The 72,089-nt window shown below is 32.3% G+C and overlaps 1 protein-coding gene across 3 annotated transcripts; it reads left to right on the top strand.

Moving 5' to 3' along the window:
• Nucleotides 1-28,462: 28,462 nt before the first annotated feature.
• LOC129973089 (uncharacterized) lies at nt 28,463-40,038 on the top strand. Of its 3 annotated transcripts, XM_056087466.1 has the most exons (6): nt 28,463-28,648; nt 30,808-31,040; nt 37,393-37,598; nt 37,709-37,891; nt 38,479-38,657; nt 39,651-40,038. In XM_056087466.1, the coding sequence occupies exons 3-6, from the start codon at nt 37,544-37,546 to the stop codon at nt 39,654-39,656; spliced, it is 423 nt and encodes a 140-aa protein (XP_055943441.1). In that variant the 5' UTR covers nt 28,463-28,648; nt 30,808-31,040; nt 37,393-37,543; the 3' UTR covers nt 39,657-40,038. The 3 variants fall into 3 exon arrangements, 2 of the variants coding, with proteins under 2 accessions (XP_055943441.1, XP_055943442.1); XR_008784934.1 differs by lacking the exons at nt 28,463-28,648; nt 30,808-31,040 and adding an exon at nt 38,024-38,382 and having other exon boundaries at nt 36,910-37,598; XM_056087467.1 differs by lacking the exons at nt 28,463-28,648; nt 30,808-31,040 and having other exon boundaries at nt 36,910-37,598.
• Nucleotides 40,039-72,089: the final 32,051 nt, after the last annotated feature.

Below are 72,089 nucleotides of genomic sequence, written 5' to 3'. Positions count from 1 at the left end.
CTCTGCATTCGTTTTAGTTTTACTTTTCTTCATTTTATTATTATTATTTTTAATTTTAAGTATAGAGAAAATTATTATTTTTCTTTTCAGGAAGTAAAATTTTGAACAGAATTAACAAAGATTTCAATATTATATATAAAAATACTTCCAAAATAAAGAAATTGTACAAATAAAAGTCTCAGTTCGGTCAGAGACTCTGGGCATGCGCAGACTCATTCCTTCTCTTATACACATGGCTTTCATGCACGGATTTGCACCATTATAGAATGAAAATAAATAAATAAACATGTGGCTTTAAATTCGACCTCCCAACGGATCGTATGTTGCCTAGTGGTCCGAGTGTCAGCCTGTGAACAAGTGGTCGCAGGTTCGATCCTCTCTCTCTGCGTTCGTTTTAGTTTTACTTTTCTTCATATTATTATTTTTTTTTAATTTTATGTATAGAGAAAATTATTATTTTTCTTTTCAAGAATAAAAGTTTAACCAGAGTTTACAAACATTTCAATATTATATTTAAAAATACTTCCAAAATAAAGAAATTGTACAAATAAAAGTCTCAGTTCGGTCAGAGACTCTGGGCATGCGCAGACTCATTCCTTCTCTTATACACATGGCTTTCATGCATGGATTTGCACCATTATAGAATGAAAATAAATAAATAAACATGTGGCTTTAAATTCGACCTCCCAACGGATCGTATGTTGCCTAGTGGTCCGAGTGTCAGCCTGTGAACAAGTGGTCGCAGGTTCGATCCTCTCTCTCTGCATTCGTTTTAGTTTTACTTTTCTTCATTTTATTATTATTATTTTTAATTTTAAGTATAGAGAAAATTATTATTTTTCTTTTCAGGAAGTAAAATTTTGAACAGAATTAACAAAGATTTCAATATTATATATAAAAATACTTCCAAAATAAAGAAATTGTACAAATAAAAGTCTCAGTTCGGTCAGAGACTCTGGGCATGCGCAGACTCATTCCTTCTCTTATACACATGGCTTTCATGCACGGATTTGCACCAATATAGAATGAAAATAAATAAATAAACATGTGGCTTTAAATTCGACCTCCCAACGGATCGTATGTTGCCTAGTGGTCCGAGTGTCAACCTGTGAATAAGTGGTCGCAGGTTCGATCCTCTCTCTCTGCATTCGTTTTAGTTTTACTTTTCTTCATTTTATTATTATTTTTTTTTATTTTAAGTATAGAGAAAATTATTATTTTTCTTTTCAGGAAGTAAAATTTTGAACAGAATTAACACAGATTTCAATATTATATATAAAAATACTTCCAAAATAAAGAAATTGTACAAATAAAAGTCTCAGTTCGGTCAGAGACTCTGGGCATGCGCAGACTCATTCCTTCTCTTATACACATGGCTTTCATGCATGGATTTGCACCATTATAGAATGAAAATAAATAAATAAACATGTGGCTTTAAATTCCACCTCCCAACGGATCGTATGTTGCCTAGTGGTCCGAGTGTCAGCCTGCGAACAAGTGGTCGTAGGTTCGATCCGCGCTCTCACCATTCGTTTTACTTTCACTTTTCATCATCATATTATTATTTTTTTTTAATTTTAAGTATAGAGAAAATTATTATTTTTCTTTTCAGGAAGTAAAATTTTGAACAGAATTAACAAAGATTTCAATATTATATATAAAAATACTTCCAAAATAAAGAAATTGTACAAATAAAAGTCTCAGTTCGGTCAGAGACTCTGGGCATGCGCAGACTCATTCCTTCTCTTATACACATGGCTTTCATGCATGGATTTGCACCATTATAGAATGAAAATAAATAAATAAACATGTGGCTTTAAATTCGACCTCCCAACGGATCGTATGTTGCCTAGTGGTCCGAGTGTCAGCCTGTGAACAAGTGGTCGCAGGTTCGATCCTCTCTCTCTGCGTTCGTTTTAGTTTTACTTTTCTTCATTTTATTATTTTTGTTTTTAATTTTAAGTATAGAGAAAATTATTATTTTTCTTTTCAAGAATAAAAGTTTAACCAGAGTTTACAATCATTTCAATATTATATTTAAAAATACTTCCAAAATAAAGAAATTGTACAAATAAAAGTCTCAGTTCGGTCAGAGACTCTGGGCATGCGCAGACTCATTCCTTCTCTTATACACATGGCTTTCATGCATGGATTTGCACCATTATAGAATGAAAATAAATAAATAAACATGTGGCTTTAAATTCGACCTCCCAACGGATCGTATGTTGCCTAGTGGTCCCAGTGTCAGCCTGTGAACCGGTGGTCGCAGGTTCGATCCTCTCTCTCTGCATTCGTTTTAGTTTTACTTTTCTTCATTTTATTATAATTTTTTTAATTTTAAGTATAGAGAAAATTATTATTTTTCTTTTCAAGAATAAAAGTTTAACCAGAGTTTACAAACATTTCAATATTATATTTAAAAATACTTCAAAAATAAAGAAATTGTACAAATAACAGTCTCAGTTCGGTCAGAGACTCTGGGCATGCGCAGACTCATTCCTTCTCTTATACACATGGCTTTCATGCATGGATTTGCACCATTATAGAATGAAAATAAATAAATAAACATGTGGCTTTAAATTCGACCTCCCAACGGATCCTAGTGGTCCGAGTGTCAGCCTTTGAACAAGTTGTCGCAGGTTCGATCCTCTCTCTCTGAATTCCTTTTAGTTTTACTTTTCTTCATTTTATTATTATTTTTTTTAATTTTAAGTATAGAGAAAATTATTATTTTTCTTTTCAAGAATAAAAGTTTAACCAGAGTTTACAAACATTTCAATATTATATTTAAAAATACTTCCAAAATAAAGAAATTGTACAAATAACAGTCTCAGTTCGGTCACCATTATAGAATGAAAATAAGTAAATAAACATGTGGCTTTAAATTCCACCTCCCAACGGATCGTATGTTGCCTAGTGGTCCGAGTGTCAGCCTGTGAACAAGTGGTCGCAGGTTCGATCCTCTCTCTCTGCATTCGTTTTAGTTTTACTTTTCTTCATTTTATTATTATTTTTTTTAATTTTAAGTATAGAGAAAATTATTATTTTTCTTTTCAAGAATAAAAGTTTAACCAGAGTTTACAAACATTTCAATATTATATTTAAAAATACTTCCAAAATAAAGAAATTGTACAAATAACAGTCTCAGTTCGGTCCGAGACTCTGGGCATGCGCAGACTCATTCCTTCTCTTATACACATGGCTTTCATGCATGGATTTGCACCATTATAGAATGAAAATAAATAAATAAACATGCACTTTAAATTCGACCTCCCAACGGATCGTATGTTGCCTAGTGGTCCGAGTGTCAACCTGTGAATAAGTGGTCGCAGGTTCGATCCTCTCTCTCTGCATTCGTTTTAGTTTTACTTTTCTTCATTTTATTATTATTTTTTTTTATTTTAAGTATAGAGAAAATTATTATTTTTCTTTTCAGAAAGTAAAATTTTGAACAGAATTAACAAAGATTTCAATATTATATATAAAAATACTTCCAAAATAAAGAAATTGTACAAATAAAAGTCTCAGTTCGGTCAGAGACTCTGGGCATGCGCAGACTCATTCCTTCTCTTATACACATGGCTTTCATGCATGGATTTGCACCATTATAGAATGAAAATAAATAAATAAACATGTGGCTTTAAATTCGACCTCCCAACGGATCCTAGTGGTCCGAGTGTCAGCCTTTGAACAAGTTGTCGCAGGTTCGATCCTCTCTCTCTGAATTCCTTTTAGTTTTACTTTTCTTCATTTTATTATTATTTTTTTTAATTTTAAGTATAGAGAAAATTATTATTTTTCTTTTCAAGAATAAAAGTTTAACCAGAGTTTACAAACATTTCAATATTATATTTAAAAATACTTCCAAAATAAAGAAATTGTACAAATAACAGTCTCAGTTCGGTCACCATTATAGAATGAAAATAAGTAAATAAACATGTGGCTTTAAATTCCACCTCCCAACGGATCGTATGTTGCCTAGTGGTCCGAGTGTCAGCCTGTGAACAAGTGGTCGCAGGTTCGATCCTCTCTCTCTGCATTCGTTTTAGTTTTACTTTTCTTCATTTTATTATTATTTTTTTTAATTTTATGTATAGAGAAAATTATTATTTTTCTTTTCAAGAATAAAAGTTTAACCAGAGTTTACAAACATTTCAATATTATATTTAAAAATACTTCCAAAATAAAGAAATTGTACAAATAAAAGTCTCAGTTCGGTCAGAGACTCTGGGCATGCGCAGACTCATTCCTTCTCTTATACACATGGCTTTCATGCATGGATTTGCACCATTATAGAATGAAAATAAATAAATAAACATGTGGCTTTAAATTCGACCTCCCAACGGATCGTATGTTGCCTAGTGGTCCGAGTGTCAGCCTGTGAACAAGTGGTCGCAGGTTCGATCCTCTCTCTCTGCGTTCGTTTTAGTTTTACTTTTCTTCATATTATTATTATTTTTTTTAATTTTATGTATAGAGAAAATTATTATTTTTCTTTTCAAGAATAAAAGTTTAACCAGAGTTTACAAACATTTCAATATTATATTTAAAAATACTTCCAAAATAAAGAAATTGTACAAATAAAAGTCTCAGTTCGGTCAGAGACTCTGGGCATGCGCAGACTCATTCCTTCTCTTATACACATGGCTTTCATGCATGGATTTGCACCATTATAGAATGAAAATAAATAAATAAACATGTGGCTTTAAATTCGACCTCCCAACGGATCGTATGTTGCCTAGTGGTCCGAGTGTCAGCCTGTGAACAAGTGGTCGCAGGTTCGATCCTCTCTCTCTGCATTCGTTTTAGTTTTACTTTTCTTCATTTTATTATTATTATTTTTAATTTTAAGTATAGAGAAAATTATTATTTTTCTTTTCAGGAAGTAAAATTTTGAACAGAATTAACAAAGATTTCAATATTATATATAAAAATACTTCCAAAATAAAGAAATTGTACAAATAAAAGTCTCAGTTCGGTCAGAGACTCTGGGCATGCGCAGACTCATTCCTTCTCTTATACACATGGCTTTCATGCACGGATTTGCACCATTATAGAATGAAAATAAATAAATAAACATGTGGCTTTAAATTCGACCTCCCAACGGATCGTATGTTGCCTAGTGGTCCGAGTGTCAACCTGTGAATAAGTGGTCGCAGGTTCGATCCTCTCTCTCTGCATTCGTTTTAGTTTTACTTTTCTTCATTTTATTATTATTTTTTTTTATTTTAAGTATAGAGAAAATTATTATTTTTCTTTTCAGGAAGTAAAATTTTGAACAGAATTAACAAAGATTTCAATATTATATATAAAAATACTTCCAAAATAAAGAAATTGTACAAATAAAAATCTCAGTTCGGTCAGAGACTCTGGGCATGCGCAGACTCATTCCTTCTCTTATACACATGGCTTTCATGCATGGATTTGCACCATTATAGAATGAAAATAAATAAATAAACATGTGGCTTTAAATTCGACCTCCCAACGGATCGTATGTTGCCTAGTGGTCCGAGTGTCAACCTGTGAACAAGTGGTCGCAGGTTCGATCCTCTCTCTCTGCATTCGTTTTAGTTTTACTTTTCTTCATTTTATTATTATTTTTTTTAATTTTAAGTATATAGAAAATTATTATTTTTCTTTTCAGGAAGTAAAATTTTGAACAGAATTAACGAAGATTTCAATATTATATATAAAAATATTTCCAAAATAAAGAAATTGTACAAATAAAAGTCTCAGTTCGGTCAGAGACTCTGGGCATGCGCAGACTCATTCCTTCTCTTATACACATGGCTTTCATGCATGGATTTGCACCATTATAGAATGAAAATAAATAAATAAACATGTGGCTTTAAATTCGACCTCCCAACGGATCGTATGTTGCCTAGTGGTCCGAGTGTCAGCCTGTGAACAAGTGGTCGCAGGTTCGATCCTCTCTCTCTGCGTTCGTTTTAGTTTTACTTTTCTTCATATTATTATTTTTTTTTAATTTTATGTATAGAGAAAATTATTATTTTTCTTTTCAAGAATAAAAGTTTAACCAGAGTTTACAAACATTTCAATATTATATTTAAAAATACTTCCAAAATAAAGAAATTGTACAAATAAAAGTCTCAGTTCGGTCAGAGACTCTGGGCATGCGCAGACTCATTCCTTCTCTTATACACATGGCTTTCATGCATGGATTTGCACCATTATAGAATGAAAATAAATAAATAAACATGTGGCTTTAAATTCGACCTCCCAACGGATCGTATGTTACCTAGTGGTCCGAGTGTCAGCCTGTGAACAATTGGTCGCAGGTTCGATCCTCTCTCTCTGCATTCGTTTTAGTTTTACTTTTCTTCATTTTATTATTATTTTTTTTAATTTTAAGTATAGAGAAAATTATTATTTTTCTTTTCAGGAAGTAAAATTTTGAACAGAATTAACAAAGATTTCAATATTATATATAAAAATACTTCCAAAATAAAGAAATTGTACAAATAAAAGTCTCAGTTCGGTCAGAGACTCTGGGCATGCGCAGACTCATTCCTTCTCTTATACACATGGCTTTTATGCATGGATTTGCACCATTATAGAATGAAAATAAATAAATAAACATGTGGCTTTAAATTCGACCTCCCAACGGATCGTATGTTGCCTAGTGGTCCGAGTGTCAGCCTGTGAACAAGTGGTCGCAGGTTCGATCCTCTCTCTCTGCGTTCGTTTTAGTTTTACTTTTCTTCATATTATTATTTTTTTTAAATTTTATGTATAGAGAAAATTATTATTTTTCTTTTCAAGAATAAAAGTTTAACCAGAGTTTACAAACATTTCAATATTATATTTAAAAATACTTCCAAAATAAAGAAATTGTACAAATAAAAGTCTCAGTTCGGTCAGAGACTCTGGGCATGCGCAGACTCATTCCTTCTCTTATACACATGGCTTTCATGCACGGATTTGCACCATTATAGAATGAAAATAAATAAATAAACATGTGGCTTTAAATTCGACCTCCCAACGGATCGTATGTTGCCTAGTGGTCCGAGTGTCAACCTGTGAACAAGTGGTCGCAGGTTCGATCCTCTCTCTCTGCATTCGTTTTAGTTTTACTTTTCTTCATTTTATTATTATTTTTTTTAATTTTAAGTATATAGAAAATTATTATTTTTCTTTTCAGGAAGTAAAATTTTGAACAGAATTAACGAAGATTTCAATATTATATATAAAAATACTTCCAAAATAAAGAAATTGTACAAATAAAAGTCTCAGTTCGGTCAGAGACTCTGGGCATGCGCAGACTCATTCCTTCTCTTATACACATGGCTTTCATGCATGGATTTGCACCATTATAGAATGAAAATAAATAAATAAACATGTGGCTTTAAATTCGACCTCCCAACGGATCGTATGTTGCCTAGTGGTCCGAGTGTCAGCCTGTGAACAAGTGGTCGCAGGTTCGATCCTCTCTCTCTGCGTTCGTTTTAGTTTTACTTTTCTTCATATTATTATTTTTTTTTAATTTTATGTATAGAGAAAATTATTATTTTTCTTTTCAAGAATAAAAGTTTAACCAGAGTTTACAAACATTTCAATATTATATTTAAAAATACTTCCAAAATAAAGAAATTGTACAAATAAAAGTCTCAGTTCGGTCAGAGACTCTGGGCATGCGCAGACTCATTCCTTCTCTTATACACATGGCTTTCATGCATGGATTTGCACCATTATAGAATGAAAATAAATAAATAAACATGTGGCTTTAAATTCGACCTCCCAACGGATCGTATGTTACCTAGTGGTCCGAGTGTCAGCCTGTGAACAATTGGTCGCAGGTTCGATCCTCTCTCTCTGCATTCGTTTTAGTTTTACTTTTCTTCATTTTATTATTATTTTTTTTAATTTTAAGTATAGAGAAAATTATTATTTTTCTTTTCAGGAAGTAAAATTTTGAACAGAATTAACAAAGATTTCAATATTATATATAAAAATACTTCCAAAATAAAGAAATTGTACAAATAAAAGTCTCAGTTCGGTCAGAGACTCTGGGCATGCGCAGACTCATTCCTTCTCTTATACACATGGCTTTTATGCATGGATTTGCACCATTATAGAATGAAAATAAATAAATAAACATGTGGCTTTAAATTCGACCTCCCAACGGATCGTATGTTGCCTAGTGGTCCGAGTGTCAGCCTGTGAACAAGTGGTCGCAGGTTCGATCCTCTCTCTCTGCGTTCGTTTTAGTTTTACTTTTCTTCATATTATTATTTTTTTTTAATTTTATGTATAGAGAAAATTATTATTTTTCTTTTCAAGAATAAAAGTTTAACCAGAGTTTACAAACATTTCAATATTATATTTAAAAATACTTCCAAAATAAAGAAATTGTACAAATAAAAGTCTCAGTTCGGTCAGAGACTCTGGGCATGCGCAGACTCATTCCTTCTCTTATACACATGGCTTTCATGCACGGATTTGCACCATTATAGAATGAAAATAAATAAATAAACATGTGGCTTTAAATTCGACCTCCCAACGGATCGTATGTTGCCTAGTGGTCCGAGTGTCAACCTGTGAACAAGTGGTCGCAGGTTCGATCCTCTCTCTCTGCATTCGTTTTAGTTTTACTTTTCTTCATTTTATTATTATTTTTTTTAATTTTAAGTATATAGAAAATTATTATTTTTCTTTTCAGGAAGTAAAATTTTGAACAGAATTAACGAAGATTTCAATATTATATATAAAAATACTTCCAAAATAAAGAAATTGTACAAATAAAAGTCTCAGTTCGGTCAGAGACTCTGGGCATGCGCAGACTCATTCCTTCTCTTATACACATGGCTTTCATGCATGGATTTGCACCATTATAGAATGAAAATAAATAAATAAACATGTGGCTTTAAATTCGACCTCCCAACGGATCGTATGTTGCCTAGTGGTCCGAGTGTCAGCCTGTGAACAAGTGGTCGCAGGTTCGATCCTCTCTCTCTGCGTTCGTTTTAGTTTTACTTTTCTTCATATTATTATTTTTTTTTAATTTTATGTATAGAGAAAATTATTATTTTTCTTTTCAAGAATAAAAGTTTAACCAGAGTTTACAAACATTTCAATATTATATTTAAAAATACTTCCAAAATAAAGAAATTGTACAAATAAAAGTCTCAGTTCGGTCAGAGACTCTGGGCATGCGCAGACTCATTCCTTCTCTTATACACATGGCTTTCATGCATGGATTTGCACCATTATAGAATGAAAATAAATAAATAAACATGTGGCTTTAAATTCGACCTCCCAACGGATCGTATGTTACCTAGTGGTCCGAGTGTCAGCCTGTGAACAATTGGTCGCAGGTTCGATCCTCTCTCTCTGCATTCGTTTTAGTTTTACTTTTCTTCATTTAATTATTATTTTTTTTAATTTTAAGTATAGAGAAAATTATTATTTTTCTTTTCAGGAAGTAAAATTTTGAACAGAATTAACAAAGATTTCAATATTATATATAAAAATACTTCCAAAATAAAGAAATTGTACAAATAAAAGTCTCAGTTCGGTCAGAGACTCTGGGCATGCGCAGACTCATTCCTTCTCTTATACACATGGCTTTTATGCATGGATTTGCACCATTATAGAATGAAAATAAATAAATAAACATGTGGCTTTAAATTCGACCTCCCAACGGATCGTATGTTGCCTAGTGGTCCGAGTGTCAACCTGTGAACAAGTGGTCGCAGGTTCGATCCTCTCTCTCTGCATTCGTTTTAGTTTTACTTTTCTTCATTTTATTATTATTTTTTTTAATTTTAAGTATATAGAAAATTATTATTTTTCTTTTCAGGAAGTAAAATTTTGAACAGAATTAACAAAGATTTCAATATTATATATAAAAATACTTCCAAAATAAAGAAATTGTACAAATAAAAGTCTCAGTTCGGTCAGAGACTCTGGGCATGCGCAGACTCATTCCTTCTCTTATACACATGGCTTTTATGCATGGATTTGCACCATTATAGAATGAAAATAAATAAATAAACATGTGGCTTTAAATTCGACCTCCCAACGGATCGTATGTTGCCTAGTGGTCCGAGTGTCAACCTGTGAACAAGTGGTCGCAGGTTCGATCCTCTCTCTCTGCATTCGTTTTAGTTTTACTTTTCTTCATTTTATTATTATTTTTTTTAATTTTAAGTATATAGAAAATTATTATTTTTCTTTTCAGGAAGTAAAATTTTGAACAGAATTAACGAAGATTTCAATATTATATATAAAAATACTTCCAAAATAAAGAAATTGTACAAATAAAAGTCTCAGTTCGGTCAGAGACTCTGGGCATGCGCAGACTCATTCCTTCTCTTATACACATGGCTTTCATGCATGGATTTGCACCATTATAGAATGAAAATAAATAAATAAACATGTGGCTTTAAATTCGACCTCCCAACGGATCGTATGTTGCCTAGTGGTCCGAGTGTCAGCCTGTGAACAAGTGGTCGCAGGTTCGATCCTCTCTCTCTGCGTTCGTTTTAGTTTTACTTTTCTTCATATTATTATTTTTTTTTAATTTTATGTATAGAGAAAATTATTATTTTTCTTTTCAAGAATAAAAGTTTAACCAGAGTTTACAAACATTTCAATATTATATTTAAAAATACTTCCAAAATAAAGAAATTGTACAAATAAAAGTCTCAGTTCGGTCAGAGACTCTGGGCATGCGCAGACTCATTCCTTCTCTTATACACATGGCTTTCATGCATGGATTTGCACCATTATAGAATGAAAATAAATAAATAAACATGTGGCTTTAAATTCGACCTCCCAACGGATCGTATGTTACCTAGTGGTCCGAGTGTCAGCCTGTGAACAATTGGTCGCAGGTTCGATCCTCTCTCTCTGCATTCGTTTTAGTTTTACTTTTCTTCATTTTATTATTATTTTTTTTAATTTTAAGTATAGAGAAAATTATTATTTTTCTTTTCAGGAAGTAAAATTTTGAACAGAATTAACAAAGATTTCAATATTATATATAAAAATACTTCCAAAATAAAGAAATTGTACAAATAAAAGTCTCAGTTCGGTCAGAGACTCTGGGCATGCGCAGACTCATTCCTTCTCTTATACACATGGCTTTTATGCATGGATTTGCACCATTATAGAATGAAAATAAATAAATAAACATGTGGCTTTAAATTCGACCTCCCAACGGATCGTATGTTGCCTAGTGGTCCGAGTGTCAGCCTGTGAACAAGTGGTCGCAGGTTCGATCCTCTCTCTCTGCGTTCGTTTTAGTTTTACTTTTCTTCATATTATTATTTTTTTTTAATTTTATGTATAGAGAAAATTATTATTTTTCTTTTCAAGAATAAAAGTTTAACCAGAGTTTACAAACATTTCAATATTATATTTAAAAATACTTCCAAAATAAAGAAATTGTACAAATAAAAGTCTCAGTTCGGTCAGAGACTCTGGGCATGCGCAGACTCATTCCTTCTCTTATACACATGGCTTTCATGCACGGATTTGCACCATTATAGAATGAAAATAAATAAATAAACATGTGGCTTTAAATTCGACCTCCCAACGGATCGTATGTTGCCTAGTGGTCCGAGTGTCAACCTGTGAATAAGTGGTCGCAGGTTCGATCCTCTCTCTCTGCATTCGTTTTAGTTTTACTTTTCTTCATTTTATTATTATTTTTTTTTATTTTAAGTATAGAGAAAATTATTATTTTTCTTTTCAGGAAGTAAAATTTTGAACAGAATTAACAAAGATTTCAATATTATATATAAAAATACTTCCAAAATAAAGAAATTGTACAAATAAAAGTCTCAGTTCGGTCAGAGACTCTGGGCATGCGCAGACTCATTCCTTCTCTTATACACATGGCTTTTATGCATGGATTTGCACCATTATAGAATGAAAATAAATAAATAAACATGTGGCTTTAAATTCGACCTCCCAACGGATCGTATGTTGCCTAGTGGTCCGAGTGTCAGCCTGTGAACAAGTGGTCGCAGGTTCGATCCTCTCTCTCTGCGTTCGTTTTAGTTTTACTTTTCTTCATATTATTATTTTTTTTAATTTTATGTATAGAGAAAATTATTATTTTTCTTTTCAAGAATAAAAGTTTAACCAGAGTTTACAAACATTTCAATATTATATTTAAAAATACTTCCAAAATAAAGAAATTGTACAAATAAAAGTCTCAGTTCGGTCAGAGACTCTGGGCATGCGCAGACTCATTCCTTCTCTTATACACATGGCTTTCATGCATGGATTTGCACCATTATAGAATGAAAATAAATAAATAAACATGTGGCTTTAAATTCGACCTCCCAACGGATCGTATGTTGCCTAGTGGTCCGAGTGTCAACCTGTGAACAAGTGGTCGCAGGTTCGATCCTCTCTCTCTGCATTCGTTTTAGTTTTACTTTTCTTCATTTTATTATTATTTTTTTTAATTTTAAGTATATAGAAAATTATTATTTTTCTTTTCAGGAAGTAAAATTTTGAACAGAATTAACGAAGATTTCAATATTATATATAAAAATACTTCCAAAATAAAGAAATTGTACAAATAAAAGTCTCAGTTCGGTCAGAGACTCTGGGCATGCGCAGACTCATTCCTTCTCTTATACACATGGCTTTCATGCATGGATTTGCACCATTATAGAATGAAAATAAATAAATAAACATGTGGCTTTAAATTCGACCTCCCAACGGATCGTATGTTGCCTAGTGGTCCGAGTGTCAGCCTGTGAACAAGTGGTCGCAGGTTCGATCCTCTCTCTCTGCGTTCGTTTTAGTTTTACTTTTCTTCATATTATTATTTTTTTTTAATTTTATGTATAGAGAAAATTATTATTTTTCTTTTCAAGAATAAAAGTTTAACCAGAGTTTACAAACATTTCAATATTATATTTAAAAATACTTCCAAAATAAAGAAATTGTACAAATAAAAGTCTCAGTTCGGTCAGAGACTCTGGGCATGCGCAGACTCATTCCTTCTCTTATACACATGGCTTTCATGCATGGATTTGCACCATTATAGAATGAAAATAAATAAATAAACATGTGGCTTTAAATTCGACCTCCCAACGGATCGTATGTTACCTAGTGGTCCGAGTGTCAGCCTGTGAACAATTGGTCGCAGGTTCGATCCTCTCTCTCTGCATTCGTTTTAGTTTTACTTTTCTTCATTTTATTATTATTTTTTTTAATTTTAAGTATATAGAAAATTATTATTTTTCTTTTCAGGAAGTAAAATTTTGAACAGAATTAACGAAGATTTCAATATTATATATAAAAATACTTCCAAAATAAAGAAATTGTACAAATAAAAGTCTCAGTTCGGTCAGAGACTCTGGGCATGCGCAGACTCATTCCTTCTCTTATACACATGGCTTTCATGCATGGATTTGTACCATTATAGAATGAAAATAAATAAATAAACATGTGGCTTTAAATTCGACCTCCCAACGGATCGTATGTTACCTAGTGGTCCGAGTGTCAGCCTGTGAACAAGTGGTCGCAGGTTTGATCCTCTCTCTCTGCATTCGTTTTAGTTTTACTTTTCTTCATTTTATTATTATTATTTTTAATTTTAAGTATAGAGAAAATTATTATTTTTCTTTTCAGGAAGTAAAATTTTGAACAGAATTAACAAAGATTTCAATATTATATATAAAAATACTTCCAAAATAAAGAAATTGTACAAATAAAAGTCTCAGTTCGGTCAGAGACTCTGGGCATGCGCAGACTCATTCCTTCTCTTATACACATGGCTTTCATGCACGGATTTGCACCATTATAGAATGAAAATAAATAAATAAACATGTGGCTTTAAATTCGACCTCCCAACGGATCGTATGTTGCCTAGTGGTCCGAGTGTCAACCTGTGAATAAGTGGTCGCAGGTTCGATCCTCTCTCTCTGCATTCGTTTTAGTTTTACTTTTCTTCATTTTATTATTATTTTTTTTTATTTTAAGTATAGAGAAAATTATTATTTTTCTTTTCAGGAAGTAAAATTTTGAACAGAATTAACAAAGATTTCAATATTATATATAAAAATACTTCCAAAATAAAGAAATTGTACAAATAAAAGTCTCAGTTCGGTCAGAGACTCTGGGCATGCGCAGACTCATTCCTTCTCTTATACACATGGCTTTCATGCATGGATTTGCACCATTATAGAATGAAAATAAATAAATAAACATGTGGCTTTAAATTCGACCTCCCAACGGATCGTATGTTGCCTAGTGGTCCGAGTGTCAGCCTGTGAACAAGTGGTCGCAGGTTCGATCCTCTCTCTCTGCATTCGTTTTAGTTTAACTTTTCTTCATTTTATTATTATTTTTTTTAATTTTAAGTATAGAGAAAATTATTATTTTTCTTTTCAAGAATAAAAGTTTAACCAGAGTTTACAAACATTTCAATATTATATTTAAAAATACTTCCAAAATAAAGAAATTGTACAAATAAAAGTCTCAGTTCGGTCAGAGACTCTGGGCATGCGCAGACTCATTCCTTCTCTTATACACATGGCTTTCATGCATGGATTTGCACCATTATAGAATGAAAATAAATAAATAAACATGTGGCTTTAAATTCGACCTCCCAACGGATCGTATGTTGCCTAGTGGTCCGAGTGTCAGCCTGTGAACAAGTGGTCGCAGGTTCGATCCTCTCTCTCTGCATTCGTTTTACTTTTCTTCATTTTATTATTATTTTTTTTAATTTTAAGTATAGAGAAAATTATTATTTTTCTATTCAGGAAGTAAAATTTTGAACAGAATTAACAAAGATTTCAATATTATATATAAAAATACTTCCAAAATAAAGAAATTGTACAAATAAAAGTCTCAGTTCGGTCAGAGACTCTGGGCATGCGCAGACTCATTCCTTCTCTTATACACATGGCTTTCATGCATGGATTTGCACCATTATAGAATGAAAATAAATAAATAAACATGTGGCTTTAAATTCGACCTCCCAGCGGATCTTATGTTGCCTAGTGGTCCGAGTGTCAGCCTGGAACAGGTGGTCGTAGGTTCGATCCGCGCTCTCACCATTCGTTTTACTTTCACTTTTCATCATCATATTATTATTATTTTTTTTAAATTTTAAGTATAGAGAAAATTATTATTTTTCTTTTCAGGAAGTAAAATTTTGAACAAAATTAACAAAGATTTCAATATTATATATAAAAATACTTCCAAAATAAAGAAATTGTACAAATAAAAATCTCAGTTCGGTCAGAGACTCTGGGCATGCGCAGACTCATTCCTTCTCTTATACACATGGCTTTCATGCATGGATTTGCACCATTATAGAATGAAAATAAATAAATAAACATGTGGCTTTAAATTCGACCTCCCAACGGATCGTATGTTGCCTAGTGGTCCGAGTGTCAGCCTGTGAACAAGTGGTCGCAGGTTCGATCCTCTCTCTCTGCGTTCGTTTTACTTTTCTTCATTTTATTATTATTTTTTTTAATTTTAAGTATAGAGAAAATTATTATTTTTCTTTTCAAGAATAAAAGTTTAACCAGAGTTAACAAACATTTCAATATTATATTTAAAAATACTTCCAAAATAAAGAAATTGTACAAACAAAAGTCTCAGTTCGGTCAGAGACTCTGGGCATGCGCAGACTCATTCCTTCTCTTATACACATGGCTTTCATGCATGGATTTGCACCATTATAGAATGAAAATAAATAAATAAACATGTGGCTTTAAATTCGACCTCCCAACGGATCGTATGTTACCTAGTGGTCCGAGTGTCAGCCTGTGAACAAGTGGTCGCAGGTTTGATCCTCTCTCTCTGCATTCGTTTTAGTTTTACTTTTCTTCATTTTATTATTATTATTTTTAATTTTAAGTATAGAGAAAATTATTATTTTTCTTTTCAGGAAGTAAAATTTTGAACAGAATTAACAAAGATTTCAATATTATATATAAAAATACTTCCAAAATAAAGAAATTGTACAAATAAAAGTCTCAGTTCGGTCAGAGACTCTGGGCATGCGCAGACTCATTCCTTCTCTTATACACATGGCTTTCATGCACGGATTTGCACCATTATAGAATGAAAATAAATAAATAAACATGTGGCTTTAAATTCGACCTCCCAACGGATCGTATGTTGCCTAGTGGTCCGAGTGTCAACCTGTGAATAAGTGGTCGCAGGTTCGATCCTCTCTCTCTGCATTCGTTTTAGTTTTACTTTTCTTCATTTTATTATTATTTTTTTTTATTTTAAGTATAGAGAAAATTATTATTTTTCTTTTCAGGAAGTAAAATTTTGAACAGAATTAAAAAAGATTTCAATATTATATATAAAAATACTTCCAAAATAAAGAAATTGTACAAATAAAAGTCTCAGTTCGGTCAGAGACTCTGGGCATGCGCAGACTCATTCCTTCTCTTATACACATGGCTTTCATACATGGATTTGCACCATTATAGAATGAAAATAAATAAATAAACATGTGGCTTTAAATTCGACCTCCCAACGGATCGTATGTTGCCTAGTGGTCCGAGTGTCAGCCTGTGAACAAGTGGTCGCAGGTTCGATCCTCTCTCTCTGCATTCGTTTTAGTTTTACTTTTCTTCATTTTATTATTATTTTTTTTAATTTTAAGTATAGAGAAAATTATTATTTTTCTTTTCAAGAATAAAAGTTTAACCAGAGTTTACAAACATTTCAATATTATATTTAAAAATACTTCCAAAATAAAGAAATTGTACAAATAAAAGTCTCTGTTCGGTCAGAGACTCTGGGCATGCGGAGACTCATTCCTTCTCTTATACACATGGCTTTCATGCATGGATTTGCACCATTATAGAATGAAAATAAATAAATAAACATGTGGCTTTAAATTCGACCTCTCAACGGATCGTATGTTGCCTAGTGGTCCGAGTGTCAGCCTGTGAACAAGTGGTCGCAGGTTCGATCCTCTCTCTCTGCATTCGTTTTAGTTTTACTTTTCTTCATTTTATTATTATTTTTTTTAATTTTAAGTATAGAGAAAATTATTATTTTTCTATTCAGGAAGTAAAATTTTGAACAGAATTAACAAAGATTTCAATATTATATATAAAAATACTTCCAAAATAAAGAAATTGTACAAATAAAAGTCTCAGTTCGGTCAGAGACTCTGGGCATGCGCAGACTCATTCCTTCTCTTATACACATGGCTTTCATGCATGGATTTGCACCATTATAGAATGAAAATAAATAAATAAACATGTGGCTTTAAATTCGACCTCCCAGCGGATCTTATGTTGCCTAGTGGTCCGAGTGTCAGCCTGGAACAGGTGGTCGTAGGTTCGATCCGCGCTCTCACCATTCGTTTTACTTTCACTTTTCATCATCATATTATTATTATTTTTTTTTAATTTTAAGTATAGAGAAAATTATTATTTTTCTTTTCAGGAAGTAAAATTTTGAACAAAATTAACAAAGATTTCAATATTATATATAAAAATACTTCCAAAATAAAGAAATTGTACAAATAAAAATCTCAGTTCGGTCCGAGAATCTGGGCATGCGCAGACTCATTCCTTCTCTTATACACATGGCTTTCATGCATGGATTTGCACCATTATAGAATGAAAATAAATAAATAAACATGTGGCTTTAAATTCGACCTCCCAACGGATCGTATGTTGCCTAGTGGTCCGAGTGTCAGCCTGTGAACAAGTGGTCGCAGGTTCGATCCTCTCTCTCTGCGTTCGTTTTACTTTTCTTCATTTTATTATTATTTTTTTTAATTTTAAGTATAGAGAAAATTATTATTTTTCTTTTCAAGAATAAAAGTTTAACCAGAGTTAACAAACATTTCAATATTATATTTAAAAATACTTCCAAAATAAAGAAATTATACAAACAAAAGTCTCAGTTCGGTCAGAGACTCTGGGCATGCGCAGACTCATTCCTTCTCTTATACACATGGCTTTCATGCATGGATTTGCACCATTATAGAATGAAAATAAATAAATAAACATGTGGCTTTAAATTCGACCTCCCAGCGGATCGTATGTTGCCTAGTGGTCCGAGTGTCAGCCTGCGAGGAGGTGGTCGTAGGTTCGATCCGCGCTCTCACCATTCGTTTTACTTTCACTTTTCTTCATCATATTATTATTATTTTTTTTTAATTTTAAGTATAGAGAAAATTATTATTTTTCTTTTCAGGAAGTAAAATTTTGAACAAAATTAACAAAGATTTCAATATTATATATAAAAATACTTCCAAAATAAAGAAATTGTACAAATAAAAATCTCAGTTCGGTCAGAGACTCTGGGCATGCGCAGACTCATTCCTTCTCTTATACACATGGCTTTCATGCATGGATTTGCACCATTATAGAATGAAAATAAATAAATAAACATGTGGCTTTAAATTCGACCTCCCAACGGATCGTATGTTGCCTAGTGGTCCGAGTGTCAGCCTGTGAACAAGTGGTCGCAGGTTCGATCCTCTCTCTCTGCGTTCGTTTTACTTTTCTTCATTTTATTATTATTTTTTTTAATTTTAAGTATAGAGAAAATTATTATTTTTCTTTTCAAGAATAAAAGTTTAACCAGAGTTAACAAACATTTCAATATTATATTTAAAAATACTTCCAAAATAAAGAAATTGTACAAACAAAAGTCTCAGTTCGGTCAGAGACTCTGGGCATGCGCAGACTCATTCCTTCTCTTATACACATGGCTTTCATGCATGGATTTGCACCATTATAGAATGAAAATAAATAAATAAACATGTGGCTTTAAATTCGACCTCCCAGCGGATCGTATGTTGCCTAGTGGTCCGAGTGTCAGCCTGCGAGCAGGTGGTCGTAGGTTCGATCCGCGCTCTCACCATTCGTTTTACTTTCACTTTTCTTCATCATATTATTATTATTTTTTTTTAATTTTAAGTATAGAGAAAATTATTATTTTTCTTTTCAGGAAGTAAAATTTTGAACAAAATTAACAAAGATTTCAATATTATATATAAAAATACTTCCAAAATAAAGAATTTGTACAAATAAAAATCTCAGTTCGGTCAGAGACTCTGGGCATGCGCAGACTCATTCCTTCTCTTATACACATGGCTTTCATGCATGGATTTGCACCATTATAGAATGAAAATAAATAAATAAACATGTGGCTTTAAATTCGACCTCCCAACGGATCGTATGTTGCCTAGTGGTCCGAGTGTCAGCCTGTGAACAAGTGGTCGCAGGTTCGATCCTCTCTCTCTGCATTCGTTTTAGTTTTACTTTTCTTCATTTTATTATTATTTTTTTAATTTTAAGTATAGAGAAAATTATTATTTTTCTATTCAGGAAGTAAAATTTTGAACAGAATTAACAAAGATTTCAATATTATATATAAAAATACTTCCAAAATAAAGAAATTGTACAAATAAAAGTCTCAGTTCGGTCAGAGACTCTGGGCATGCGCAGACTCATTCCTTCTCTTATACACATGGCTTTCATGCATGGATTTGCACCATTATAGAATGAAAATAAATAAATAAACATGTGGCATTAAATTCGACCTCCCAGCGGATCGTATGTTGCCTAGTGGTCCGAGTGTCAGCCTGCGAACAGGTGGTCGTAGGTTCGATCCGCGCTATCACCATTCGTTTTACTTTCACTTTTCATCATCATATTATTATTATTTTTTTTTAATTTTAAGTATAGAGAAAATTATTATTTTTCTTTTCAGGAAGTAAAATTTTGAACAAAATTAACAAAGATTTCAATATTATATATAAAAATACTTCCAAAATAAAGAAATTGTACAAATAAAAATCTCAGTTCGGTCAGAGACTCTGGGCATGCGCAGACTCATTCCTTCTCTTATACACATGGCTTTCATGCATGGATTTGCACCATTATAGAATGAAAATAAATAAATAAACATGTGGCTTTAAATTCGACCTCCCAACGGATCGTATGTTGCCTAGTGGTCCGAGTGTCAGCCTGTGAACAAGTGGTCGCAGGTTCGATCCTCTCTCTCTGCGTTCGTTTTACTTTTCTTCATTTTATTATTATTTTTTTTAATTTTAAGTATAGAGAAAATTATTATTTTTCTTTTCAAGAATAAAAGTTTAACCAGAGTTTACAAACATTTCAATATTATATTTAAAAATACTTCCAAAATAAAGAAATTGTACAAATAAAAGTCTCAGTTCGGTCAGAGACTCTGGGCATGCGCAGACTCATTCCTTCTCTTATACACATGGCTTTCATGCATGGATTTGCACCATTATAGAATGAAAATAAATAAATAAACATGTGGCTTTAAATTCGACCTCCCAACGGATCGTATGTGGCCTAGTGGTCCGAGTGTCAGCCTGTGAACAAGTGGTCGCAGGTTCGATCCTCTCTCTCTGCATTCGTTTTAGTTTTACTTTTCTTCATTTTATTATTATTATTTTTAATTTTAAGTATAGAGAAAATTATTATTTTTCCGATTTCCATCACATTTAAATTTGGTTAATTATTAAGAATCTTTGATTGCGGAGCTGACCGAACCATCCGTGGCCTGGTGGATAGAGTTACATGTTGCAGTTTACTCTTTTTGGTTGTCTTAAGTTCGAGTCTGAAAGCCGATGAAAAATTATATATTTTTTTATTCATTATTATTTTTTATTTTTTTTGGTCCATATATATTCTATATCTACAAAGAATTCAACCAAATTTCATACTTCTTAAAATAAAATTTAATGTCAAAATATCTATAAGTTTAATTGAAATTTTAAGTCTCGATGTCTTGCACGTGCGCAGAGACCAACCGTATGCTTAGCATTGTGCATTTAGAACCAGATATCTATCACATTTGAAACTTGGTTAATGGTATTAAGAATCTTAGATTGCTGGGATGACCGAAGCATTCGTGACCTGGTGGATGGAATCACATGTTGTTTTCTGATCCCTTTTTTTTTGTTGTTGTTGTCTTAAGTTCGGATCTGAAAGCCGAAGAATAATTTTTATACATTTTTCTGTTTGTCTTTTTCCCAATATTTTTTAAATACTATTTTCACATTTTTTACGAATTCGACCCACTTTCCAGCCCCATAAATGAAAAATTGACTTTAAAACTGCTCTAAATTTCATTGAAATTTTAAGTGTCGAGATCTTGGACTTTTTCAGAGATCATTCGTTTTCTTAGTATTGAGCTTTTAGATGAGATTTCAATCGCATTTGAAACTTGATGAAGTGAATCGTATGAAGAATCTTAGACCGGGGCGCTGCAGTAGGAATGTGTGACCTGGTTTATAGAACGATATTGTTTTTAATGCTCATTTTTGCTGGTCTCTGTTCGTGTCTGGAAAGCGATGAATAATTTATAGATATTTTCATTCTTTTTTCATTATTATGTAAATACTAACTTTTCAGTTATTACGACCCATTTTGCAACTGATCAACTGCTGCGTAGATGACACGGCGGCATGATGGCAGTGGACTTGTTCTTATTTTCCAGGCGTTTAATTGGGATCTGAATCATGTCATTCAAATTTTCTATTTTTTTTAAACTCATTTTATACTATTGCCAATATTATTCTGAATATATCTACATAACATTCTATAATTTTCACTTCTAATAATGTACTTCAAAATATCTATACAAGAATTATTATCTTTAGATGTCAGAGGGTTTTACATGCATATTGCATGGTTTTGTTCAATGCATTATGCCTTTAGAACAGATATACCATCATAGTGTAAACAAAATCTTGTTCGCAATATATTTCTTCTCATCTACTACTGTTTATTTGACGAGGTGGTATGATGTCGGAGGGCTTGTTCCCATTTTGCAGGCCTTCGATTCGAATCTGAATCTTATCATTCAGAATTTCTTTTTTTAAAAGGTTTTTTTTATACTATTGTGTACATAATTCCGAATATATCTACAAATTATTTCATTATTTTCACTTAAAAAAACGTAAATGTACTAAAAAATATCTGCACAAAAAATATAATTTTTAAATGTCAGGATCTCGCACATGCGCAATGCATACTTCTATCGAATATAGTAAGTATGCAGAATACATATGCCATCGTATTGTAAAACATAATCCTGTTTCAAAGTAACAAGTTATTTTTTTCTCGTTTAGAGCTGTGAAGGTGGCTTAGTGTTATGATGGTGTACCTGCTTTTATTTTGCCGGTCTTCTGTTCGAATCTGAATCCTTTAAATCAGAGTTCTGTTTTTTTTTTGTTCCAATTTTTCTACTATTGTACATATATAATTCCCAATATATCCATAAAACACTCCTGAATTTTCACTTGGAATAACAGATATATACTAAAAAGTTCCTTTACAAAAATATTATTTGTAGATGTCAGGGTCTCGCAATCGAATACATTGTGCAATTAGAATAGATATACTGTCGTATATTAAACGAGGTCCTGCTTAAAATTTAGAAGTTATATCTCCTATGCTTCAAATGTGTTGTTGGTGAGTTGGTGTGGTGGTAATGGATTTGTTTCAATTTTTCAGGCCTTCAGTTCGAATCTGAATCCTGTCATTCAAAATTCCTTTTTTTTTTTCAAAATTCTTTTGTACCACTTTATATATAATTCCGAATATATCTACAGAACATTATGTAAATTTCGCTTCAAATAATGGAAATATTATACAAAACATCTATATAAAAATTATTATTTTAAGACAAGGTATTACGCAAGCGCAATAAACGCTTATAGCCAATAATAGGCCGGGATAGCCTGATTGGTAGAGCGTCGGATTCGCGTCCCTTAGGTTGCGAGTTCGAACCCCGCTGGCCGAAGATTCCCCGCATGCTTGGTGGCTGACGCGCGTTAAATCTGTCGTGGTCACAAAGTCCTCCATGTCAAGAGTAATACCACTGGGGGTACTGGATCAGGGGTGATCGTTCTCCGATTCAGATCTAACTGTGGATGAGTGAATGAAATCCACCCCGTAAAAAGGGTTGTGACGTGTGTGTAGCTAAGTCGTTCTCTTGGCCCTAGATGGCGCTACTATTGAAACAAGAGGCGCTCCCCTTGAGGCTTAAATCGGCTGTCGTCGACAGCGGGCTTGTTCATGGCAAGTGCCATTAGAAACAACAACATTGTGCCTTTAGGATGGATATACCTTAATAGAAGAAATTAGAAGAAGTTCTATTCCTAAGTTAAATGAAAATTTTCCACTGCCACTAATGGATAAATTGCATTTTTTTATGATGGAAGGGTTCTTGTTCCTATTTTGCAGGCCTACAGTTTGAGTCTGAATTCTTTCAATCAGAGTTCTTTTTATACCTTCAGATTTTTTCTACTGTTTTATATATAATCCCCAATATATCTACAAAACATTCCATATGTTTCACTTGAAATAATAGAAATATACTACAAAGTACATATACAAAAAATATTATTTGTTGTTGTTCGGGTGTCGAATCTGCGCAACACATGCTTCTATCCAATACATCGCACCTTTGGAATATATATAATATCATACATTAACATCTATAATTACAGATGACTATTAAATTTTGCGCTAAATGTAAAAAAGTGTTTGGCCATCTGTCTGCCTGTACTTTCAAAGGCATGTAAATGCATAATTCCAAAATCTAATAGTTTAAGTATCTGAAATATGGAACGAAATTTTGTGACTGCATGAGTAGTTATGTATCATTTTTTTTTTGAAAAAACGCTTTTAAAACACAAATTTGATTTTTAGATATTCTTAAGCGCATACAAGGGATTCATTGCCAAGAAATTGACTTGTATTTACATGATAGATTCAGTAATAATTCCAAATTCACATCAATGGTTAATATTTCATAAAAATTGCACGCCAATCCAAGGCGTTTTCTGGAATAACAACTTTATTAACGAATATTTGAAAAGGCTTTGGAAGACCAGTCCCGCTGGTTAAGTATACTTTCTTCTAAATGTTCGAAATGAGTTTCTTAATTCAGACTTTTCCATAGCATTGAGATTAATGAATTAGGGATAAGTATGTGAGTATATTTTGCAATAATTTGATGCCAATTATTTCAGTTTTGGCTATATTTTTTGGGATAATCATCTTGATTTATTAAATTCAAAGTGGAACTTTGTATAAATAAAAAAAAATATATATCCACATATTTCCTGTTGTTATTGTTTCTAATGGCACTTGTCATAGACAAACTCGCTGACATAGTCAGCGATTTAAGTCGAAAGAGCGCCATCTAGTGCCATGAGTACCACTTAGTCTAGAGAATATGTCCATCAGCAGCGCCATCTAGGACCAAGAGTGCGACTTAGCTATTCATGTGTCACAACCCTTTTTACGGGGCGGACTTCATTCATGCATTTTTTTCACAGATTGTAATTTAGACCTCAATCAGAGACACATTCGACAGAGGCCTCAATCAGACGATCACCTTTGAACCAGTATCCAAAGTTTTATTATCTCGAGAATTCTGTGACCACGACAATTGTATACGTGCACCTGCCACCACATACACGAGGAGTCTTCGGGTGGCGGGGCTCGAACTCACATCCCAAGAGATGCGAATCCAACGACCTACCAACAAGGATATCCCGGCCCACGTATTTTCCTTTAATCGCTATTTAAGAACTTAGTTTTCCTCATGCGTAGATTTTCGCCAAACATATTTCGATTATACAACATACTTAGATTTCGCCAAACTTCAGTCATCAATTTCAAAAACATTAAATTTAATTTTATCGCTAAATATGGCATGGCTATAAAAATCTTTCTACATTTTAGCAAAAGAGATTTGTTTCTCTTTATTAAATGTCAATGTTAAGATTTTTCTGGTAGCCTAATGTATAATTAGAAATAGCTTCCCTGAGAAATAATTATTCCGGCTTAAACTCTTCTTCCTAGTGGTTTACGGCTCAATGCAGTCAAGCATGGCTCTTTGCGCTTAAACTTAATGTTTTAGATATTTTTACAACACTAATTTTTTTTCATTTTTATCTAATAATGTTTCTCTTACTTATCGAAATGTGAATTCCCCACAAGGTTTATTTCTTATTAAGAAAGATTTATTACATTCTTTTGGTCGATACTTTGAACGCACCATGACTTCACCGAGCTTTCATTGTAATTTCTTTGAGATTTGCCTCCTTCAATAACTCGAATTACAAAATCTCGAGTATAAATTCGGAGTATGTTTCGGATATAGAGCTAATTTTGAGAATTTGGATAGTAAATTATAGTGAATTGTAGCTTCGAATTTATTATATTGGTTCACTTAAAGAACCAGGTGACCAAACTGGAATTTTTTTATGAAGTGCCTGCTTCATTTTGTAACTCTCAAATGTGAAGTTTAATCAGTTGAGTTATTATCACTTCCTCATTGTTTCCTTTTTAATACGTCCTTTAATCAACATTTTAACATTTCTATAAGTGTCAGAGTTAAAAGAATATCTTATGGTGCAATTTTAGACGTGTATATATATACAGGGTGTTCATTAATTATTGTCGGGGTTTCCGTACCTCATAACTTTCGAATAAAAAATATTACGCAAAAACCGATTACGTATTCGTAAATGACAACTCAAAGAATTTTATTAATGATATTAAAAAGATTAATGAATTTGCACATGGCTGCCCTTCGTGGCTCGTAACATATTGAGACGAAATTCGATTTCCCTCCAAGTGTCCGAATTATGCGAAGGAGAATCTTTCTTGTACGTGGTCCTGAAGCGACGTTGAGTAGTTATGTCAGATTTAGTTTCGAAATACCACAATACACACATTGCTTTTTCTTGCATGCTCACCATTTTTATTTATGACGTCATAATTACCCAGACTGCAAATGTGCTAAGATCGCGAATACGTAATTGGTTTTTGCGTAATATTTTTTATTCGAAAGTTATGAGGTACGGAAACCCCAACAATAATTAATGAACACCCTGTATATATATATATATATATATATATATATATATATATATATATATATATATATATATATATATATATATATATATATATATATATATATATATATATTCTCCATCATTTTCATAATGCTCATACAGGGGGTCATTTAGGGATTGCTAAAATGTTAGATAGAATAAGATGACGGTTTTATTAATCTTTCTTATATCGAACTGTTCGACGATTTCTTAGCTATCTTAAAGAAAATCAGACGTAGAAGAGTATTCCGCCGTTTCCATCGGATCACCTGAGATCCTTTCCACCGGCAGAAGCGGCCTGTGATCCAGCTGGAATTGATTTCTTCGTTTCCCAAACTCTTTGCAGTTAAATAAGTGATTTGCAGTTTGCATGGATTATTTGATTCGATACGCAATTGCGAAAGCACCTCCCTAGCGCAAAAGCATCTGAAGTTGTTTTTGGTGGCTATTCAAATGAAATGGGGATTCCCAAGTGTTATATCAGATCGAGATACTATGTTTCTTTCAAAGGCAGTGGCCAATTTTTATGTATGTGCAGTGTAGAGAATCAGCCACTTCAACCAACACCATAAAATGCAAACTGAAATAAAACGCACTCCGATATATTATCGATTCATGTCGATGTTAATCAGAGAGTTTAGGATGCCATTTTATCTTTCGCGTATCGAGAAACGACGGGATTCACACTTTTTTATCTCTCATATATATTAGTACGAAGCAAAAATGACTCAGGGTATCATTAGAAAACTCATTATGCAGCCATTTAATTTGCAAAGCAAAAGTAGTTCGGTAAATTTTTCGTCTTTGCCCTTTTGAAAGACAGGAGAGAGATAGTGAGATAGGATGCAAAACATTGACTAGTAGCTTATGCACCAGAGGACCTATTATGGATTCTCAAACCGATTAGAAAAGTAGGTTTATCTGAAAAATTGTTAAAGAAATATTTTGGACCTTATAAAGTTACGCGAAAATTATCGAATGAAAAGTAAAAAGTTGATTACGTCCCGGGTTGCCCATTGGAAAACAGAAAAGGTAGTTCATGTGCCACAAATAAAGCCTTACCATGGCAGACACACATGGAGATGTATAAAGAATCATAAAGTTTAATCTATCGATATTAAAAAATATGTTTATAAATATTAAATATCTGTTTTAAAATTCAAATGGAAAATCGATTGGACTGCTCAGAAAATCGTTGAAACGTCCGAATACGGCCATTCAGTTAGGTTTATATCTGCAAATGGATAACAAAGGTTAAGTTAGTTTAGTTTAGTTATATTAACGTCCCGTTTGAAGCAACACTAGGGCTATTTCGGGACGGACCTCGTCATTTTGAACCGCGGTCAGATGACAAGGACGACACCTGAGCTGGCACCCCCTCTCCACACCACACCAGCGGGAGGACCTAACAAAGGTTAAAGGTCAGCCGTGTATAAAGTATAAGGTTAAAGGTCAGCCGTGGGATCGGTGATGCAAATGACATTTTGAGAAGGTTGAGTGGCTCCTTTGGATGTGTTAAGAAAAGTTCTTTATATTTTTGGCTCAATTGTTAACTTACACACAACACAGGCAACTGCTTTTTAAATAGTTTTCAAAAATAAATTGTATCCATTTTGATTTATGTTTTTAACTCTTTCCATACTGCGCATGGAGAGAAAGTGAATTTGTATCTGTTACCATTTTGATGTATAATTCAATTTCCAGCGGAGTGTTCAGACATTTCATAAAAAAGTAGTTTATCTTTGAAAATTTTTTTAAAAATAATTTATAAAGAATTCTTTGGTTTTCATCTGTAATTCATACATTTTGAAGAATGTAGAAAAAAGATTAACTTTTCTGAGCTCGAGCTTTGAATGTATTTATAATGTGTAGAAAAGAGTTATTGCTTTTATGTATTGCGTGGCCAGAAATTCTCCGTTAGATTTGTAAAAGTTCTGTATGTAATTTTAAACTAGTAATTTTACTAACGTTATGTGAGGAATTTCCCATTTTTTTTGCTCTATGAATCATATGTGGGTCCCATTCTTCAGGACCATTCAAAAAAGGATTTAGAGTTGTACACCTTTTTTTAAAAACTTTTTACGTTTTTACCTTTTTTACACCATTTTTAGAATAAAGATTCAGTTTACAAATCTCTGATTTTGAAAGTCGGGGTCATACCTGGCTATCCATTTTAAGGAGACGAAAAAAGAAGTCAAACTAGAACGAAGACTACATATTATTTCAGCTAGGATTAGTTTGGATTAGGAGCCAATCAATATCATGGTGTGCCTGCACTGACGCCTATGAAATGGAGCCATCACTTTTTGTTGTTCCTTACATGAAAACACCGCTTATAACATATTAAGTAATCACTGATATTTGCTGAATGACAGGCTAATTTTTTATGAAAGTCAGCAGATTTATTTCTCAATTTATCCCAATAATTATTTCGGGTTCGAATTTGGGTAAAAAAATTTCTAATCTTTTCTTAAGGTGATTTGCTGAGTACAAATCTTTGGAAGAAGAGAAAAAATTATAAGAAGTTTCTAGATTCTGGTGAATCTATAAAAACTCAAATGATTAATCGGTTTTCCTATTACTATTGCTTGCACTCCACGTTAGGTTTCCTTTACAAAATATTATGAACTATGTAGTTGTCTTGAATATAGCTTAACTCTATACATTTTATTAACTATCATTGTTTCTTGTGAATGGGTTCTCCATGTCTTTAGTTTCACCTTTTCAAGAATTGCTCATCATTGATACAGAGTTGAATAATAATGGGTAAGTTGCGTTTTTTTTTTTTTTTTTTAGTATGCGTAAATATATTAATGGAAGATTAGTAGATTTGTTTTTATCTCTTGAAGATGCAAAGAATTGTTATACTGAAATATTAGTTTATAATTTTTTTTTCCGAAGAAGCTTATCTTTAATATTTTATAATTTATATGTTAAAAAATTCTTCTTAGATTTGACGATTTAATTTTCATATTTGAGAACATATTTTTAATTTTCAGAATTGTTTTACCTTCTCTTTATAATGGAAATTTTTGTGTTTATTATTAGCAGAAAATTCCATTCCAGATTGTCTTTTGAAATGAATGTAAAACTATTTATTATGTATCACTATTAATATTAAACTTGGAGAAAAAATGACGTTGCATTTTTATTTCGTAATAGCATAGCATTTTAGGCTTCAATCGTCTTGGTCTAGTGCTAGTTTCATTAGGCAGTGCTCTCTGGAAAGGAAGTTTACAGTCGTTCGATTTGTAGGAAAATTAAAAGTCTGAATCTTTGTTCTTTATTAGAAATAGAAGTTGTATTTTGGAATTAATGTATAAAATTTCACTCTTTAAAATTACAGCTTTACATTAGCTAAAGCATGCTATTGAAATAGGCAACTAAACAAATGGAATTTTATTCAAGTTATAAGTGTTGTCACTATTTTTTAAAATTAAATCTGCCGAAAACTAAATGCATAGAAATAAAATTGGTATCAGTGAAAAGTTGACTTTTAAATTCTTAGAAAATTGGTTTCTTTGTTGTATGTTCCAGAATTGTAGAGGAAAATTATCTATTACTAGAAATGAAATTTTGCAATGAGTTTAATTTTTTAATTAAAAAGCTAAAATTTCGAAAAAGTGAATTTTTTTCGGTGAATGACACTCCTCCAGACGTCGCTGTTTGCCAAATTTGATAGCTTTAGGTCCAAAGATATGTCCGAAGAGCGTTGCATTCCTTGTGTAATGAGAATCTTTGCACTGTGTAATATAAAGAAAATCAACTAACCCAAAAATAGGAAAATTTCTTGAAATTTAGTAATACAGGACATGAATTTCGGGTCTATTTCTAGCAACCATATTAATGCTTTTAATAGAACTTCGAATGTTATTGGACTATCTGTGATGACGAGCCGAAATTTTTGAAATGCATCATTTGAACAAATGTCAATACTTAAAAACTTTTATCATTTTTGCTACAATGGTGTGGAAGAAACTAATACAGTATGAAGCATATAAAAGTAACTCTGTTTATATTGAAATTTGGGTCCACAGTTTTTTCAATTGCTCCTTCTTGCTTTGAATTTTTCATGCAGAACGTTTTAACTTTGCTTGTTGCTTTGATAACACATTTTGCAAAATCGTAGCACAATTATAGTTTTTTGGCGTGGTTTTCTTAGCAGGCTTTTACTGGGAGAAATTAATGTTTCATTATCAAAACATTTTGCAAACACTTTCAAAGCCACTGGGATTATTGGTAATTCTAATGAAATAAACTAATAAAAATATGGTTATACACCACCTATTGTAAATATTCCAACATATATTTATTGTATAATAAACTCATCAAGGCAAAAGCCCTTGGAAAACCATGCCAGTGTTAAGAAACGTAAAACGTATTTGTTTGATAATCTTTTTTGTTATGTCAATGCAAGCTGAATAAGGTATTCTCCTTTTCTTATCCGAATGTTAATAATAGCAGAAGGCTTTAACACGTCTTGGAATGTTGAGTAAGCTTATATGTTCTGTTATGCAACGAGACGTTCATATATTTGTCTGATATGCTATTACGTTTACGATGCAGATGGTGTATCATTGTATGGCGCAGCTTAGCCAAAGCTGTTTTTTGTTATAAAAACATTGTTCATTCATTCTGTTATGTTTGCCATTGATTTCAAGTCTATATAAAGACTCCTGTAGAATTGTTTTAAAAATTTTAACATTGATTTAGGTTTAGATTGAGATACAATGGAACCATGTTTAACGAGCATAATTCGCTGAGGGAATCTTATTCGGAATGCAATATACTTGTAGAACGAAACACTTGTCTATACAAATCTGTAAGATACAAGATGTCTTCCACTTCGAAAAGAAATGAAAAAGGCATTTCTTTATATAATTATTTATAATTAGAGATAAAAATAACCACAATTTCTCTTTCAGCTCGTTTCACAAAGAATTTAGATTCCAAAGCGACATTTGCGTCCGTATGCTGTCTATACTGAAACTATCTTCGCTCCAAGTGTCATTCTTCCAATTTCTGGATTAAATATCCAACACTGGGTTTCAAGTAGGTTTGAGGAGAGCGCCTGATCTTAATAATCACACCACACCATGCTTGGATGACGGAGGACTATATTTTCTTTTGGATTTTCCCACTCTATTGGACTAACCAGGTATGTCTACATAATTGTGGCATCCTAGCCTCTTAGCGGTTACTTGTGTGGAAAATTCGGAGATTATATATTTCTTTTCCACTCTTTCAGAATACTCGAGGATTGGATTTTAATGCCTTCCAAGGTTTTTACAAATCGCTCAAAACATTTTTAAAACACAAAAGACAATTTGGCATACGAAGCAATCGAATCCCTTTTCAAAGATGAGTAATAGATCGCAAATCATGAATAACCAGGCAATAAATGCAATCCCATTGAATTAAAAATAAAAGTTGAATATCTTTCCGATACGATATGCATTAAAATCGTTTAGGTGAATTTTCCAAAATACTCAAACTACAATTCAATTATTCCAATAATTTTCATGATTGATAATTTGGAGATCAGCTCTATTCTAAATATTGATTGTCCAAAATCTTTCATTTAACTCCCTATACAGTTTCGTGTCGAGATATTTCTAACTAATATCAAATGTTTCATTGAACTTGTTGACAATTCCTTTGGTTTCTTCATAATACAGCTTCCACTTCTTTCAGTACGATAAAAGGTTAGTTTCGGTGATTACATGCTGTTATTCGAACTTCTGCTTAAGAATTGTGATATAGCAAATCTCGGATTGTGTAGTAAAAATTAAATTCTTAAAAAGGAGACTTTTATTGTTAAAACAAGTTTAACTACTTAATCAAGAGCCGCATCTGGATGTTGAGAATAAAAATCTTATAGTTGATATTTGTTCGTGTCGAAGAATTTTTGTCGAAAACAAGGTTTTATAAGAAAAGGAATAAATTGTTTGTTCAAATATTAAAATTCCAAACACCAAGGCGTACTAGTTTTCTGCTCTATTGGTTATGGAATTTCCTAGATATACTATAGAGAAGTGACTAAGTGCTGAATACAATCAGACAGATCGAGATAAATTTGTGCACGATGAAAAGAATTTTTCTGGATGATGAAAATGTTAAATAAAAGACTTTGAGTAGTTTTCAGAATGACCTAATTTTTTTAAATGAATGAGTGATAAATCGAATTTCTGTTCTATGTGATGGCAGGGGAATACAAAAATTATTGAAATTCTAATGTCACTAGCCTTTTTATAGGAGTTAAATGCGTTATTTTGTAATTCATGTTAAAAGTGTAAGGATTTTTACATTTTAAAAACGTGAAAAGTGCTAGTCGCTGATTCATAAGTGGAACCTATAGTGCACACTTAAATTCCCGATCGTTATCTTAAACATTCTGTTGCTTTTTGAAAGAATTTGCTTATATTTAGGTTTTCTTCAGTTGTCCAATCCAAGTTATACATAAAAAAATCTTTAAATTGCCTTTTATTAGAAGTTTGTGTCATTGGTCAATTCCTACTTATTTCGTTATTCGTGTAGGTTTATATTAATATAGTAAATCTAAATTGTATAAGCGTAGTTGGTAGTCATGCATTTTGTTTGCATCCTTCCCATAATGCTATTCTTATTGCTTTACCTTTATTTAATCAAATCGCAAATTCTCCCGCATGTTATTACATGAAATGTATTATAAAATTTCAGTGGAGGTTTATTTTAACGTTTTCGGCGTGAAGCGAGTCATATTAAATGAAGTCTTAAAATTAATTAATTAAAATTTGGGAAATTACATTTAGTTTTGTATCCATCTAATATAAGAAATACAAAAATCTTATATTGAGATTGCAAATTTGAAACAGTAAGCTGAAGAAATGCAAGGAAAACATTAGTGGTAATGCAGTACGTCTAACTCCAGATTTATACTTACAAATATCTATTTTTAAACTTAAGAATCATTTCATGTATTCTATACAGATGGCATTTTATCGAAAGTTTAATTCTTAATATATTTTGATTGTAATGAATCGAATTATTTCGAGACATGATCGAAAATTACTAGATGTCCATTTTTGACAGTTTCATACCGAATTTTGAGGAAAATGATGTTTAAAATCATGAATCGATGAAAGCAGTGCAGAATATAGGTAATATTTGCATGGAATTTAGAATAATGCTTTTGAGCAAACCGCACGTCTTATTTAATCTGTTTTCCTGCTTTAATTCACCGTTTCGCTCATCATAACTAGCATAAATTCGCCGGGTTTAGTATTTTTAAAATTAGGTTTGTGTTAATTTCAAAAAAGTCGTTTCCGCGATGCATGGCTGGACGCAACGGGGGTACTGACGTGCATTTTATTCTGAGGTTAAAATGCATTATGTAAATGAGAATATTGAGAAGTAATGTGCATTGTGAATGACATCGCGTCTCATCTTAAGCATGGGCGTGATGTACGGAATGGAATTAATATTTCGTTTTGGGAGTCGTCATGTATTTAGTCGAAACAGTGCAAGGTCACATTAGGCCGTGAATGAAGTGATGGCATAGGGGAGTGTGGAAATAGCCAATATGAATACGTGATAAATTATTTCGCCATGGGTTTATGGGAAAAGAAACGATTGCCTTCATGGCTAACTCGTCGAGTTATCGCGTATTGTTACGCAATGTTGAAAATGGGGAATTGGAAGTGTTAGCGGGGGTTGAGAGACAATTGTTGACTGTATCATGGTTTGGGTTATGTAGATAATATTTGCGAACATCAGAAACTCCAAGTGGAACTGGCTGCGTGGGTAAGGTGTAAAAGTTTGAGTATCGGGGTGGCGTTGGAGGTGTGGGTTATGTTTGTGAAAGTGTGGGTCTCTGGGTGGCGTTAGAGGTGTGGGTTGTGTTTGTGAAAGTGTGGGTCTCTGGGTGGCGTTGGAGGTGTGGGTTGTGTATGTGAAAATGTGGGTCTCTGGGTGGCGTTGGAGGTGTGGGTTGTGTATGTGAAAGTGTGGGTCTCTGGGTGGCGTTGGAGGTGTGGGTTGTGTATGTGAAAGTGTGGGTCTCTGGGTGGCGTTGGAGGTGTGGGTTGTGTATGTGAAAGTGTGGGTCTCTGGGTGGCGTTGGAGGTGTGGGTTGTGTATGTGAAAGTGTGGGTCTCTGGGTGGCGTTGGAGGTGTGGGTTGTGTATGTGAAAGTGTGGGTCTCTGGGTGGCGTTGGAGGTGTGGGTTGTGTATGTGAAAGTGTGGGTCTCTGGGTGGCGTTGGAGGTGTGGGTTGTGTATGTGAAAGTGTGGGTCTCTGGGTGGCGTTGGAGGTGTGGGTTGTGTATGTGAAAGTGTGGGTCTCTGGGTGGCGTTGGAGGTGTGGGTTGTGTATGTGAAAGTGTGGGTCTCTGGGTGGCGTTGGAGGTGTGGGTTGTGTATGTGAAAGTGTGGGTCTCTGGGTGGCGTTGGAGGTGTGGGTTGTGTATGTGAAAGTGTGGGTCTCTGGGTGGCGTTGGAGGTGTGGGTTGTGTATGTGAAAGTGTGGGTCTCTGGGTGGCGTTGGAGGTGTGGGTTGTGTATGTGAAAGTGTGGGTCTCTGGGTGGCGTTGGAGGTGTGGGTTGTGTATGTGAAAGTGTGGGTCTCTGGGTGGCGTTGGAGGTGTGGGTTGTGTATGTGAAAGTGTGGGTCTCTGGGTGGCGTTGGAGGTGTGGGTTGTGTATGTGAAAGTGTGGGTCTCTGGGTGGCGTTGGAGGTGTGGGTTGTGTATGTGAAAGTGTGGGTCTCTGGGTGGCGTTGGAGGTGTGGGTTGTGTATGTGAAAGTGTGGGTCTCTGGGTGGCGTTGGAGGTGTGGGTTGTGTATGTGAAAGTGTGGGTCTCTGGGTGGCGTTGGAGGTGTGGGTTGTGTATGTGAAAGTGTGGGTCTCTGGGTGGCGTTGGAGGTGTGGGTTGTGTATGTGAAAGTGTGGGTCTCTGGGTGGCGTTGGAGGTGTGGGTTGTGTATGTGAAAGTGTGGGTCTCTGGGTGGCGTTGGAGGTGTGGGTTGTGTATGTGAAAGTGTGGGTCTCTGGGTGGCGTTGGAGGTGTGGGTTGTGTATGTGAAAGTGTGGGTCTCTGGGTGGCGTTGGAGGTGTGGGTTGTGTATGTGAAAGTGTGGGTCTCTGGGTGGCGTTGGAGGTGTGGGTTGTGTATGTGAAAGTGTGGGTCTCTGGGTGGCGTTGGAGGTGTGGGTTGTGTATGTGAAAGTGTGGGTCTCTGGGTGGCGTTGGAGGTGTGGGTTGTGTATGTGAAAGTGTGGGTCTCTGGGTGGCGTTGGAGGTGTGGGTTGTGTATGTGAAAGTGTGGGTCTCTGGGTGGCGTTGGAGGTGTGGGTTGTGTATGTGAAAGTGTGGGTCTCTGGGTGGCGTTGGAGGTGTGGGTTGTGTATGTGAAAGTGTGGGTCTCTGGGTGGCGTTGGAGGTGTGGGTTGTGTATGTGTGAGTTGTGGTTTTAGGGGTGACGGTGTGGGTTGTGTATGTGTGAGTTGTGGTTTTAGGGGTGACGGTGTGGGTTGTGTATGTGTGAGTTGTGGTTTTAGGGGTGACGGTGTGGGTTGTGTATGTGTGAGTTGTGGTTTTAGGGGTGACGGTGTGGGTTGTGTATGTGTGAGTTGTGGTTTTAGGGGTGACGGTGTGGGTTGTGTATGTGTGAGTTGTGGTTTTAGGGGTGACGGTGTGGGTTGTGTATGTGTGAGTTGTGGCATTTGCGTACTGTGCAAGGATTTGATACTTCTAATCATTTGGGGTGGCTTAGTTTCACCTTCGTGGCCAATATTTTAATAGGAATTAGGAATATAATATAATACAAGCGGCGAGTTTAAAACGTTTTGAAGTAAGAAAATTATTGAAAAATGTTTAGGAAATTGAAGTGAACGAGGTTTAATATGTAAGAATTTAATTCGTAATTTTAAATTATCTTGTATTTAAATCCCATCAATAGGTAGTTATATTTTTTCGGATGGATACATTACTAAATATTCATGCTGAGTTTCTCCCTCCCTTGAATCTCAAACCAGAGGAAACATAGAACAATTAATTAATAGATAATCTTTAATAAGTAACTCTTTGCTTAAGTCAGCAATTATAACTTGTAATGACTTTAATCAATAACTGAAGTATCTCCTTTATAGTAAGGGGAAAAAAATTGGCGGATACCATATTAATGCAAACTTTCCAATGAGCAGAGTAGATTAAAATTCATATTAAGATTAAATTTGATATTTCAGTGACATAAATCCCGGAAAACCCAAAGTTTTGCTATGACGGAATCCGATAAAAAGAAAAATTTATACTCGTAATTATACTTAAATTAAAATATTAATTTAATAGAACTTTTAAAATATCCAATTTCTCTGAATAATATTCATTTATTCTCATTTAGGGGGGATTGGAGTGAGTGACGGCTTATTGGGAATCAATATCTCAATGTAATTAAAAGCTGCCATTTTCTTTCAAATTCCAATTAGCTGTTTTTGCCATCAAAAGCAGTATTAGCTCCGTATCTGAGGCTCAATTATTTGACATTTCGTACTTGAAACGAACTTTTTCTCCCGGTTTTGGAATTAAAATCTCCAATCTGCCTCGTTCTTTTTTGGCTTTCTGTACATTAACTATTCCTCTAGTTGATGTAACAATTTGGAATCTCATTAAAAATACCTAGTTCAATTCGGTGTCTAATATTTATACATCCTAATGTGATACATATAATTTTTACTGAATAAAGAAGACGAATTCTTACTCTTCAGTTATCTAGAAATAACTTAGTTTGTTCTATATCGCAATTCGGAAATGGAAGTTTGAATAGCTTCATGTGAAGGAATTGCAATTGTCTTCGAATCAAAATGAATGAATTAAAGGCAGTAATCGGTTAGAATAAGGCTAGGAAAAAAATTTCAGAAATAGAATTGAATTAAGCTACTAAGCATTTGAGATAAAAAAAAAAATCGTACTAAATTAAGCTATTTTGAACTTACTTGAAATTATTCAGATAAATTTCGTATTGCATTTTATACTTAAGTATATAAAAAAATTATCTTCATAACACTTAAAAATATGAAATGAGTTAAGGCAAAGATGTTTTTTCTGAAATCAAATTTGTTTATTGTAAAGAAAAACAAAAGAGGAATAATCTCTGTAGTCCATTCCCTTTTAAAATTTAAAAATTACTAACAGTTGCCCGCTCAAATGTTTTTATCTATTGGAAACTTTCTAAAATGCATTAAAATCTGCACATTTAATGTGGAAGAAATATTCATAATCTTTGAATATTCCACTCGAGTAGTTTCTAAGCGACGAAAATGCTATAATCATGTGGATTTTACATGGTACAGTCTAATATGACAGAGGAAACAGTGGCAGTTGCTCTCTTGTGCCCTCTTCTATAAATGAACAGAATGTTTAATGCAAATTTGACAAGTCTTTTGTGTAAGACTATCCAGTGGGAAACGTTTAAATCAAATATCTGTAATACTAGAAAGTTTCTGTTGAATTCACTGGCCTTTTCACTCATCAGTGAAATACGTCATAGAAGTCATCAATTTAACAAAATCGCCTGCCGTTGTTGGAGCTGTTCACTGCAAAGAACACTTTTTATGCTGTTCGCTTGAAACAGTGGCCAACTCCTGTAAGCAAAGCGACCGCCTTTTCTCTTGACGAAAATATGGATGGCAGCTATCTGGATGGCCACGAAATTTTTTCTTTCGTACAGAAGTAATATCGGTGAGTTACGATATTTATAATTATCATATCGTGATGAATGTTGGATATAATCATGTGATTATATCTATGGTAATTATAACTGTAAAAATGTACACATTTTTTTTCACTAGGCATTGACAGACAGTACAACATGGCCTATATCCATGTCATTTTGCTTGATAAAGGCACTACGTCAACCACCAGTAGTGTTGCTTTCTGTTCCATGCACTTGATTGTCCACCCCAAATATGCTGGATGCGAGGAAGTATTCCTTACAGGTGATGTTGAAGGTGATGAGACAATTCAAGGGCGCAGTAAGTTCGCTATTTATATTAACAAAACGGCATGGAATTTGAAAACCATTAATTGGTTCATCCAGAAATTAAATTACTGGAGGCTGCAAAGAGATGCGAAACATAATTATCTTAAAATATTTATTGAAACAGATGCAGCCCTATTGGCTACTTACCATAATGAATTACCGGAATTCAAACGCCTGTCATACGCGTTTCTGAGTATAGGATTCAAAGTAATTGAACGTCTTAGAATGGAATCACCCAGTGACCCTCGTTATGAGGGAAATACTCCATGGCCAGGAACCGTTTGAAACTAGATTCCAGCATCTACGCAGGACAAAAATGCTTCTAGGTAATTCTGTTGTCTCTGCATGGCTTGTGGTAAACTTTCTAGAATGACCAAATTTATTAAGTTAAATGAATGCCCTTTCAGTTCCAGCCATAAAGTATCTACATATGTGTAGTAGGTATCTAGATGTCCTGGAAAGAACGTCATTGAAGTAATATCGGTAAGTTGTGCGAATTGTCACACCATCAAATGATTTCCAATCATTGGCTTGGATTATCGAATGAGAACCATAACAATGTACTTCTATTTGTTTTAGGTATTCTTCTGTCAGACAACTCATGGCCGTTGATGCTACTTTTCCGGTTAAAAAGTATGTCATCACCATCGATAATACGCTTTTCAAGGTCCAAAAACGTCTTCACTAGAAAGCAGTTCTTTATACGGGGAGGATATTCCCTTCAGATGAGTTCGAAGTACATGGAATTCAAAGGCATGGTAAGTTTCTGAATTATAACAATAAAACTACCACAGAGAGACACTCGATAACCATTTTATTTGGTTTCTCCAGAAAGTATATCGGTGGCAGTTAAAGATAAATAAACCATAATTTCCTGGAAATAATTATTGAAATATCTACAGTAGTTTTACCTAAGAAAAGAGTTGATATACTTATTTCACGATATCAACTTCTAAACGTAATTGTCGAAGTAATCGGCCTAGGTAAGGCTTTCTTCATGGTGTATACTAAGGAAATATTGCATGGACAGAAACTTTTTCAAACATACGCCTGTGACAGATGAGCAAAAGATGTTTCCATGTAATTTTTTTTCGTCTCACTTTCAACCTCCAGTAAACTCATTTTTTGGAACGCTCTAAATTCATTGTAATTTTTATTTAAAATGCATATAATTTTCAATATTTTGTTAATCGAAGTAACTGGTACATACTAATATCAGTAAGGTCACCAATTTCATTTCCTTTTAAAGTATTTAAATGATAATCCAGAAAACTTCGGTTGTAACCTTAAGAAAGAAAACGTCCATGTTTGTCAAACGAAGCTTCAAGCCTTGTTTCTTTCTCCATTATGCACTCATTCGTTCGTTCCGAGACAGTTTAAATGATTCTATGACAGTTTCTAGAAAAGGGCAAAATAACATATGGTATTCTGAAGTCTAACCAATAACTGCGGCTACTGTGCTAATGCTATTTGAGCATTATTTGCTCCACTTCTGATCCTTAGAGAATACATATATGCACAGCTTCTGAAAGATCTTGTTTAGTTAATTATTTTAAAATCTATAAATCACTATAAAGTTTCATTTTCAAAAGATCAGCCATTGGTAAACTTAAATCTACATTTGAAGTAGGATTTCTATTCTCGCTTCTATTAATAGTGAAATCATAAGCTTCGTTTGTAATTATCAATGCATATTTAAAGAGTAAAACTGTCATGTATATTCTGCCATTGAATGGTTTCTTGTTTTTCAGATCTAATCTATTCCGATTCAGATGTTGACTTGTTTTGTTCGAAGTGATCCTGCCACAACATGCAGTATCTGAAGCTTCTATCAAGTGCAAACTAGAATTCGGAGCCACTACAGTTAAAATGTTGATTTCCGGACAAATGTAGTTGGTTAGTAAAATTATAAATGTTACACCAAATCCAAAATGTATATTTTCTATCAAAAATCATCAGTTTGCATAGTGGTGAAATTGTGATTACTAATGTAATGGCAAATTATTTGAAAATATCAATATATCTTTGAAGTATTTCATGATCCCATTTTAAGGCTATGACAATGAATCTTACATTTTTGGGGATATTTTTTTAAAATTGGGAAAGCTTGAAGTGCATGTAATTATCATTCAAAACAAATGTTTGGCATATCAATCGATATTTCATCTAAATTGTTTGAAATTTTCATATCTACTTAAAACGACTAAAATATTGGTTTGCATTCATTTTCTTTAAACGTAGTGCTTGCTTTGTACTTTGAGAAACAAGCTATTCTGAGACAATCGATATCGATAAACATGTTTCATGTAGATAAATTAAAATGTAATAGATGATTTCTAGGAAAATCAAATAAGTCAAATTTCCAACAAAACTAAAAATTTACTGCCACAGAACGAATTTTTGAAATAAAAATTTGCATATGCATTCCTCCCTTATTGTCAACGGATAATCCATCTTTATGTTATGAGGTGATTTGTTACGATTGCTTTTCATCACCGCTTACTGTAACACAATTTGAAAAATTGAATTTTATTGTTATGAAACGATTCATTGTAGTTTCTTCACATCAGCATAAGGGCTTGTAATATACTTCTCAATTTATCTACAATTTTATAAAAATGGTAGTCATTTGTTTTTATTTTGTACTGAATGTTAATGATCTCGTAACTAATTTCATTATTGTCGATTTCTAGAAAGTAACTTAATATTATAATGATGATGATGAAATAAGTGATCAAATATCTGAATATATTTGCTATAATTATCTGTGTATAGTTCTAATATGAAGGGATTTTGCAACTCGTAATTATCTGAACATTCTTTTTTGAAATACTGGTCTTAATTAGGGAAAAATGTTTTATGCTAATTTTCGGTAGTTGGCCCCGAAATCTCTGAAAATATTTTAAATATATATTGCTAAGCTGCAACTTGGAGTTTTTGCACATGAAATGGTTCTATGCTTTGAAAATTATATTTTATGCTTGAATTTTAAATTTGTTTGATGGTTGGAACTGTAATTTTAAAATAGTTTTTTTTTCTTTTTTTTTTGCTCCTCGTTAAGTTTTACATCCGAAAATGACATAAAATTTATAGTATTAATGATTCCTAAATCCAAATTTAATAGTACATGGTATCGATACTCATTAATTTAAATTTAAATTTAACTTTAATATTTCTGAAATTTTACCGTAGTTTGAGAAGGTATATTAAAATTAATCATCTATTCGTTGCATCCATTTGCAGCTGCGTTTTAATTCAAGATTTTATTCTTGTTAACTATTACTAGCTTATTTTTTTAAAATGTATTTATAGTAAGATGAATAGTAAATTTAAAATACTAAATCTTGAGTCCTATATACCTTAATTCGGTTTTTAATTTTGATGCAAATGTGTACATCCGCTGATAAAGGATACTTTGATTGGTTCGGCCGGCCAGCCAATCAAAGTATCCTTTGATTCTTAGAAAGCATTTGATCACTGTGTCTGATCACCATGGTGATCAATATGCCTATAGGAAAAAATGACGCTTTTTCATGATTAGAAGGAATTTAAATTTCTAAATCGAACCTAATGCAATAAAATATCGGATTTCTTGAGAAAAAGCGAATGGATGCGACGAATGTTATAGTACTGTCTTTTTTTTTTCCTTCAGTAATACGAGACTTTGACTTTTAAAAAAACAATAGATCTTCTAAAAACATTTTTAAATTATTTAATAAAATATCAAATTGTCACTTTTTAATGTGTAATAGAAATCAGAATAAGTTTTATGAATTTCCACTGAAATTAATTCTATCCGTATACAATAAATTATGTTAATTTTCTTTAATTTTGTTTTAAGAATCGGTGCTTCCATTAAATTTTTAAACTCAAGTATATCAATTTTATGTTAAATCAATGCTTTAAAATCAATCACTTTAAAAACTGACTTTCTTCATATGCTTATTACATAAAGTAAAAAAAGCGAATTTATTTTGTTGAGTATACCGAATTCTCAATTCCATTCATTTATGTTCTACTTGTTATGTTGTAATAATATTGTAAATTGTATTTCTTTGTATATTAAATATGCAAATAAAGTGTGTATTTTGAATTCTATTTTGTATTTAATTACCAAATAGCCTCGTCTCCTTTCTAATTGCTTTGATAATTTAATACTTCCACTTCGTGAGCGGGCTTGTAAAATGCAATAATGACAATACTTCTTAGAAACTATTCCTCTCACACGTTCGCAAACTTAAATTTGTACATGCATCCAAGTCCTCTAAAACAATACTGAATATATTCTAATTAAAATTAGAAATTCATAAGATGTATTACTAATTATTAGTTTCTATCCTGTTCCTGAAATCGTATTGTTTCAATTCAAATATAATGGAACATAAATATAAGATATTAGAAACGGGTCATTCTCTAGAAATACAGAAGTTGATTAACTGGAATTTTTAAAGTCTTGAATTCTAATTCATCGTCATTCGAATTTCAAGGTAAGTTTTACTCATTGCGTGTTCTTTCCCGATCACAATTGAAAAGTTTTGATTTTTAAATTCGGGACAAAATCATTCGCATTTTAAAAACTGACAGAGCTAGATGTGAACTGTGCAATTTATCTCGCTATCTTTGCTCATTTTGTATATTAACACATTACGTACGGCGCTTCCAGGGCCCTGCACATATTAGGACGGTCTAGAAAGCATGCTTGGTAAGCAAAAAGGATGCATATATGCACATTTTTAATTTGCATTTTGTATTATATTTATATAAATCTTAAATATTACTCTGTATTTCATACATATATTTATAAGATTTTTTACATTTTAACAAATATTTATTTCGCAGACTTGAATAATACTTTTGTGTGTTATTTGGTAAAGCATATTTCCTTGTGCATGGTGTTCGGCACGATTTGCCGCAGTATCTTGTTTTAACGACACTTCTCGAATTTTCTCGTGTTTTGCGTCCCATCCGTTTCGGACCACTCTAGAGATTCCTCGTATAGCATATCCCGTCTGTTATTGCTTCATATATAACAAAGTTAGCGATTTTAGAAAGTACAAGTTTACCCAAAAACGTGCTGTCCCAGACGTATGTCTTAAGACTTCTTTGCGGTCCTTAATTTGTGAAATATTTGCCTATGGTTGGTTATGCATTATTTAGCCAAAAAACACGAAAAGGGATATCTCGTGATCCTGCCCCAACATTCTGTCAGCTAAAATCGAGAAATCTTGTGACCTGTACGCAATCTGTTAACATCTATCTGGAAATGGATCGAATGTTTCCTATTTACTATATTCAAATGGGTTGCAATTTAACTATGTAAACTATCTTCCGTTTTCATTTAAAATCTTGCCTCTCAGTATTAGTTTTTAGATTTTGTCTCCAATTTGTATGTTGTGGGTTAATCGAATTTCTATTGCAATAATAAAACTTTCTCTCCTCTCAAATTGCAGATTCGATAAATTTCATTGCATAAATATGTTCTACTCTAGGTTAATAGTCAAATTATTAGACGATGACCTTAGGACATTACATATTGAAATAAATGAGAGCTAAATCTTATGAACTTTTAAAACGATTTTTTCGGTATATTAAAAGAAAAATATTGCTATAAATCTGAAGATAAAGAAAGAAAAGCTTTAAATGAATTGGAATTGCATCTGATGCATTGAACTTTTTACGAAACAAAATCTGAAATTTTGCTTCTTACTGTCCCCATTATGCTTTATTTGTATTAAAATCAACGACTTTAACCAGGAATTGTTGAGCTTTTTACAAGTTTACATGAATCTTTTAAACAACGATACAATCTCATCGAAAAAAATTCTAAATTTCTAAAAATATTCTAATTTGTATATCGTCGTATATAAATTCTTACAATAAATATAAATCGTCGTTAATTGACTACCGAGAATGCATCTTGATGTGATTATTTAAAATAACTGTCAATAAACGGTTTTAAATCAGTTTTTAAAGTTGTCAACCGATTAACCGTTCAGCAGAAAAATCCTCGAGTCTGCATTTACAACTTATCAACACATTTTATAAAAATTCTTTTCTTCCTTTTTACCGAGTAGCAATTACTGCGAAAGCAGTTTCCTTACCTTTTTCATATCTGAAATTTCATTTTGCGATAATGCATTTCGTAATCATCAAATTAAAGAATTTATTTTGATTACGAAATTTAAAATTATACGTTTACTGCTATTATATCGAATTTTGTATTTTGCAAGAATTTACCATTAAAGTACTGGTCTTAAGCAAAATAAAAAAAAAAACTTTTTGCATTTTTAATTTCAGTTTACTGGTCTGAACTCGAAATTTTCAATAAGAATTTTTTGCCACAAAGCAAATCCTAAAATGCATTTTTGTATGCTAAAAATGTGTAATATATATTCTTATGTTTGGTTACTATACTGTTGTCAAGAAAGGCGAGGGGTGGGGAATACTTTCTCAACATTATCTATACTGTTTTAATTAATTTAGAATATATTTCTAATAAATACTGCAATCATAACAGTTATATGTTGGCGCACATGAAACAAGATATGCGCTTTTTGATAAAATCTTTTATGTTAGTATTTAAAAAATATTTTCCATTTTGAAAATTCTTTACTACTGCGATTGTAATTTAAAACTGAGTTCTCTTTTCTTTAATCTCTACATCACAATGATGTAACATTCATAGCATTTAACTGCTCTCGGATAAAAATGTAAAAAATTAGTCTTGTGACCATTCATTTAGTATAATTCCGATTACCGCTGTTCAGAAATATGTTGATATTTTTTCTAAAGATATAATAAATCGGAATTGTATATTCTTTGCGTCCATTTACAAAGATTTTCAAACCAACCGTCTAGTGTTGCTTCAAACGGGACGTACTCTATTTGAAATTAAAGAGTGATATTAATACCAGTTTTAAGTAAGAAATTTTGAATCCAAAATGCATTTCAGCTTTTCATTTCACATAATTATTCGTTTACCTACAAACGAAGAATAATTTTTTATATAATTGTTTAACCATCTAATCAAAATATCCTTTAATTCTTAGAAAACATTTGATCAGTGTGTCTGATCACAACAATCAATACTTGATGCTGTCACATGTATAATATGAATTAAAATTATTAGACACCGGAAAATTTACGGGAGATACGAGAAAGTAAAAGATATTTTTTGAGAAAAATGGTGAATGCATGTCATGAATGTCTCATAATCAAGTGCTGCTTTTTGATTACCTTTTTCAATAATGAAATGAAAAATTTAGCAACTGATTATTTAGAATTCTAAATATTAAATTTGGAAAAAACAAACAAAAAGTATTAAATGCAATTATTTCTTTCTAAATCATTGAATTCAATATTTAATTTTTTCTTATTCTAAATTGAATGATACATCGAAAAATTCGTTGACAATCCAATTAAAAATTCACTATACTATTTATTTTACATGTATGTGATTTTTAAGACATATACATATATTATAGTAATAGAATTCGTAACTAAACTATCATCCTATGTAAAATGCTTTTTTTATTACTAAATTGTTTAAATTTCTTGTTAAACTTATTGCATGCAGTATCTGATTTACTTTGATATATGTTCTGAATTCAAATGCATTTATACTGTAACAATCTTGAAAAGCATCTGTTTTTGCACAAACTTGCAAATAAAGTATGTATTTTGCATTCATTTTGTGTTTACTTACTAAATATTTTTGTCATTTGTCAAAAATAATTGCTTTTATAGAATTTTGATATTTGCTAGACTACTCTTACAAATTCGTATACTGAATCGAAGATTGTGCGTGAGCCGTTTGAAGAAGACCGAATCGATTCGAATCTTGGAGGGCGGGAAGAATAGACATTCATAAGAATTTCTCGTTGCTGGTTTCTATCTTATTCCAGAAATTATTTTATTCGTTTCCTTTTAAATCAAAATCACTAGAATTCATTGCACTAGTGTAATGATAGTACATACTAGTGAAATTATTTAAAACCTGTTTATGCTCGAGAAATATAATAAAATTTTGAGAATTCGTATTTTTCTTTGATTTTTTTTTTTTAATTTTTTATGTATATATTTTTAAAATAAATCTAATTTGATTTGAAAACTGACAATTATTTAGTCTTTCATATTTTTCTTTTTATAGTTGGTGATTGCAAGAGAATAAAATTTTGAGTCGGGGAAAAAATGAATCGAATTTTTAAAAACTTTGAACTAATTGGATGTAAATTGTACAGTTTAGGTTGAAGTTTCATTGAACTACTATTGCTCATTTTCCATATTAAAATTAATTTAAAAATGATTTAAATATTCTTTTATTACTTCTTTTATTAAATCGCCTATCATTTATTAAATATGTACATATTTATTGTAATGATTTATTTGAAATCATATTTTTTATCTTACCACACTGACTTTAAACTCTTTACTTCGGATTTTATATTATGGGAAATTCGATTTTCCATTGCAATAAAAATTCGATTCACTTCTTTCAGCTGCCAATTGGCAAATGAAGGTGAAGGTGTTCTACTTTTCACTGCTAGATATATTAACATTTAAGCAAAATTCATAAGACTGTAAAATATCGCATAAATAAGTTCTAACTAATTATAAACTGAAAGTCTATTTTATCAGTTTATAAAGGGAAAAATAATTTCAATACAAAATTCTGGTTAGTTACGTTTATGTTAGTTATATTAACGTCCCGTTTGAAGCAACACTAAGGCTATTTTGGGACGGACCTCGTCATTTTGAACCGCGGTCAGATGACGAGGACGACACCTGAAAAAATTCTGGAAGTCAAAGCAAAAATCATAAATGTGCAAAATATAAACATAAAAGTTTTCGATTAGTTGGAACCATTATTATATCTATAATATACTGAGATTTTTATTTAAAAATATTTGGGGCTTTGCTTTTTATGGCATTTGATTCTAAAAAGACATAAAGTAATATAACCTTAGCCAAGAATCGAAAGGAATTAATATGGATGTAAACACCAAGTTCACATGTACATTTTAAACAGCCATAAATTCTTCTCATAAAATAAAAATAAAAAAAAATGTTCACAGTCTAGATTTCAACGTTTAATACTTACATTCATATCGGTTCGAATCTGAATACCTATGCTCCGAGTTTCTCGTCTTTTTTTTAGTTATTTTTTATATTAATGTATATATGCAATTCAAATAATTTCATCACAGTATTTCATTTCAAACATGTGAAATATATTACAAAATATTTTACACAAAATTAATAATTTATGGATGTCCTTCTATCCAATGCATTGCGCTTTTAGGTATATATACCGTGAAATATTAGTCGGAGATATATCCTGAAAAAAGAAGTTATACATCATTTAATCGCTTTGAGGAAGTATAGTGGGGTGGTATGCTTGCCCTTGTTTTTCACATTTTTTGCGGGCCTTTGGTTCAAATCTGAGTCCTAACACCTGGAGTCCCTTTTTTTAAGGTAATTTTTTATATTAATGTCTATACAATTCATATATTTTCATCGGAATATTTCATTAATTTGATTTCCGATATCTGAAATATACTACAATAACTCTATACACAATTTATAGTTTTTGGATGTCTGCACCTCGCACATGAGCAGAAAATTCTTCTATCTATTGTATTGTTCTTTTAAAATTGTGCTTTATGAAATACCAGCCGCCTTTGGCGACCAGCCGGTTCGCCAGTATTACCGCTCACTCAAACAAAACATGTTTAATCTTCAAATTTTGATAGTCATACCAAACTTATACTGTTGTTTAGATCGTTTCGTTCAATTTACTATATATATTTTGCTAATGTGTTGTCATTTCCGGTAAAACTTCAACTTTAGTTAAAAGTGGAAATGATGAAATTGCAATTAATATAAAGATATTTTTTAATAAAACCAAGCGTTTTATTTTATTTATCATCTTTATTGTTATTTATTTATGATTATTATTATCAAATATGAGTATTGCAAACAGAATCGATCGGTATTTAAGTCTTATATGTACTATAAAATATTTTTCATAATTTATGTAATATCTCAAACAATAATTCAACAAAAATCTCTCAGATTCAGCATAAAATTCAGTTTTTAGTTTTGCTTTCAAAAAGATTGAAATGAAATCAATAAAAATATTTTGTTCCAGCCTATAAATATATTTCAAAAATTATGAATTCTAAATTTAATGCAGTAAGGTATCAGATTCTGAGAAATATTCTGGACACACCAAATTTTAAATAAATGAATGAATGTTTCTATTTTCAACGATCAACTAAGACTTATTTATGAAGTTTTGAAAGGGAAAAATTTAGAAAAACTCAAAATTTTCATAATCTTAGGTCAATTAATCTTGAGAAACCTGCGCGCTGATTGGCGTATTTTCTTTGAAACGATCGATGGAAAATCTAAAATTATCCTTTTTTTATTAAATAGTGATGTTCAAATTTTCATAAATAAGGCAGTTTAAGTGATTGATTTAGTTGATTGGAAATTAACTCTTTTTATTTAAAATATTATTGTTTCAAGAACATTTTGTTATTCGTGATTTCCACAGCAGATGCTTTATGTAAAATCAAAAATTCATTATTTATTAGAGCATTTATTGAATGAAGTTACATAAAATATAATCATTTTCCATTTAGACCATTTTAGCAGATCTGTGTCTTACTAAAGGTTTACAAATTAACTGTGGGGCCCTGATTTGAATGGATATCTTGTTCATATTAAACAAAACTTGCCTTAAAATAAAACTGATTTATTGGATTAATAATATAGAGAGTGTAAAAGATCATAAAATTTTTTTTGAATTTATTTTTAAAAAAAATAATATTTCATATTTGTTTCATTTCCTACAGACACGTGCCGGAAATTATATTTTTGCAGATTTCTTTTCCAAAAGGATTTAATTTATTTTTAGTTGGAGTTTTAATCAATGTGATGGCAACACTTTGAAAAAAGCTAATTTTTTCCCATGAATGCGAAACGTGCTCGTGTAGCTTAAATTTTATTTTTATTTTGTACGAAAAAAATTGTTGAAAAATATAGTTAAAATATTTATTTAGAAGTTCATTAAAAATAGAAATTTAATTTTAAGGTTAAAATATTGGTATCGTTTAAAAGATAAATTTTTGATCTTTAACTTCATATAAAAATCTATTTTGTGCGGTAATATTTTCGGAAATTATAGCAGAAACACACCAAAATTTCGCATATTTTTTAAATAAATAAAATTCTAATTAAAAATTCGAAAAAATAACCCCCAGGTGCACATTCCCGCCCTCCAAGGTATACACGTGCCAAATTTGGTAGCTGTAGGTTGAATGGTCTGGCCTGTACAGCGCCAACACACACACACACACACACACACACACACACACACATTGAGCTTTATTATAAGTATAGATTAGACGGAGACGGAAATATTAGACAGCGAACAAAGCAAAAGCTTCTGAGGTAAGATAGTGTTCATTTAGTCAACTATCTTTTCTTTTTTTCCTTAGTAACATTTTTAGAATTTTTTTTTCAGATAAGTTTTTTTTTCCACTGTTATTTGAAATATCATTTTTAAATTCTAGAATTTATTCCATATCACTTCAGAAATAAAATAAATCAAATGCATGTGTTACTGTAATCAAAAAATCCATACACACATGCGTCGTGATCTTTGCATTTAATAAACAGTCTTTTTATGAAGGGATTCATTATTATATAAATATCTTCAAGACAAGACATGTGACTTTAAATAGAGTCATTTGCCGGGTCATCAATAGAGTTGTGGTTAGAGCAACAGACTCACTTGTCGGAGGATAGTTTTTTAAACGTAACATTTAAAGAAGTTTCTTTTTTATCATTTGTTGGCATTTTCTACTGACTTTTTTAAAAGACATTTATAAATTTCAATTAGTTTTTTATTAATATTTCTCAAGAAACAAGATAAATCAACGAAATAAATTTCTATGGTGGAACAAATTTGGAGACATGTGCAGTTATCTTTGCATTTAATATAGAGAAAGCTCTTATGAAGGATTGCACTTATAATGCAAATATCGAAAAGACATGTGACTTTAAATTGAACTATTAGCTGGGCCATAGATAGAGTTGTGAATATAGCAAATTCATTGCGTTGTATAAGGTTCGATCTTGCTTCTTAAGTCAATAATATTCTCTACTGTTTTCTCCTTAACTTTTAAAGAAGTATCCTTCATATATTTTTTAAACTTTTTCTATTGATATTTTGAAAAGATGTTTATAAATTACAAGCATTTATTCCATCTTACTTCAGAAATAAATCAAATGCATGAGTTACTGTAATCAAAAAATCCATACACACATGCGCCGTGATCTTTGCATTTAATAAATAGAGTTTTTTTATAAAGGGATGTGTTATTATATAAATATCTGGATGACAAGTCATGTGATTTTAAATGGATCCCTTAGCCGTATTTCGATAGAGTTTGGAACAGAGCAACGGACTTTTATTCCGTTGTCTGAAATTTGATCCTGCTACTTATTCAACCATTTTTTTCCAGTAACTTTTAAAGAAGTTTTTTTTTTCATTTCTTTAATTTTTCTACTGGTATTTGAAAAATAAAATTATAAATTCTAAAATGTGTTTTATATTATTTTAGAACTAAAATAATCAAATGTATAAATAACTGAATCAAGCACATCCTTACAAACATGCGCCGCGATCTTTGCATTTAAAAAGCAGAGTTCTTTATAAAGTGATAAATTTATTATATAAATATCGGGAAGACATGACATGTGACTTTAACTTAGCCGTTTGTTGGGTTATAAATAGAGTAGTGAATATAGCAAAAGATAACCGTTCGGTCTTCTAAAGTTAGGTCCTGCTCTCTTAATTCAACAATTTCCTTTATTATTTATATTTATATCTAAAGAAATTTCTTTTTTTATTTATTTAATTTTTTACAAATAATTTAAAAAGATATGCATAAATTACTAAGAATTTATTTAATAATCCTATAGAAATAAAATAAATCTGAGGTATAACTTACTATAATCAATCAAATCCTTGAAGAATGCGCTGTGACCTCTGCATTCCCAATTGAGAGTACTTTTACGAAAGGCAGAACTAATTATATAAATATCTGGAAGACTTGACATGTGACTTTAAAATGAGACGATTACTATGTCATTGATGGAATAGTGGACACAGCAGCGGATTTCCGATCCGTTGTTTGGGGTTCGAACCTGGTACTTAATTCAGATGACTTTTTTTTATTATTTTACTCCGCTAATTTTTAAAAAGTATCATTTTTTAAAAATTTTGTTATTATTTCTAATGATATTTTAAAAAAAACATTTATAAATCACATTAATTTATTTTATGTTACTTCAATACTAATATAGATCAAAGATAAAAACTTCTGTAATCAATTCATTTAAATACGATTCTTCGACGCTTTTGTCGGAAGGGAATTTTCAAATCAAAATTCGAAGCTTAAAGAAGAAAAATATTCAAAAATAGGGTTAGGAAATCAGAAAAATTCAAATAAAAATATGAAATAAAAATTCCTTTCTAAAAGAAGCAAAATAAGCGACTCGAACCGATGTCCCCGGACACGCGCATTGCTCTGATCACTCTACAGAATTTCACACACACATTCACAGGTGTTAACTATACGCGTGTTCTATTAAGATTGTAATCCCCATGAAGAACAGAAGCATGAAAAAAAGACACAATGTAAGCGTAAAGCGATCATAGATAGTTTGTATAATAAGGTCATTTTTGCTGGAAGAGAGATTTCATACAAAATTCGCCATTAAAAGAGGGAAAACATTACAAAATATTGTCGCAAAAATCGGAAAAATTAGAAAACATTACTAAATGAAAATACATAAATAAAAAAAACAGCAAAATAAGCGACTCGAGCCTACAATCCTGAAGAAACAAACGATCGCACTGTTCTGAACAGCGCGATTACAACAATACGACATTTTTCGCACGCGTAAAAAGTGAAAGTAAAAAATATTTCCAAAATAAAGAAATTATAGAAATAAATGTCTCAGTTCGGAAAGAGACTCTGGGCATGCGCAAACTTATTCCTTCTCTTATACACATGGCTTTCATGAATGGATTTGCACCATTATATAATAAAAATATATAAATAAACATGTTACTTTAAATGCGGCCTCAAAACGGATCGTATGTTGCCGTGTGGTCCGAATGTCAACCTGCGATCAAGTAGCCGTAGGTTCGATCCGAGCTCTCGGCGTTCGTTGTACTTTCGTTTTTCTTCATATTAATTATTAATTTTTGAATTTTAAGTATAGAGTTAATTATTATTTTTCTTTTCAAGTAATAAAAGTTTGGGCAGAATTTACAAAGATTGCAATATTATATTTAAAAATACTTCCAAAATAAAGAAATTGTACAAATAAAAGTCTCAGTTCGGTCAGAGATTCTGGGCATGCGCAGACTCATTCCTTCTCTTATACAGATGGCTTTCATGCATGGATTTGCACCTTTATAGAATAAAAATAAATAAATATACATGTGGCTTTAAATTCGGCCTCCCAACGGATCGTACGTTGCCGTGTGGTCCGAGTGTCAACCTGCGATCAAGTGGTCGTAGGTTCGATCCGCGCTCTCGCAATTTGTTTTACTTTCACTTTTAATCATATTACAATTATTTTTTTTTTAATTTTAAGTATAGAGAAAATTAGTATTTTTCTTTTCAGGAAGTAAAATTTTGAACAGAATTAACAAAGATTTCAATATTATATATAAAAATACTTATAAAATAAAGAAAGTGTACAAATAAAAGTCTCAGTTCGGTCAGAGACTCTGGGCATGCGCAGACTCATTCCTTCTCTTATACACATGGCTTTCATGCATGGATTTGCACCATTATAGAATGAAAATAAATAAATAAACATGTGGCTTTAAATTCGACCTCCCAGTGGATCGTATGTTGCCTAGTGGTCCGAGTGTCAGCATGCGAAAAAGTGGTCGTAGGTTCGATCCGCGCTCTCTCCATTCGTTTTACTTTCACTTTTCATCATATTATTATTAATTTTTTTTTTTAATTTTAAGTATAGAGAAAATTATTATTTTTCTTTTCAGGAAGTAAAATTTTGAACAGAATTAACAAAGATTTCAATATTATATATAAAAATACTTCCAAAATAAAGAAATTGTACAAATAAAAGTCTCAGTTCGGTCAGAGACTCAGGGCATGCGCAGACTCATTCCTTCTCGTATACACATGGCTTTCATGCATGGATTTGCACCATTATAGAATGAAAATAAATAAATAAACATGTAGCTTTAAATTCGACCTCCCAACGAATCGCATGTTGCTTAGTGGTCCGAGTGTCAGCCTGCGAACAAGTGGTCGTAGGTTCGATCCGCGCTCTCACCATTCGTTTTACTTTCACATTTCATTATCATATTATTATTATTATTATTTTTTAATTTTAAGTATAGATAAAATTATTATTTTTCTTTTCAGGAAGTAAAATTTTGAACAGAATTAACAAAGATTTCAATATTAAATATAAAAATACTTCCAAAATAAAGAAATTGTACAAATAAGAGTCACAGTTCGGTCAGAGACTCTGGGCATGCGCAGACTCATTCCTTCTCTTATACACATGGCTTTCATGCATGGATTTGCACCATTATAGAATGAAAATAAATAAATAAACATGTGGCTTTAAATTCCACCTCCCAACGGATCGTATGTTGCCTAGTGGTCCGAGTGTCAGCCTGCGAACAAGTGGTCGTAGGTTCGATCCGCGCTCTCACCATTCGTTTTACTTTCACTTTTCATCATCATATTATTATTATTTTTTTAATTTTAAGTATAGAGAAATTTATTACTTTTCTTTTCAGGAAGTAAAATTTTGAACAGAATTAACAAAGATTTCAATATTATATATAAAAATACTTCCAAAATAAAGAAATTGTACAAATAAAAGTCTCAGTTCGGTCAGAGACTCTGGGCATGCGCAGACTCATTCCTTCTCTTATACACATGGCTTTCATGCATGGATTTGCACCATTATAGAATGAAAATAAATAAATAAACATGTGGCTTTAAATTCCACCTCATAACGGTTCGTATGTTGCCTAGTGGTCCGAGTGTCAGCCTGCGAACAAGTGGTCGTAGGTTCGATCCGTGCTCTCACAATTCGTTTTACTTTCTCTTTTCATCATATTATTATTATTATTTTTTTAATTTTAAGTATAGAGAAAATTATTATTATTCTTTTCAGGAAGTAAAATTGTGAACAGAATTAACAAAGATTTCAATATTATATATAAACATACTTCCAAAATAAAGAAATTGTACAAATAAAAGTCTCAGTTCGGTCAGAGACTGTGGGCATGCGCAGACTCATTCCTTCTCTTATACACATGGCTTTCATGCATGGATTTGCACCATTATAGAATGAAAATAAATAAATAAACATGTGGCTTTAAATTCCACCTCCCAACGGATCGTATGTTGCCTAGTGGTCCGAGTGTCATCCTGCGAACAAGTGGTCGTAGGGTCGATCCGCGCTCTCACCATTCGTTTTACTTTCACTTTTCAACATCATATTATAATTTTTTTTTTTTTTTTTAAATTTTAAGTATAGAGAAAATTATTATTTTTCTTTTCAAGAATAAAAGTTTAACCAGAGTTTACAAACATTTCAATATTATATTTAAAAATACTTCCAAAATAAAGAAATTGTATAAACAAAAGTCTCAGTTCGGTCAGAGACTCTGAGCATGCGCAGACTCATTCCTTCTCTTATACACATGGCTTTCATGCATGGATTTGCACCATTATAGAATGAAAATAAATAAATAAACATGTGGCTTTAAATTCGACCTCCCAACGGATCGTATGTTGTCTAGTGGTCCGAGTTTCAGCCTGCGAACAAGTGGTCGTAGGTTCGATCCACGCTCTCAATATTCGTTTTACTTTCACTTTTCAACATAATATTATTATTATTTTTTTAATTTTAAGTATAGAAAAAATTATTATTTTTCTTTTCAGGAAGTAAAATTTTGAACAGAATTAACAAAGATTTCAATATTATATATAAAAATACTTCCAAAATAAAGAAATTGTACAAATAAAAGTCTCAGTTCGGTCAGAGACTCTGGGCATGCGCAGACTCATTCCTTCTCTTATACACATGGCTTTCATGCATAGATTTGCACCATTATAGAATGAAAATAAATAAATAAACGTGTGGCTTTAAATTCGACCTCCCAACGGATCGTATGTTGCCTACTGGTCCGAGTGTCAGCCTGCGAACAAGTGGTCGTAGGTTCGATCCGCGCTCTCACCATTCGTTTTACTTTAACTTTTCATCATATTATTGTTTTTTTTTTTTTTAATTTTAAGTAGAGAGAAAATTATTATTTTTCTTTTCAGGAAGAAAAATTTTGAACAGAATTAACAAAGATTTCAATATTATATATAAAAATACTTCCAAAATAAAGAAATTGTACAAATAAAAGTCTCAGTTCGGTCAGAGACTCTGGGCATGCGCAGACTCATTCCTTCTACACATGGCTTTCATGCATGGATTTGCACCATTATAGAATGAAAATAAATAAATAAACATGTGGCTTTAAATTCCACCTCCCAACGGATCGTATGTTGCCTAGTGGTCCGAGTGTCAGAATGCGAACGAGTGGTCGCAGGTTCGATCCGCGCTCTCACCATTCGTTTTACTTTCACTTTTCATCATCATATTATTATTATTATTTTAATTTTAAGTATAGAGAAATTTATTATTTTTCTTTTCAGGAAGTAAAATTTTGAACAGAATTAACAAAGATTTCAATATTATATATAAAAATACTTCCAAAATAAAGAAATTGTACAAATAAAAGTCTCAGTTCGGTCAGAGACTCTGAGCATGCGCAGACTCATTCCTTCTCTTATACACATGGCTTTCATGCATGGATTTGCACCATTATAGAATGAAAATAAATAAATAAACACGTGGCTTTAAATTCCACCTCCCAACGGATCGTATGTTGCCTAGTGGTCCGAGTGTCAGCCTGCGAACAAGTGGTCGTAGGTTCGATCCGCGCTCTCAACATTCGTTTTACTTTCACTTTTCAACATCATATTATTATTTTTTTTAATTTTAAGTATAGAGAAAATTATTATTTTTCTTTTCAGGAAGTAAAATTTTGAACAGAATTAACAAAGATTTCAATATTATATATAAAAATACTTCCAAAATAAAGAAATTGTACAAATAAAAGTCTCAGTTCGGTCAGAGACTCTGGGCATGCGCAGACTCATTCCTTCTCTTATACACATGGCTTTCATGCATGGATTTGCACCATTATAGAATGAAAATAAATAAATAAACATGTGGCTTTAAATTCGACCTCCCAACGGATCGTATGTTGTCTAGTGGTCCGAGTTTCAACCTGCGAACAAGTGGCCGTAGGTTCGATCCACGCTCTCAATATTCGTTTTACTTTCACTTTTCAACATCATATTATTATTATTTTTTTAATTTTAAGTATAGAGAAAATTATTATTTTTCTTTTCAGGAAGTAAAATTTTGAACAGAATTAACAAAGATTTCAATATTATATATAAAAATACTTCCAAAATAAAGAAATTGTACAAATAAAAGTCTCAGTTCGGTCAGAGACTCTGGGCATGCGCAGACTCATTCCTTCTCTTATACACATGGCTTTCATGCATGGATTTGCACCATTATAGAATGAAAATAAATAAATAAACATGTGGCTTTAAATTCCACCTCCCAACGGATCGTATGTTGCCTAGTGGTCCGAGTGTCAGCCTGCGAACAAGTGGTCGTAGGTTCGATCCGCGCTCTCACCATTCGTTTTACTTTCACATTTCATTATCATATTATTATTATTATTATTTTTTAATTTTAAGTATAGATAAAATTATTATTTTTCTTTTCAGGAAGTAAAATTTTGAACAGAATTAACAAAGATTTCAATATTAAATATAAAAATACTTCCAAAATAAAGAAATTGTACAAATAAGAGTCACAGTTCGGTCAGAGACTCTGGGCATGCGCAGACTCATTCCTTCTCTTATACACATGGCTTTCATGCATGGATTTGCACCATTATAGAATGAAAATAAATAAATAAACATGTGGCTTTAAATTCCACCTCCCAACGGATCGTATGTTGCCTAGTGGTCCGAGTGTCAGCCTGCGAACAAGTGGTCGTAGGTTCGATCCGCGCTCTCACCATTCGTTTTACTTTCACTTTTCATCATCATATTATTATTATTTTTTTAATTTTAAGTAAAGAGAAATTTATTATTTTTCTTTTCAGGAAGTAAAATTTTGAACAGAAGTAACAAAGATTTCAATATTATATATAAAAATACTTCCAAAATAAAGAAATTGTACAAATAAAAGTCTCAGTTCGGTCAGAGGCTCTGGGCATGCGCAGACTCATTCCTTCTCTTATACACATGGCTTTCATGCATGGATTTGCACCATTCTAGAATGAAAATAAATAAATAAACATGTGGCTTTAAATTCCACCTCATAACGGTTCGTATGTTGCCTAGTGGTCCGAGTGTCAGCCTGCGAACAAGTGGTCGTAGGTTCGATCCGTGCTCTCACAATTCGTTTTACTTTCTCTTTTCATCATATTATTATTATTTTTTTTTTAATTTTAAGTATAGAGAAAATTATTATTATTCTTTTCAGGAAGTAAAATTGTGAACAGAATTAACAAAGATTTCAATATTATATATAAACATACTTCCAAAATAAAGAAATTGTACAAATAAAAGTCTCAGTTCGGTCAGAGACTGTGGGCATGCGCAGACTCATTCCTTCTCTTATACACATGGCTTTCATGCATGGAGTTGCACCATTATAGAATGAAAATAAATAAATAAACATGTGGCTTTAAATTCCACCTCCCAACGGATCGTATGTTGCCTAGTGGTCCGAGTGTCAGCCTGCGAACAAGTGGTCGTAGGTTCGATCCGCGCTCTCACCGTTCGTTTTACTTTCACTTTTCAACATCATATTATTATTTTTTTTTAATTTTAAGTATAGAGAAAATTATTATTTTTCTTTTCAGGAAGTAAAATTTTGAACAGAATTAACAAAGATTTCAATATTATATATAAAAATACTTCCAAAATAAAGAAATTGTACAAATAAAAGTCTCAGTTCGGTCAGAGACTCTGGGCATGCGCAGACTCATTCCTTCTCTTATACACATGGCTTTCATGCATGGATTTGCACCATTATAGAATGAAAATAAATAAATAAACATGTGGCTTTAAATTCGACCTCCCAACGGATCGTATGTTGTCTAGTGGTCCGAGTTTCAGCCTGCGAACAAGTGGTCGTAGGTTCGATCCACGCTCTCAATATTCGTTTTACTTTCACTTTTCAACATAATATTATTATTATTTTTTTAATTTTAACTATAGAGAAAATTATTATTTTTCTTTTCAGGAAGTAAAATTTTGAACAGAATTAACAAAGATTTCAATATTATATATAAAAATACTTCCAAAATAAAGAAATTGTACAAATAAAAGTCTCAGTTCGGTCAGAGACTCTGGGCATGCGCAGACTCATTCCTTCTCTTATACACATGGCTTTCATGCATAGATTTGCACCATTATAGAATGAAAATAAATAAATAAACGTGTGGCTTTAAATTCGACCTCCCAACGGATCGTATGTTGCCTACTGGTCCGAGTGTCAGCCTGCGAACAAGTGGTCGTAGGTTCGATCCGCGCTCTCACCATTCGTTTTACTTTAACTTTTCATCATATTATTGTTTTTTTTTTTTTAATTTTAAGTAGAGAGAAAATTATTATTTTTCTTTTCAGGAAGAAAAATTTTGAACAGAATTAACAAAGATTTCAATATTATATATAAAAATACTTCCAAAATAAAGAAATTGTACAAATAAAAGTCTCAGTTCGGTCAGAGACTCTGGGCATGCGCAGACTCATTCCTTCTACACATGGCTTTCATGCATGGATTTGCACCATTATAGAATGAAAATAAATAAATAAACATGTGGCTTTAAATTCCACCTCCCAACGGATCGTATGTTGCCTAGTGGTCCGAGTGTCAGAATGCGAACGAGTGGTCGCAGGTTCGATCCGCGCTCTCACCATTCGTTTTACTTTCACTTTTCATCATCATATTATTATTATTTTTTTAATTTTAAGTATAGAGAAATTTATTATTTTTCTTTTCAGGAAGTAAAATTTTGAACAGAATTAACAAAGATTTCAATATTATATATAAAAATACTTCCAAAATAAAGAAATTGTACAAATAAAAGTCTCAGTTCGGTCAGAGACTCTGAGCATGCGCAGACTCATTCCTTCTCTTATACACATGGCTTTCATGCATGGATTTGCACCATTATAGAATGAAAATAAATAAATAAACATGTGGCTTTAAATTCCACCTCCCAACGGATCGTATGTTGCCTAGTGGTCCGAGTGTCAGCCTGCGAACAAGTGGTCGTAGGTTCGATCCGCGCTCTCAACATTCGTTTTACTTTCACTTTTCAACATCATATTATTATTTTTTTTTAATTTTAAGTATAGAGAAAATTATTTTTTTTCTTTTAAGGAAGTAAAATTTTGAACAGAATTAACAAAGATTTCAATATTATATATAAAAATACTTCCAAAATAAAGAAATTGTACAAATAAAAGTCTCAGTTCGGTCAGAGACTCTGGGCATGCGCAGACTCATTCCTTCTCTTATACACATGGCTTTCATGCATGGATTTGCACCATTATAGAATGAAAATAAATAAATAAACATGTGGCTTTAAATTCGACCTCCCAACGGATCGTATGTTGCCTACTGGTCCGAGTGTCAGCCTGCGAACAAGTGGTCGTAGGTTCGATCCGCGCTCTCACCATTCGTTTTACTTTAACTTTTCATCATATTATTGTTTTTTTTTTTTAATTTTAAGTAGAGAGAAAATTATTATTTTTCTTTTCAGGAAGAAAAATTTTGAACAGAATTAACAAAGATTTCAATATTATATATAAAAATACTTCCAAAATAAAGAAATTGTACAAATAAAAGTCTCAGTTCGGTCAGAGACTCTGGGCATGCGCAGACTCATTCCTTCTACACATGGCTTTCATGCATGGATTTGCACCATTATAGAATGAAAATAAATAAATAAACATGTGGCTTTAAATTCCACCTCCCAACGGATCGTATGTTGCCTAGTGGTCCGAGTGTCAGAATGCGAACGAGTGGTCGCAGGTTCGATCCGCGCTCTCACCATTCGTTTTACTTTCACTTTTCATCATCATATTATTATTATTTTTTTAATTTTAAGTATAGAGAAATTTATTATTTTTCTTTTCAGGAAGTAAAATTTTGAACAGAATTAACAAAGATTTCAATATTATATATAAAAATACTTCCAAAATAAAGAAATTGTACAAATAAAAGTCTCAGTTCGGTCAGAGACTCTGAGCATGCGCAGACTCATTCCTTCTCTTATACACATGGCTTTCATGCATGGATTTGCACCATTATAGAATGAAAATAAATAAATAAACATGTGGCTTTAAATTCCACCTCCCAACGGATCGTATGTTGCCTAGTGGTCCGAGTGTCAGCCTGCGAACAAGTGGTCGTAGGTTCGATCCGCGCTCTCAACATTCGTTTTACTTTCACTTTTCAACATCATATTATTATTTTTTTTTAATTTTAAGTATAGAGAAAATTATTTTTTTTCTTTTAAGGAAGTAAAATTTTGAACAGAATTAACAAAGATTTCAATATTATATATAAAAATACTTCCAAAATAAAGAAATTGTACAAATAAAAGTCTCAGTTCGGTCAGAGACTCTGGGCATGCGCAGACTCATTCCTTCTCTTATACACATGGCTTTCATGCATGGATTTGCACCATTATAGAATGAAAATAAATAAATAAACATGTGGCTTTAAATTCGACCTCCCAACGGATCGTATGTTGTCTAGTGGTCCGAGTTTCAGCCTGCGAACAAGTGGCCGTAGGTTCGATCCACGCTCTCAATATTCGTTTTACTTTCACTTTTCAACATCATATTATTATTATTTTTTTAATTTTAAGTATAGAGAAAATTATTATTTTTCTTTTCAGGAAGTAAAATTTTGAACAGAATTAACAAAGATTTCAATATTATATATAAAAATACTTCCAAAATAAAGAAATTGTACAAATAAAAGTCTCAGTTCGGTCAGAGACTCTGGGCATGCGCAGACTCATTCCTTCTCTTATACACATGGCTTTCATGCATGGATTTGCACCATTATAGAATGAAAATAAATAAATAAACATGTGGCTTTAAATTCCACCTCCCAACGGATCGTATGTTGCCTAGTGGTCCGAGTGTCAGCCTGCGAACAAGTGGTCGTAGGTTCGATCCGTGCTCTCACAATTCGTTTTACTTTCTCTTTTCATCATATTATTATTATTTTTTTTTAATTTTAAGTATAGAGAAAATTATTATTATTCTTTTCAGGAAGTGAAATTGTGAACAGAATTAACAAAGATTTCAATATTATATATAAACATACTTCCAAAATAAAGAAATTGTACAAATAAAAGTCTCAGTTCGGTCAGAGACTGTGGGCATGCGCAGACTCATTCCTTCTCTTATACACATGGCTTTCATGCATGCATTTGCACCATTATAGAATGAAAATAAATAAATAAACATGTGGCTTTAAATTCCACCTCCCAACGGATCGTATGTTGCCTAGTGGTCCGAGTGTCAGCCTGCGAACAAGTGGTCGTAGGTTCGATCCGCGCTCTCACCATTCGTTTTACTTTCACTTTTCATCATCATATTATTATTTTTTTTTAATTTTAAGTATAGAGAAAATTATTATTTTTCTTTTCAGGAAGTAAAATTTTGAACAGAATTAACAAAGATTTCAATATTATATATAAAAATACTTCCAAAATAAAGAAATTGTACAAATAAAAGTCTCAGTTCGGTCAGAGACTCTGGGCATGCGCAGACTCATTCCTTCTCTTATACACATGGCTTTCATGCATGGATTTGCACCATTATAGAATGAAAATAAATAAATAAACATGTGGCTTTAAATTCGACCTCCCAACGGATCGTATGTTGTCTAGTGGTCCGAGTTTCAGCCTGCGAACAAGTGGCCGTAGGTTCGATCCACGCTCTCAATATTCGTTTTACTTTCACTTTTCAACATCATATTATTATTATTTTTTTAATTTTAAGTATAGAGAAAATTATTATTTTTCTTTTCAGGAAGTAAAATTTTGAACAGAATTAACAAAGATTTCAATATTATATATAAAAATACTTCCAAAATAAAGAAATTGTACAAATAAAAGTCTCAGTTCGGTCAGAGACTCTGGGCATGCGCAGACTCATTCCTTCTCTTATACACATGGCTTTCATGCATGGATTTGCACCATTATAGAATGAAAATAAATAAATAAACATGTGGCTTTAAATTCCACTTCCCAACGGATCGTATGTTGCCTAGTGGTCCGAGTGTCAGCCTGCGAACAAGTGGTCGTAGGTTTGATCCGCGCTCTCACCATTCGTTTTACTTTCACTTTTCATCATCATATTATTATTATTTTTTTAATTTTAAGTATAGAGAAATTTATTATTTTTCTTTTCAGGAAGTAAAATTTGGAACAGAATTAACAAAGATTTCAATATTATATATAAAAATACTTCCAAAATAATGAAATTGTACAAATAAAAGTCTCAGTTCGGTCAGAGACTCTGGGCATGCGCAGACTCATTCCTTCTACACATGGCTTTCATGCATGGATTTGCACCATTATAGAATGAAAATAAATAAATAAACATGTGGCTTTAAATTCCACTTCCCAACGGATCGTATGTTGCCTAGTGGTCCGAGTGTCAGAATGCGAACGAGTGGTCGCAGGTTCGATCCGCGCTCTCACCATTCGTTTTACTTTCACTTTTCATCATCATATTATTATTATTTTTTTAATTTTAAGTATAGAGAAATTTATTATTTTTCTTTTCAGGAAGTAAAATTTTGAACAGAATTAACAAAGATTTCAATATTATATATAAAAATACTTCCAAAATAAAGAAATTGTACAAATAAAAGTCTCAGTTCGGTCAGAGACTCTGAGCATGCGCAGACTCATTCCTTCTCTTATACACATGGCTTTCATGCATGGATTTGCACCATTATAGAATGAAAATAAATAAATAAACATGTGGCTTTAAATTCCACCTCCCAACGGATCGTATGTTGCCTAGTGGTCCGAGTGTCAGCCTGCGAACAAGTGGTCGTAGGTTCGATCCGCGCTCTCAACATTCGTTTTACTTTCACTTTTCAACATCATATTATTATTTTTTTTTAATTTTAAGTATAGAGAAAATTATTATTTTTCTTTTAAGGAAGTAAAATTTTGAACAGAATTAACAAAGATTTCAATATTATATATAAAAATACTTCCAAAATAAAGAAATTGTACAAATAAAAGTCTCAGTTCGGTCAGAGACTCTGGGCATGCGCAGACTCATTCCTTCTCTTATACACATGGCTTTCATGCATGGATTTGCACCATTATAGAATGAAAATAAATAAATAAACATGTGGCTTTAAATTCGACCTCCCAACGGATCGTATGTTGCCTAGTGGTCCGAGTGTCAGCCTGCGAACAAGTGGTCGTAGGTTCGATCTGCGCTCTCACCATTCGTTTTACTTTCACATTTCATTATCATATTATTATTATTATTTTTTTTTAATTTTAAGTATAGATAAAATTATTATTTTTCTTTTCAGGAAGTAAAATTTTGAACAGAATTAACAAAGATTTCAATATTAAATATAAAAATACTTCCAAAATAAAGAAATTGTACAAATAAGAGTCACAGTTCGGTCAGAGACTCTGGGCATGCGCAGACTCATTCCTTCTCTTATACACATGGCTTTCATGCATGGATTTGCACCATTATAGAATGAAAATAAATAAATCAACATGTGGCTTTAAATTCCACCTCCCAACGGATCGTATGTTGCCTAGTGGTCCGAGTGTCAGCCTGCGAACAAGTGGTCGTAGGTTCGATCCGCGCTCTCACCATTCGTTTTACTTTCACTTTTCATCATCATATTATTATTATTTTTTTAATTTTAAGTATAGAGAAATTTATTATTTTTCTTTTCAGGAAGTAAAATTTTGAACAGAATTAACAAAGATTTCAATATTATATATAAAAATACTTCCAAAATAAAGAAATTGTACAAATAAAAGTCTCAGTTCGGTCAGAGACTCTGGGCATGCGCAGACTCATTCCTTCTCTTATACACATGGCTTTCATGCATGGATTTGCACCATTATAGAATGAAAATAAATAAATAAGCATATGGCTTTAAATTCCACCTCATAACGGTTCGTATGTTGCCTAGTGGTCCGAGTGTCAGCCTGCGAACAAGTGGTCGTAGGTTCGATCCGTGCTCTCACAATTCGTTTTACTTTCTCTTTTCATCATATTATTATTATTTTTTTTTTAATTTTAAGTATAGAGAAAATTATTATTATTCTTTTCAGGAAGTAAAATTGTGAACAGAATTAACAAAGATTTCAATATTATATATAAACATACTTCCAAAATAAAGAAATTGTACAAATAAAAGTCTCAGTTCGGTCAGAGACTGTGGGCATGCGCAGACTCATTCCTTCTCTTATACACATGGCTTTCATGCATGGATTTGCACCATTATAGAATGAAAATAAATAAATAAACATGTGGCTTTAAATTCCACCTCCCAACGGATCGTATGTTGCCTAGTGGTCCGAGTGTCAGCCTGCGAACAAGTGGTCGTAGGTTCGATCCGCGCTCTCACCATTCGTTTTACTTTCACTTTTCATCATCATATTATTATTTTTTTTTAATTTTAAGTATAGAGAAAATTATTATTTTTCTTTTCAGGAAGTAAAATTTTGAACAGAATTAACAAAGATTTCAATATTATATATAAAAATACTTCCAAAATAAAGAAATTGTACAAATAAAAGTCTCAGTTCGGTCAGAGACTCTGGGCATGCACAGACTCATTCCTTCTCTTATACACATGGCTTTCATGCATGGATTTGCACCATTATAGAATGAAAATAAATAAATAAACATGTGGCTTTAAATTCGACCTCCCAACGGATCGTTTGTTGTCTAGTGGTCCGAGTTTCAGCCTGCGAACAAGTGGCCGTAGGTTCGATCCACGCTCTCAATATTCGTTTTACTTTCACTTTTCAACATCATATTATTATTATTTTTTTAATTTTAAGTATAGAGAAAATTATTATTTTTCTTTTAAGGAAGTAAAATTTTGAACAGAATTAACAAAGATTTCAATATTATATATAAAAATACTTCCAAAATAAAGAAATTGTACAAATAAAAGTCTCAGTTCGGTCAGAGACTCTGGGCATGCGCAGACTCATTCCTTCTCTTATACACATGGCTTTCATGCATGGATTTGCACCATTATAGAATGAAAATAAATAAATAAACATGTGGCTTTAAATTCGACCTCCCAACGGATCGTATGTTGCCTAGTGGTCCGAGTGTCAGCCTGCGAACAAGTGGTCGTAGGTTCGATCTGCGCTCTCACCATTCGTTTTACTTTCACATTTCATTATCATATTATTATTATTATTTTTTTTTAATTTTAAGTATAGATAAAATTATTATTTTTCTTTTCAGGAAGTAAAATTTTGAACAGAATTAACAAAGATTTCAATATTAAATATAAAAATACTTCCAAAATAAAGAAATTGTACAAATAAGAGTCACAGTTCGGTCAGAGACTCTGGGCATGCGCAGACTCATTCCTTCTCTTATACACATGGCTTTCATGCATGGATTTGCACCATTATAGAATGAAAATAAATAAATCAACATGTGGCTTTAAATTCCACCTCCCAACGGATCGTATGTTGCCTAGTGGTCCGAGTGTCAGCCTGCGAACAAGTGGTCGTAGGTTCGATCCGCGCTCTCACCATTCGTTTTACTTTCACTTTTCATCATCATATTATTATTATTTTTTTAATTTTAAGTATAGAGAAATTTATTATTTTTCTTTTCAGGAAGTAAAATTTTGAACAGAATTAACAAAGATTTCAATATTATATATAAAAATACTTCCAAAATAAAGAAATTGTACAAATAAAAGTCTCAGTTCGGTCAGAGACTCTGGGCATGCGCAGACTCATTCCTTCTCTTATACACATGGCTTTCATGCATGGATTTGCACCATTATAGAATGAAAATAAATAAATAAGCATATGGCTTTAAATTCCACCTCATAACGGTTCGTATGTTGCCTAGTGGTCCGAGTGTCAGCCTGCGAACAAGTGGTCGTAGGTTCGATCCGTGCTCTCACAATTCGTTTTACTTTCTCTTTTCATCATATTATTATTATTTTTTTTTTAATTTTAAGTATAGAGAAAATTATTATTATTCTTTTCAGGAAGTAAAATTGTGAACAGAATTAACAAAGATTTCAATATTATATATAAACATACTTCCAAAATAAAGAAATTGTACAAATAAAAGTCTCAGTTCGGTCAGAGACTGTGGGCATGCGCAGACTCATTCCTTCTCTTATACACATGGCTTTCATGCATGGATTTGCACCATTATAGAATGAAAATAAATAAATAAACATGTGGCTTTAAATTCCACCTCCCAACGGATCGTATGTTGCCTAGTGGTCCGAGTGTCAGCCTGCGAACAAGTGGTCGTAGGTTCGATCCGCGCTCTCACCATTCGTTTTACTTTCACTTTTCATCATCATATTATTATTTTTTTTTAATTTTAAGTATAGAGAAAATTATTATTTTTCTTTTCAGGAAGTAAAATTTTGAACAGAATTAACAAAGATTTCAATATTATATATAAAAATACTTCCAAAATAAAGAAATTGTACAAATAAAAGTCTCAGTTCGGTCAGAGACTCTGGGCATGCGCAGACTCATTCCTTCTCTTATACACATGGCTTTCATGCATGGATTTGCACCATTATAGAATGAAAATAAATAAATAAACATGTGGCTTTAAATTCGACCTCCCAACGGATCGTATGTTGTCTAGTGGTCCGAGTTTCAGCCTGCGAACAAGTGGCCGTAGGTTCGATCCACGCTCTCAATATTCGTTTTACTTTCACTTTTCAACATCATATTATTATTATTTTTTTAATTTTAAGTATAGAGAAAATTATTATTTTTCTTTTCAGGAAGTAAAATTTTGAACAGAATTAACAAAGATTTCAATATTATATATAAAAATACTTCCAAAATAAAGAAATTGTACAAATAAAAGTCTCAGTTCGGTCAGAGACTCTGGGCATGCGCAGACTCATTCCTTCTCTTATACACATGGCTTTCATGCATGGATTTGCACCATTATAGAATGAAAATAAATAAATAAACATGTGGCTTTAAATTCCACCTCCCAACGGATCGTATGTTGCCTAGTGGTCCGAGTGTCAGCCTGCGAACAAGTGGTCGTAGGTTCGATCCGCGCTCTCACCATTCGTTTTACTTTCACATTTCATTATCATATTATTATTATTATTATTATTTAATTTTAAGTATAGATAAAATTATTATTTTTCTTTTCAGGAAGTAAAATTTTGAACAGAATTAACAACGATTTCAATATTAAATATAAAAATACTTCCAAAATAAAGAAATTGTACAAATAAGAGTCACAGTTCGGTCAGAGACTGTGGGCATGCGCAGACTCATTCCTTCTCTTATACACATGGCTTTCATGCATGGATTTGCACCATTATAGAATGAAAATAAATAAATAAACATGTGGCTTTAAATTCCACCTCCCAACGGATCGTATGTTGCCTAGTGGTCCGAGTGTCAGCCTGCGAACAAGTGGTCGTAGGTTCGATCCGCGCTCTCACCATTCGTTTTACTTTCACTTTTCATCATCATATTATTATTTTTTTTTAATTTTAAGTATAGAGAAAATTATTATTTTTCTTTTCAGGAAGTAAAATTTTGAACAGAATTAACAAAGATTTCAATATTATATATAAAAATACTTCCAAAATAAAGAAATTGTACAAATAAAAGTCTCAGTTCGGTCAGAGACTCTGGGCATGCGCAGACTCATTCCTTCTCTTATACACATGGCTTTCATGCATGGATTTGCACCATTATAGAATGAAAATAAATAAATAAACATGTGGCTTTAAATTCGACCTCCCAACGGATCGTATGTTGTCTAGTGGTCCGAGTTTCAGCCTGCGAACAAGTGGCCGTAGGTTCGATCCACGCTCTCAATATTCGTTTTACTTTCACTTTTCAACATCATATTATTATTATTTTTTTAATTTTAAGTATAGAGAAAATTATTATTTTTCTTTTCAGGAAGTAAAATTTTGAACAGAATTAACAAAGATTTCAATATTATATATAAAAATACTTCCAAAATAAAGAAATTGTACAAATAAAAGTCTCAGTTCGGTCAGAGACTCTGGGCATGCGCAGACTCATTCCTTCTCTTATACACATGGCTTTCATGCATGGATTTGCACCATTATAGAATGAAAATAAATAAATAAACATGTGGCTTTAAATTCCACCTCCCAACGGATCGTATGTTGCCTAGTGGTCCGAGTGTCAGCCTGCGAACAAGTGGTCGTAGGTTCGATCCGCGCTCTCACCATTCGCTTTACTTTCACATTTCATTATCATATTATTATTATTATTATTTTTTAATTTTAAGTATAGATAAAATTATTATTTTTCTTTTCAGGAAGTAAAATTTTGAACAGAATTAACAACGATTTCAATATTAAATATAAAAATACTTCCAAAATAAAGAAATTGTACAAATAAGAGTCACAGTTCGGTCAGAGACTCTGGGCATGCGCAGACTCATTCCTTCTCTTATACACATGGCTTTCATGCATGGATTTGCACCATTATAGAATGAAAATAAATAAATAAACATGTGGCTTTAAATTCCACCTCCCAACGGATCGTATGTTGCCTAGTGGTCCGAGTGTCAGCCTGCGAACAAGTGGTCGTAGGTTCGATCCGCGCTCTCACCATTCGTTTTACTTTCACTTTTCATCATCATATTATGATTATTATTATTTTTTAATTTTAAGTATAGATAAAATTATTATTTTTCTTTTCAGGAAGTAAAATTTTGAACAGAATTAACAAAGATTTCAATATTATATATAAAAATACTTCCAAAATAAAGAAATTGTACAAATAAAAGTCTCAGTTCGGTCAGAGACTCTGGGCATGCGCAGACTCATTCCTTCTCTTATACACATGGCTTTCATGCATGGATTTGCACCATTATAGAATGAAAATAAATAAATAAACATGTGGCTTTAAATTCCACCTCCCAACGGATCGTATGTTGCCTAGTGGTCCGAGTGTCAGCCTGCGAACAAGTGGTCGTAGGTTCGATCCGCGCTCTCACCATTCGTTTTACTTTCACTTTTCATCATCATATTATTATTATTTTTTTAATTTTAAGTATAGAGAAAATTATTATTTTTCTTTTCAGGAAGTAAAATTTTGAACAGAATTAACAAAGATTTCAATATTATATATAAAAATACTTCCAAAATAAAGAAATTGTACAAATAAAAGTCTCAGTTCGGTCAGAGACTCTGGGCATGCGCAGACTCATTCCTTCTCTTATACACATGGCTTTCATGCATGGATTTGCACCATTATAGAATGAAAATAAATAAATAAACATGTGGCTTTGAATTCGACCTCCCAACGGATCGTATGTTGTCTAGTGGTCCGAGTTTCAGCCTGCGAACAAGTGGCCGTAGGTTCGATCCACGCTCTCAATATTCGTTTTACTTTCACTTTTCAACATCATATTATTATTATTTTTTTAATTTTAAGTATAGAGAAAATTATTATTTTTCTTTTCAGGAAGTAAAATTTTGAACAGAATTAACAAAGATTTCAATATTATATATAAAAATACTTCCAAAATAAAGAAATTGTACAAATAAAAGTCTCAGTTCGGTCAGAGACTCTGGGCATGCGCAGACTCATTCCTTCTCTTATACACATGGCTTTCATGCATGGATTTGCACCATTATAGAATGAAAATAAATAAATAAACATGTGGCTTTAAATTCCACCTCCCAACGGATCGTATGTTGCCTAGTGGTCCGAGTGTCAGCCTGCGAACAAGTGGTCGTGGGTTCGATCCACGCTCTCACCATTCGTTTTACTTTCACATTTCATTATCATATTATTATTATTATTATTTTTTAATTTTAAGTATAGATAAAATTATTATTTTTCTTTTCAGGAAGTAAAATTTTGAACAGAATTAACAAAGATTTCAATATTAAATATAAAAATACTTCCAAAATAAAGAAATTGTACAAATAAGAGTCACAGTTCGGTCAGAGACTCTGGGCATGCGCAGACTCATTCCTTCTCTTATACACATGGCTTTCATGCATGGATTTGCACCATTATAGAATGAAAATAAATAAATAAACATGTGGCTTTAAATTCCACCTCCCAACGGATCGTATGTTGCCTAGTGGTCCGAGTGTCAGCCTGCGAACAAGTGGTCGTAGGTTCGATCCGCGCTCTCACCATTCGTTTTACTTTCACTTTTCATCATCATATTATTATTATTTTTTTAATTTTAAGTATAGAGAAATTTATTATTTTTCTTTTCAGGAAGTAAAATTTTGAACAGAATTAACAAAGATTTCAATATTATATATAAAAATACTTCCAAAATAAAGAAATTGTACAAATAAAAGTCTCAGTTCGGTCAGAGACTCTGGGCATGCGCAGACTCATTCCTTCTCTTATACACATGGCTTTCATGCATGGATTTGCACCATTATAGAATGAAAATAAATAAATAAACATGTGGCTTTAAATTCCACCTCATAACGGTTCGTATGTTGCCTAGTGGTCCGAGTGTCAGCCTGCGAACAAGTGGTCGTAGGTTCGATCCGTGCTCTCACAATTCGTTTTACTTTCTCTTTTCATCATATTATTATTATTTTTTTTTTTTTAATTTTAAGTATAGGGAAAATTATTATTATTCTTTTCAGGAAGTAAAATTGTGAACAGAATTAACAAAGATTTCAATATTATATATAAACATACTTCCAAAATAAAGAAATTGTACAAATAAAAGTCTCAGTTCGGTCAGAGACTGTGGGCATGCGCAGACTCATTCCTTCTCTTATACACATGGCTTTCATGCATGGATTTGCACCATTATAGAATGAAAATAAATAAATAAACATGTGGCTTTAAATTCCACCTCCCAACGGATCGTATGTTGCCTAGTGGTCCGAGTGTCAGCCTGCGAACAAGTGGTCGTGGGTTCGATCCGCGCTCTCACCATTCGTTTTACTTTCACATTTCATTATCATATTATTATTATTATTATTTTTTAATTTTAAGTATAGATAAAATTATTATTTTTCTTTTCAGGAAGTAAAATTTTGAACAGAATTAACAAAGATTTCAATATTAAATATAAAAATACTTCCAAAATAAAGAAATTGTACAAATAAGAGTCACAGTTCGGTCAGAGACTCTGGGCATGCGCAGACTCATTCCTTCTCTTATACACATGGCTTTCATGCATGGATTTGCACCATTATAGAATGAAAATAAATAAATAAACATGTGGCTTTAAATTCCACCTCCCAACGGATCGTATGTTGCCTAGTGGTCCGAGTGTCAGCCTGCGAACAAGTGGTCGTAGGTTCGATCCGCGCTCTCACCATTCGTTTTACTTTCACTTTTCATCATCATATTATTATTATTTTTTTAATTTTAAGTATAGAGAAATTTATTATTTTTCTTTTCAGGAAGTAAAATTTTGAACAGAATTAACAAAGATTTCAATATTATATATAAAAATACTTCCAAAATAAAGAAATTGTACAAATAAAAGTCTCAGTTCGGTCAGAGACTCTGGGCATGCGCAGACTCATTCCTTCTCTTATACACATGGCTTTCATGCATGGATTTGCACCATTATAGAATGAAAATAAATAAATAAACATGTGGCTTTAAATTCCACCTCATAACGGTTCGTATGTTGCCTAGTGGTCCGAGTGTCAGCCTGCGAACAAGTGGTCGTAGGTTCGATCCGTGCTCTCACAATTCGTTT

Source organism: Argiope bruennichi, chromosome 6, assembly GCF_947563725.1.
Source record: "Argiope bruennichi chromosome 6, qqArgBrue1.1, whole genome shotgun sequence".
Classification (NCBI taxonomy): domain Eukaryota; kingdom Metazoa; phylum Arthropoda; class Arachnida; order Araneae; family Araneidae; genus Argiope; species Argiope bruennichi.
This window is presented reverse-complemented; position numbering and strand designations above follow the sequence as displayed.

Bases quoted from the DNA above. Each gene is read 5' to 3' on its own strand.
- LOC129973089 (XM_056087466.1), top strand. From the start codon at position 37,544: ATGGCAGCTATCTGGATGGCCACGAAATTTTTTCTTTCGTACAGAAGT. The intron at 37,599-37,708 runs GTGAGTTACGAT...TTTTTTCACTAG, and splicing joins TTCGTACAGAAGTAATATCG to GCATTGACAGACAGTACAAC. The intron at 37,892-38,478 runs GTAAGTTCGCTA...TATTTGTTTTAG, and splicing joins TGAGACAATTCAAGGGCGCA to GTATTCTTCTGTCAGACAAC.